At 40.8% G+C, this 72089-nt stretch overlaps 1 pseudogene; it reads right to left on the reverse strand.

The window, feature by feature from the left end:
• Nucleotides 1-9609: 9609 nt before the first annotated feature.
• LOC128572744 (zinc finger protein 208-like) lies at nucleotides 9610-55312 on the reverse strand (annotated as a pseudogene).
• Nucleotides 55313-72089: the final 16777 nt, after the last annotated feature.

Below are 72089 nucleotides of genomic sequence, written 5' to 3' on the forward strand. Positions count from 1 at the left end.
ACCTGCCACAATGCCTGGCTATTTTTTGGTTGCAGCCATCATTGTTGTTTGGTGGGCCCAGGCTGGGTTCAAACCCACCAGCTTAGGTGTATGTGGCTGGTGCCTTATCCGCTTGAATCACAGGTACCAAGCCTAGTTTTTCTATTTTTAATACAGACAGGGTCTCACTCTTCCTCTGGGTGGTCTGGAACTCCTGAGCTCAAGAAATCCTCACGCCATAGCCTCCCAAAGAACTGGGATTACAAGTAAGAGCTATCTGCCTGGCCACTTTTTCTGTATTTCTTTGGCATTTTACACTGGGAACATGCAATATTTTATCATATAAATGTATTAAATTTCCATATTATAGAGCATCAGAAAACATTAATGGTTTGAGTCTTTTTAATTTTAGATAATTTTTCATTTTATCCAATAAAATTCATTTTAACTGCATGTGTAAATCGCAGATTAGTTTTCTCTAAAATTTTTCATCCCAACCTTGAGGTTCCCAAACCCAGTTCTCATTGTGGTTGTAAGATAACATTTTAGTATTCCAGTAAATGAAAACAATTTAATGATGATAAAGTAGAAATCAGTTTAAAACAAGAACGTGTCTTCAAAGACAAGTGCCTACATGTGCACTACAATTTTTAGTTTTTAGCATTTCAGTTATGTTGGGACCTGAATTTTAACAGTAAGAATTGTTGACCTACAATAGACCCTAGTCCTGAGAATTTATGAAATAGGCCTCAGACTGATATAAATACATGTCAGCTAACCATAGCCAGGAAAACAGTAAATAAAAGAACAATGGAGAATGACATAATTTATTCTTTAAAAAGTGTGTATTTATAAACTCATAGGAAGTCTCCAGAAAAATAAACACTGTTAATAGTTTCTTCTATGAATCATTCAAGGAAAGTAAAGATTTTCTTCTCATGTACATCGATATAATGACATTTTTATTGTACCAGGACTCTGCTACATACCTCATTCCTGAATATCACTATGATCACATTCAAAGTACTCCACTTAGAAAGCTATGTACTGAAGCCAGTGCCTAATCTACCCTTCAATGCAATTTTGTAAGTCTTTCTTTTTTTTTTTAATCATAGCTGTGTACATTAATGTGATCATGGGGCACTATACACTAGTTTCATAGACCGTTTGACACATTTTCATCACACTGGTTAACATAGCCTTCCTGGCATTTTCTTAGTTACTGTCCTAGGACATTTACATTCCACATTTACTAACTTTCACATATACCCTTGTAAGATGCACCGCAGGTATAATCCCAACAACCCCCTCCTCTTCCCCCCTCCCGCTATTTTGTAAGTCTTTAGTTTTCTCTGAATGTCTATAATGGCTGCTGTTGTATTACTCTTGACATTGAGAATGTCAGTAAAATATCTTTTTAAAAAAATATTTCCTGCTCAGGTGGTGCCACCAGCTAAGTGGGTAGGGGCTCTGGTCACATACACCAAGGCTGGCAAGCTCGAACCCTGCTCAGGCCTGCTAAAACGACAACTGCAACAACAAGAACAGAAAATAGCAAAGCATTATGGCTGGCGCCTGTAGTCCCAGCTACTTGGGAAGCTGAGGCAACAGAATAGATTGAGCCCAAGAGTTTGAGGTTGCTATGAGCTGTGATAGCAGGCACTGTACCCAGGGCGAAAGCTTAAGCCCGTGTCTCAAAAAAAAAAAAAAAGTTATGTGGCTCATGCCTATAATCCCAGGATTCTGGGAGGGTGAGGCACGTGGAATGCCTGAGTTCCCGGGTTCGAGATCAGCCTGAGCAACAGCAAGACCCTGTCTTGTAAAACAGCCAGGCATTGATGTGGGGGCCAGTAGTCCCAACTACATGGGAGGCTGATGCAAGAGAATCACTAGAGTACCCCAAGACATTATCTCACAAATAAAAAAAAAAGACTAAGAAATTTTCAAAAGTTTGGTTATTGCTCTGAGTCAAACTCTGACATTCTCCCAAGAACACACAAAAACACAGAATAATAAAAATAAACAAAACACAGCAATATACCAACACAAGTCAATGGAATACAACTGTGAAACACTGATATACCAAGATTATGGAAACTTGCTGAGTGGTTTGTACAGTGTTGCCACTGTAAGTGCACAGTGGCAAGTTCACCAATGTAATTCTCAGATCTCAAATAAATTTCTTTATAATTAGAAAAAAAATTAAGAAAATCACATTTCGAAGACACATCCTCGCCAACATGGCGGCACCCAGTTGGGGCCGGTTCATCCACTGCATGTTCTGCCTGGGACTGGGGCTGAGCTCTAATCAGGTAGTATTTAGTTGTACAATGTTTGGGGATTTATTTGGAGAGGATTATTCCAGTGTGCCAAATAATCAGTATGGATAAGGGAAAAAATTAAACACTACAGTTTGGAGCTGCCTGTTCCTAGAGAATTCACCAATTTAAGCAGAATCAGAAATCAGGGTGAATCCTGTCATCTCCGTTCCCTTCTTCGGACACTTCCTTTCAGACTTGAATTCAGAGAAGCTTTATTTTCTCTTGGTCCAGAAGAGCCTCGTTTTTTCAAAGATAAGGATATTCCTGATGCAAAGTTTTGAGTCATACCTTTGCAGTGACAGTGCTTATTTTCTCATCTTTTGGTCCTGGACCAGGAAGCTGTGGCCACATGACTCACTGATGGCTGTGGGTAGACAAGCAGTGATATAAGGCAACATGATGTTCTGGCCAATCGTCTGTAGCATGGAACCATCATTAAACAGATTGTAAATAACACAAGAATGGCAGTGAGAAGCAGGTGAATATGCCAGAGTCTTTTAGTCATAAGTTATATCATAAATTATAATTCCTGTAATTAAACCTGTGTGGTATACCACACGAAATTAAAGTGTTTATTACTAGAAATATTTTATTGCATCTTTACTCTTACTGTGCACCGAAGTCATGAAGTGTATAGTCTGTACTTATCTTTGTGAACCAAAGAAAACAAATATCTTGAAACTTAATCCTTGATTCAGTACTTTAATACTTAGAAAATGGATTTGAAAAATTTTACAAATAGAAGATTGTAGCCTCAGGAAATAACCCAAGGTCTTCATAATTGGAATATTGTCATGAAGGTTAATTAGAGAACTAATAAAAATAAAAAATACTGAGGAGTCTTCAAAGTAACACAGATATATAATTAAATTTTATTTTCTTTTTTGTATTTTCCATCATTGCTTTAATGTAAATATTGGCCCAGTAAAGATGACATCACTTTAAAAAGCTTACTTTGAACATATGTTTTATATCAGATCATACAATTTTAGAGTATAGGGTTCAAAACTGATTTTTTACTGTGATCACAAAATACTCAGCAATAATCTTGTTCAGGGTAAAACTCTAGTAAATATTTGCTGAATGAATGAGTTAGTCTTCTGTGACTTACTTTTTTTTTTCCTTTTACATATACTTCTGTTTCTTAGGTTCCACCCTTTGCCTTCACAAAACGAAAAAGGCTTACAATTCAACAACAATAACGATGTTCAAAACAAAGACCGGAAACAAAAACCTCGCAAAGAATGAACGAGGATAAATACATTCAGAAAAGAAATCAGACGATTGCTGCATCAAAATATCAAGCAATAATAACAACAACAATGCCAAGAAAGCAACACTCACATTGTCAAATAAGAGTTTGTCCACTATAGAATGCTTTAATGCTTTGACTTGGGTGGCGCCTGTGGCTCAAGGAGTAGGGCGCCGGTCCCATATGCCAGAAGTGGCAGGTTCAAACCCAGCCCTGGCCAAAAAAAAAAAAAAAAGAATGCTTTGACTGTGAGGTTCACCATGGAGTCATCAGTTAACCAATAACTATATAATTAAATTATGAATTAACCTATAACCCTATACTTAAATTTTAGATTTAGTTTACTACTTTCATTTAGAAAAGTCATTTATATGTGTATGCTTAGGTGTATTCATTATATCTAAAACATACATATTATACAGTTATTATAAACATATTTTAATTAGTATCACCTTCAGTTTTTTCTAACGACTACCCACTTACCCTAATCAGATATTAGAAATCAGAATTAGATATTAGAAATTTGCTCATGTAAATATAATAATCTCTGCTTGCCCTACAAATCTTATACAGACAGTAGTTTCAGCACTGAACAGTAAACCTTTAGTAAAAATTGTCTATTCTGGCAACCGTTTAAGAAAGTTTCTGTTTTTGACTGTATGAGTAGAAAATTAAATGGTATTTTCTGAACGTGTTAATTGATGTTTTAGAATTATGCATTTCTACTTTTTTTATTTTCCAAGAAAGCTTTGGGAACAAAACATAATTTTTGGCCCCATAGGCTGTGCAAATGAAAGGTTTTTTGGACAGCTCAGTTTAGAAATATATAGTAATTAAGATGTTGTGTCTGTCTTTGAGGTACTGTATGACTAGCTTAGTTATAATATAATAATTTACAAAATAATTTCAAAACAATGTATATAAGGCACATTATAAATTAAAGACATTAACTTTAAGCAAAAAAAAAGATTGAAAAGTGTTGTTACCATTTGCTATTTGGGTAACAGATTGCCTTTCATCTGTATTTGTAGCATGTTATTTTACAGCACCAACTTGTGAAAGCCGTATCTCATAAATTTGTCAATCAAAGGGGCTATGTCTACTAATGCTTCCTGTTTCAGAGGGTGAGAACATTTTTGGTATTAAGTGAATATCTACTGCTGTGGTCCTGAGGTTTCCCATGGTGAAGCTCTTCCCAGAGAGAAAAATTTACCCGGATTGTGATTTCTTCTGGCCATTTGTCCTCATTTTCTAGACACTAGAGTCACACCTACCAGGTGTGTTCATGGAGTACCTTCATGAGAAGGCTATTGTTTTCTAGAGTTAGTAATCACGAGTATTTAATTTAGACAATAATTCTCTCCCCAACAATAGATAAGTAAATCAGGCATTGAAAGGAACTGATGAGTCAACTATTTTTCTCCAATCTAGCATGTAAGAGGTTTAAGAAAGAATTTGTGTTCCAGCTGTCCTGTCACTCTGGCTACAGAACCAGATTGTTTAGTCAAAGAGGAGAGTGAAGTACCGCGTTTCCCCGATAATAAAACATCCTCTGAAAATAAGACCTACTCACAGGTTTTCTTTTGGGTGAAATATAAGGCATCCTCCCAAAAATAAGGCCCCTCTAGGCTCTGTCTCAGAATGAAAATTAATTTACCATAAACGGGTAAATTAGGGCCGCCCCAATTGGCGTCTAGCAACCAGAGATGTTAGGCCGAGTCCTGACGTCACTGCTGTGAGGAGGCAAAGCGGAGGTCAGAGTGAGGGGTGAGCGAGGGGCGGTAGGGAGGAGGAGACTTCCACAGATGCGGGTAGAAGAACAGGAGGATCAGAGCAGATGGGACGTGCATGGCGAACAAAAATTGTGTACCGTATTCTTCTTCATGGAAAAATAAGACATTCCCTGAAAATAAGAGCTAGCACATCTTTGGGAGCAAAAATTATTATAAAACACTGTCTTATTTTCGGGGAAGCAGGGTATTCAGCAATGAATACGTAGCCCCAGTATTTATTAGAAAGCCTTGGCCCACAGCTTTCCATAGGTAAGGAGAGGGTAGACTACCCTTTGCGCTGGGCATCCCTAGAGACATTGTACCAAATAGTTGGTTGCACGTAAAGACATCATTGTCATGGACCAAGTATTACCTGTGGACAAAGTTGTGACCATCTCAGGTTGCCAGGTGGGCTGAGATCTGCATTTACTCAGAGTCTCAAGGTCAGATTCCACTGGCAGGTGGCATCTCTTAACAAGCATGCACCCACTTTCTACCCTCAATTCCCAACTTTCAGATTTACCTCTGCCTGGGTACCTCTTTTTAGCCATTGCCTTACCAAGTCCTCTTGGTCACACGACCTCCCTGTTTTCCCTGAGTTTTACTACTGACCACAGTGAAAGAGCTGCCCATTGATTCAGCCTGAGAGGAATCTGGGGTGTACTCCTTTTCAGGGAGTCCATGAGGAGGTTTAACACAGACCTTTGCCTCCACTTAAAGGGGATGCTAACTAGAGCTTTAAGCCAAGAGCAGATCAAGACCACAGGTTTATAAAAGAGACACCATTGATGCAGCAGGGGAAAAATCCATTTGAAACACTTTACTTGATTGAGAAAGTCACAACTCAAAAAGGACAGCAAGAAGAGCAGGTAGTCCCCAGTTTGTACCACAACCGGAAATCGTCCAGTTTGGCCATTTCTTGTGAAAGAAAAAATATATTGTTCAAGGGTGGCAGCAGTTATACATACATAGTCTGTCATCTTATCTTAGCAACAAAAATCCAGGAGTGTGGAGGGAATTAACGACACAGAGAAAGCAGTGAAAATGTCAGGCAGTAAGAAAAAGAGGCTAGTGTTTTAAAGGATAAAGTTGGCTCCTGATTTTCTTTGCTTCATTTTCAAAGGAGTAACTCATAACCTTGAGTAGTGATCTCAAAACCCATAACTAAGGAAATACAGCTTCAGGCAGGCAGAAGAAAATACAGAGCAGCAGATTTAACACTATTGTGGCAGATTGGCGCTGAATAATTGATGTTTGTCACTTTCAGCAAAAACACAGCAATCTGATGAGGTTTTAAACAAATTCTCAAAACAAAACTAACACTTACTTGGCAATTCCCTTTTCAGTTAGGCCACCCTGTTCACATACAAAATTTTTCATAAATTTACCTTTACATATGTTATCCCTTACATAGACCATTTTCGACATGCTGAAGCTCTATGTTTGTCAGAATATTTTCTTCTTGGGTCAGCACCTGTAGGTCAAGCAGCTAAGGCACCAGCCACATACACTGGAGCTGGTAGGTTCGAATCTAACCCGGGCCCACCAAACAATTATAACCAAAAAAAATCTGGGTGTTGTGGTGAGCACCTTAGTCCTAGCTACTTGTGAGGCTGAGGCAAGAGAATCTCCTAAGCCCAAGAATTTGAGGTTGCCGTGAGCAGTGTCATCACAGCACTAAGCTGTGACTTGAGATTCTGTCTCAAAAAAAAAAAAAAAGAATATTTTCTTCTTAAATCATCACTTATTTTAGGAGAAATATTGTTATTAGGTTTCAATTCTGTTATTAGGAAATCATTCTATTTTCTTTTAGTGCTACTTCCCACCCATGTTTCTTCATATTCATGAGTTTCTTCACATGTCTCTCCCACATACTGGTTCCTTTTTGCTTTAAGTTTTTTTCCTATTTTGAATGGATTTGTGATCCCAGTTAAGTCTTTTCTATTTAAAGGCCTGGGAGGGTGGTTTTACAGGATTTAGGTCTCTAGCTTAAAGTTCAGACTTCATCAAACAATGGGGTAGACCAGCTGGAAAACATTAAAAAAAGGAAACAAGGCATCATCAACCAGGGAGCAGAGGGGCTGTAGGATTGTATTTTACCTTCCATTTTTAAGAAAGATATAAGAGAGGGAAACAGAGGCCCTGAATATTTGGGAAGAGCAGAGGGGTGGCTCTAATGCTATGAACATTAGTTTGTTTACTGTGACAGAGACAACTACCCAACAACCTGCCTTCCCAGCATCGGAAAGTGGACCTTGTTCTGAAGCTGGAGCGTGTCCACCAAACTAAAAGAGTTCCAGAGAGTCAGAGCTGGTTCAGGGATTTCAGAGTCTACAAGACAAGTTTGATCCCCCATCTCCATGAGAGTAAAATGTCACTTCCAGGGCATCTCTCTAGCAGTGAGGGGATAATCCCAGCAATTGCTGCTTCCTGAGCCATTCCTGACTCCAGGAACCCATAGTCATGGTGCGGAAAGGGCTCTGGCCTGGTGGTTTCTTGCCTGAACCTAGAGTAACTCTGTTCCTGACAACCTTCTTCCCTAGTGGCAGCAAACATTTCAAAAGCTTCCTACTGCTCTTTGGGACTGATGTTTGCCTGGCTTTCTCTTGCTGTCTCTTCATCCCAATTCTCCTTCTGAAGACCGTAAAAATCTGCTTTATGTTCTGCTTGTGGAACAAGAGGTCCCTTTGTATGCTTTTGAATATTAGGCCCAACAGGGGGGTGATATGCATTGTGGAGATGAAAAAAAACAAAAACAAAAAAAGAAAAAAATGGAGCAGCGGTAGTTAAGGAGCTACATTACCTGGAAAGCAAAGAGAATGAGAGCTGTTAAGTGTAGTAAGTACTGTGCATCAGGCAGCGTGAACTCAGAATGTCTACAGTTCCATTACCTTACCTTGCTGAAAATGTACACTATCCTCCAAGATTTTGTCACTAAAATGTCACATATAGGGAACAGATATCAAGTGTGCGTTCCCTGGTTTTTGGTTCCAGGTGACAAAGCATAGTTACTGTTACCAAGACAGTGGAACAAATGAGCAGAACAAGTAGGTACAAGTGAGCAAAGGTCAAAGTTTATTGAAGCACAGTACACTCCAGAGAAGGAAGACATCTACCTTATCAAGTGGAGAATACCTTGGGTTAGTGAGATTTTTCCCCTTTATAATAATTTTCCAAATTTATGTTAAGTGGTGGAGGGAAGAGGGTAATATATTTACTATTTTTACTGGAAAGGGGGAAAAGTTCCTCAGTGGAGAGTCCTTCCATTTTTATCCTTGTAAACCAATTTCCAGAAATTCTCATAGTATTTGTAAACTGTGATAAAAGTGGTGAAAATTTTACTGTGTTTATGAAAGTGGGTCCCCAGAGGTTACTGTCACCTTACTTGTATGGATGCTGTAAAACCCCTTTTTGTGGCCTTGGCCATAGCTCCACACTGGGACCTCTTACTTCTGAGAGTCAGTTTTGTAAAGCAAACATCAGTTTAGTTTTTTAAAGGCTTCCTGAAATGCATTTCTTTCTTGGCAGCCCCCTCTGGAAACTTTGTTCCTTCTTATTATGGACAAGGGATGCCCTAGAATCATCTGCCCCTGTCTCCTTAGCCCTACTGAACAGGATAAACACAACTTTAAGACATCATTGACATTTGTAGAATATTTCTTCTGTATGAATTATAATTAGAAAAGTATGAGAAGTATTTAAAGACATTGTCATATTCCTCACATATGTAGAATATCTCTATGAATTCTGGTATGTACTGAAATGTGTGAATACTGGTTATAATATTCGACACTGTCTTCACAGTTGTAGGGGTTTTCTGTCATAAATTTCATATAGAGAATGGTTTGAGCACAAGTTAAACACTTGTCACATTCTTCACATTCATAGCCTTTCTGTTCAACATGAATTCTACTATGTACAGAAAACTATAATTACTGGCATAAAACTTCCACACACCTTCATATTGTGATTTTTTTCCAACATAATTTCTCTTATTTTTACTAAGGGCCAAGAATCAGTTAAAACCTTAGTCATTTATTCTCATTTGTAAGATTTGTCTCCAATATAAATTTTCTTACGTGTAGTAAAGTTTGAACTATGGTTAAGTGTATTGCCACACCATTCACTGTTGTAGGATTTCTTTCCAGTGTAAATTCTTATAAGCTTAGTAAGTTATGAACACCAAGTAAGTCACTGCCATATTCTTCATATTTCTAGAGTTTCCATGCTAACTCCTTTTTTTTTTAATATACAGGCTGGTTTATTCCTGAGTTAAAGGGTTTGCCACACTATTTATATTTGTAACGTCTCTCTCCAGAATGAATTCTTTCATGTACATAAAGGGTTGAGTACCGGTTAAAGGCTTTGCCACATTCTTCACATTTGTAGGGTTTCTCTCCAGAATGAATTCTTTTATGTACCGAAAGTGTTGAGGAATTATTAAAGGCTTTGCCACATTCTTCACATTTGTAGGGTTTCTCTTCAGAATGAATTCTTTTATGTACAGAAAGTGTTGAGGAATTATTAAAGGCTTTGCCACATTCTTCACATTTGTAGGGTTTCTCTCCAGAATGAACTCTTTTATGTACAGAAAGGGTTGAGTACCAGTTAAAGGCTTTGCCACATTCTTCACATTTGTAGGGCTTCTCTCCAGAATGAATTCTTTTATGTACAGAAAGGGTTGAGCACCCATTAAAGGCTTTGCCACATTCTTCACATTTGTAGGGTTTCTCTCCAGAATGAATTTTTTTATGTACAGAAATGGTTGAGGAATCGTTAAAGGCTTTTCCATATTCTTAACATTTGTAAGGTTTCTCCCCAGAATGAATTCTTTTATGTACAGAAAGGGTTGAGTACTGGTTAAAGGCTTTCCCACATTCTTCACATTTGTAGGGTTTCTCTCCAGAATGAATTCTTTTATGTACAGAAAGGTTTGAGTACCAGTTAAAGGCTTTTCCACATTCTTCACATTTGTAAGATTTCTCCCCAGAATGAATTCTTTTATGTACAGAAAGGGTTGAGTACTGGTTAAAGGCTTTTCCACATTCTTCACATTTGTAGGGTTTCTCTCCAGAATGAATTCTTTTATGTACAGAAAGGTTTGAGTACCAGTTAAAGGCTTTTCCACATTCTTCACATTTGTAAGGTTTCTCCCCAGAATGAATTCTTTTATGTACAGAAAGGGTTGAGTACTGGTTAAAGGCTTTTCCACATTCTTCACATTTGTAGGGTTTCTCTCCAGAATGAATTCTTTTATGTACAGAAAGGTTTGAGTACTGGTTAAAGGCTTTTCCACATTCTTCACATTTGTAAGGTTTCTCTCCAGAATGAATTCTTTTATGTACAGAAAGTGTTGAGGAATTATTAAAGGCTTTGCCACATTCTTCACATTTGTAGGGTTTCTCTTCAGAATGAATTCTTTTATGTACAGAAAGGTTTGAGTACCGGTTAAAGGCTTTTCCACATTCTTCACATTTGTAGGGTTTCTCTCCAGAATGAATTCTTTTATGTACAGAAAGGGTTGAGTACCAGTTAAAGGCTTTGCCACATTCTTCACATTTGTAGGGCTTCTCTCCAGAATGAATTCTTTTATGTACAGAAAGGGTTGAGCACCCATTAAAGGCTTTGCCACATTCTTCACATTTGTAGGGTTTCTCTCCAGAATGAATTCTTTTATGTACAGAAAGGTTTGAGTACCGGTTAAAGGCTTTTCCACATTCTTCACATTTGTAGGGTTTCTCTCCAGAATGAATTCTTTTATGTACAGAAAGGGTTGAGTACCGGTTAAAGGCTTTCCCGCATTCTTCACATTTGTAGGGTTTCTCTCCTGAATGAATTCTTTTATGTAAAGAAAGGGTTGAGTAGCAGTTAAAGGCTTTTCCACATTCTTCACATTTGTAAGGTTTCTCTCCAGAATGAATTCTTTTATGTACAGAAAGTGTTGAGGAATAATTAAAGGCTTTTCCACATTCTTCACATTTGTAGGGTTTCTCTCCAGAATGAATTCTTTTATGTACAGAAAATGTTGAGGAATTGTTAAAGGCTTTCCCACATTCTTCACATTTGTAGGGTTTCTCTCCAGAATGAATTCTTTTATGTACAGAAAGGGATGAGGACTCCTTAAAGGCTTTTCCACATTCTTCACATTTGTAGGGTTTCTCTCCAGAATGAATTCTTTTATGTACAGAAAATGTTGAGTACCATTTAAAGGCTTGTCCACATTCTTCACATTTGTAGGGTTTCTCTCCAGAATGAATTCTTTTATGCAGAGAAAGGGTTGAGGAATCCTTAAAGGCTTTCCCACATTCTTCACATTTGTAGGGTTTCTCTCCAGAATGAATTCTTTTATGCACAGAAAGGTATGAATACCAGTTAAAGGCTTTGCCACATTCTTCGCATTTGTAGGGTTTCTCTCCAGAATGAATTCTTTTATGTACAGAAAGATGTGAGTATTGGTTAAAGGCTTTTCCACATTCTTCACAATTGTAGGGTTTCTCTCCAGAATGAATTCTTTTATGTACAGAAAAGGTTGAGGAATCATGAAAGGCTTTCCCACATTCTTCACATTTGTAGGGTTTCTCTCCAGAATGAATTCTTTTATGTCCAGAAAGGCGTGAGTACCGGTTAAAGGCTTTTCCACATTCTTCACATTTGTAGGGTTTCTCTCCAGAATGAATTCTTTTATGTACAGAAAGGTTTGAGTACCGGTTAAAGGCTTTTCCACATTCTTCACATTTGTAAGGTTTCTCTCCAGAATGAATTCTTTTATGTACAGAAAAGGTTGAGGAATCATGAAAGGCTTTCCCACATTCTTCACATTTGTAGGGTTTCTCTCCAGAATGAATTCTTTTATGTACAGAAAGGCGTGAGTACCGGTTAAAGGCTTTTCCACATTCTTCACATTTGTAGGGTTTCTCTCCAGAATGAATTCTTTTATGTACAGAAAGGTTTGAGTACCAGTTAAAGGCTTTTCCACATTCTTCACATTTGTAGGGTTTCTCTCCAGAATGAATTCTTTTATGTGCAGAAAGGGTTGAGGAATCCTTAAAGGCTTTGCCACATTCTTCACATTTGTAGTGTTTCTCTTCAGAATGAATTCTTTTATGTACAGAAAGATGTGAGTACTGGTTAAAGGCTTTTCCACATTCTTCACATTTGTAGGGTTTCTCTCCAGAATGAATTCTTTTATGTACAGAAAAGGTTGAGGAATTGTTAAAGGCTTTCCCACATTCTTCACATTTGTAAGGTTTCTCTCCAGAATTAATTTTTTTATGTACAGAAAGGGTTGAGTACCAGTTAAAGGCTTTGTCACATTCTTCACATTGGTAGGGTTTCTCTCCAGAATGAATTCTTTGATGTACAGTATGGTGTGAGTACTGTTTAAAGGTTTTGTCACATTCTTCAGATTTGTAGGGTTTCTCTCTGGTATGAAATCTTTGATGTACGGAAAAGGTTGAGTACTTGTTAAAGTCTTTGCCACATTTTTGACATTTGTAGGGTTTCTCCACAGAATTAAATGTTTGCTGTGCAGAAAAATGTGAGGACTGGTTAAAGGATTTGCCACATTCATTACATTTGAAGGATTTCTCTGCAGAATAAATTCTTTTATGTAAAGAAAGGTTTGAGTATTGGTGAAAGGGTTGTCCACATTCTTCACATTTGTTGGGTTTCTCCCCAGAATGAATTCTTTCATGTACAGAAAGGTTTGAGTAATTGTTGAAGGCTTTGCCACATTCTTTACATGTGTAGGGTTTCTCTACATTATAAATTGTCTTATAGTTAGAATATTTTGAGCTATGGCTAAGACACTTGCCACAATGGGAGATTGTCTCTGCAGTATGAAGTCCCCTGTGCTTAGACAGTCTTGAGTAAGATGGAAAAACTTTGCAACATTTTTTACATTTACACTGCTTTTCCACAAAATGGGTTATCTTATGTTTACCAAAGTTTGAGCATAGATTTAAGGCTTTCCCATATTTTTTACACTCAAATGTTATTTCCCCAGTACATATCATCTTATGTCTATTTACATTTGATAATTTTCTGACAACTTTAAAACATTTACTACATTGGTAGATTTTACCATGCGTAGCTGTTAAACTTTCATTTAGTCCATTGTAACATACTTTCTGCTGATTATACTCACACAGCCTATCCCAGTCTTTTATTGAGTTTAAATTTTCAGGGGTATCTTTTTCGTATCTTCTCAGGATTATCTCTGGTAATAACATATTCATGCCGAGCACTTGCAAATTGGTCTGGGTAGAATGATTAAATATAACTGAAAGAAAATTAAAAATACAAAATTATGCCATTGAGTTTTATCACAATTGAATAAATATACATTACAAATTTTGTCTGTAAAATTATGCCCTGCACAGTAATAAGATGGCATAGAACAGTACAAATGCCATAATAATTTTTGAGATACATATAAGTAAGAAATATATACTGCATTTTAGCAATTATAAAAACAAAGTGAGAACTTTTAGCCCATCATGTGAGCACAATGTGAAGAGGCATATAGAGGCCGGGTGCAGTGGTTTATGTTTGTAAACCTAGCACTCTGGGAGAATGAGAGTGTGGATTGCTTCAACATAGGTATTTGAGAGCAGTCTGAGCCAAAGTGAAACCCTGTTTATATCAAAAATAGAAAAAATTAGTGAGGCAAGTGGCAGACACCTGCAGGCCCAGCAACTCACGAAGCTGAGGCAAAAGTATCTATTGAGCCCAGGAGGTTGGGGTTGCTGTTAACTGTAATACCACAGGACTCTATCTGTGGTAAAAGACACTCTGTCTCAAAAACATTTAACTATATAAAATCAAATAAGAAAAAAATGATCATGATAAAAGGTGCAAAATATGGGAAGAAAAGTTTGTTCTTCTTATACACCACTGGTATACACCCATCTGAAAACAGCATTGTCCATATGAAAGTAAACTCCCTCTCTCCCCCAAATAGAGACCTTCATTAACTCTACTGGCTTTTCAGGGCTTTTCTAAAGATAGATTATGTCTCCCAAGAGGGAGAGTGATGAAGGGAATGGTGCAGTTTTGGGGTTTTTTTTTAGTTGTTGCTGTTATTTGTTTGTTCTTTTGTTGGTGTTGTTTTAGATTATGGCTAGGGCTGGGTTTGATGCCACCACCTCTGGCATATGGGGCAGGTGTCCTACTTCTTTGAGCCATAGGCATTGCCCAAGAATGGTGTAGTTTTTATAAAACTGACTGGGGGAGCTGAAACCGAAGGTCAAATATTGTTACAGCACCAGAGTAACTCCAGTACAACAGACAGATTCAGGTCTAGCAACTGATTACAAGCTCTTAGGAAATGTGGGGAAAATGCTTCAGCTGGAAAATAGCCACACAATTCCACAGGCAACACACTTTCAGAATGTATACTGAACTGCCTCAAGTCTTTAGTATAATTTGTGTCAGAGTCCTGTAAGGTAAAGTCACATCATGGATTTTGTGAAAGGTGCCTTATGTGGCTTGGTGCCCATAGCACAGTGGTTACAGTGTCAGCCACACACAGGGAGGGTGGTGGGTTTGAACACAGACTGGGCCAGCTAAACACCAATGACAACTAGAACAAAAAATAGCCAGGCACAAAATATGGAAACACCCTAAATGCTCACTAACCCAAGAATGGATTAACAAGCTGTGGTATATGTACACTATAGAATATTATTCAGCCATTAAAAAAGATGGAGACTTTACATCCTTTGTATTAACCCAGATGGAAATGGAGCACATTATTCTTAGTAAAGCATTACAAGAATGGAGAAACATGAATCCTATGTACTCAATTTTGATAAGAGGAGAATTAATGACAATTAATGACACGGTAGGGGTAGGGGAAGGGGAGAGCAGAGACAGAAAGAAGGAGGGAGGGGTGGAGAAAGGAAGAGCAGAGAGAGGGAAGGAGCGAGGCGGTGTGGTCTTGTTGTGCGCCACACCTTTTGGGGGCAAGACACAATTGTGAGAGGGTCTTTACTTAACAAATGCAATCAGTGTAACCTAGTTTCTCTCACCCTCAATTAATCCCAAACAATAAATTAAAAAAAAATAGCAGGGAACTGTTGTGGGCACCTGTAGTCCCAGCTACCTTGGAGGCGGAGGTGAGAGAATCCCTTAAACCCAAGAGTTTGAGGTCGCTGTGAGCTGTGATGCCACAGCACTCTACCGAGGGTAACAGAGTAAGACTCTGTCTCAAAAGAAAAAAAGAAAACAAAATTGTCTTTTATGATCCTCAAAAATCAATGAAAGATTAGAACATGTAAAAAATAATAGAGTGACATAACCTGAAGAAACAAAATAAGCAATGTAGAATACACCATACAAAATAGAGGTGTCTAAATTATCTAAGAGTTTTATCTTAATGATGGTAAATGGATGAAATGGGAATGATACAAAAAACTAAGTAAAATCATAAAAAGTGAGATATCAACAAAAAGAAAAGCTTTAAAAAAAATATTCCTAACTTGAAGAAAATAGTGGAAAAGACTGAGAAATTTTCAAAAAAAAATACAGAATGTCAAGCTCACCACACTTCAGCTAGGAGAAACACAAAGAAACCCATAAAAAGACACATGAAGATCAAAGATTTGAAAGCCACACAAGAGTATCCTGAAAGCCAGGAAAGAAAACAGATGTGTCATCTCTAAGAATGTTCTTATAAGATTACTAGTGGTTTTTTTGACACACACATTCCCCATCAAAAAAGAGTTAGATGATATAGTCTAAGTGCTGAAAGGACAAAAATTTTAAAACACATATACTATATCCAGCAAAACATTCCTTCAAGATAAAGAAAAAAATAAACATTTATCAAGATAAATGAATGCTGAAAACTGCCAAGGAAGAAATCTCAAAGGAAGCCCCTTTCTTTGAACTTACGCTTGAGAACAATGATAAATTAGGTAACAATAAGTAAATCTGAAAAAAAAAAAACAAAAACTAAGTACATTTAAGTAAACTTTTGTGTTATTATAATGACAGGGTAGAAAGCACTTTTATTTTATTTATTTATTTAAATATTTGTTTGTTTGTTTGTTTGTTTTTTGTAGAGACTAAGTCTCACTCACCCTTGGTAGAGTGCCATGGCATCACACAGCTTACAGCAACCTCAAACTCCTGGGTTTAGGCAATTCTCTTTGCCTCAGCCTGCAAAGTAGCTGGGACTACAGGCGCTCACCACAATGCCCGGCTATTTTTTTGTTGTGGTTTGGCTGGGGCCAGGTTTGAACTAACGACCCTCGGTATATGGGGCCAGCACCCTACCCACTGAACCACAGGTGCTGCCCTATTTTTTGTTTGTTTTTGTTAAGACAGAGTCTTAAGCTGTCACTCTGGGTAGAGTGCCATGGCATCACAGCTCACAGAAACCTCAAACTCTTGGCCTTAAGGGATTTTCTTACCAGCATAACACCAGGCTATCTTTTGGTTGTAGTTGTCATTGTTGTTTGGCAGGTTGGGGCTGGATTCAAACCTGCCAGCTCGACGTGTATGTGGCTAATGCCCTAGCTGCTGAGCTACAGGCATTGAGCCCAGAAAGATTTTTAAATCATGCTTTAAAATTCAAAGATAAAAAATAATCTTAACATGATACATCTGTTAATGGTAGAAGTGTTCAATGTAACAAGATGAAATTGGTGACATCAGTAAGTTGAAAGAAAGGATGGGCAAGGTGGCTCATGCCTGTAATCCTAGCAGTTGGGATGTCAAGGCCTGTGATTTCCTGAGCTCACAGGTTCCACACCAGCCTGAGCCAGAGAGAGACCTCATCTCTAAAATAGTTGGGCACTGTGGCAAGCACCTGCAGTTCCAGCTACTAGAGAGTTGAGGCAAGAGAATCGCTTCAGCCCAAGAGTTGCATGTTGCTGTGCACTACAATACCAGGGCAACACCATAGCACTCTAATAAGGGTGAGAAAAGTGAGACTGTCTCAAAAAACAAAACAAAACAAAAAAACTAGCCAGGCATTGTGGCAGGGGCCTGTACTCACAGCTATTGAAGAGATTGAAGCAAGACAATCTCTAATCTGAGAGTTTGAGGTTGCCGTGGGCTATGACAATACCACAGCACTCTACTCATGGCCACAGAGTGAGACTCTGACAAAAAAAAAACAAAACAAAAACTCCATAGAACAACAAAATAAGGAATATAAAGAGTTATAATTTTTGCGTTCAATTAAAGTTAGCTTGATATGAGTCTGAATAATATTAATAATATTGTTATATCTTCAAGAACTTTTTATAATTTCCGTTCTTCAAGGTGTTCAGAAAGAAAATATCTATAGAATTCATGTGAAGTAAACAAAGAAAGCAATCAGAATAATTACAAAAATCAATAAAACAGAAATGAAGGTAGCAAGAGAAGAAATGAGGAGAAAATATCTAGAACAAATAAAGTAATAGTAACTTTTAATGTAATTAACTCAATAATCTAAAAAGATGATATGGCTGAATAGACTTACAATAAATAAGTTTCTACAATATTAGGTCTAAAGAAAACTCCTTTTAGCTTTATGGATACAAATAAGCTAAAAGTTAAAAAGACAAAAAATCTGTATGCCAAGCAAATAGTAACTCTAAGTAGGTGAAGTAGCTGTAATTATATCAGACAATATACACTTGTGGCCTAAACAGCCAAGAAAAAAATGTAGTAGTTATAGAATAGGCCCCTTTACAAAGAATCCTCACTATCTATTACATATACTCACAAACCTCATTTAGGTATATTACATATCTTGTATTATATAAACAAGTATTTATAACATGATTGATTCCAAATATAAGAAATAAATCATGGCAAAAGCAAAGGAAGAAACAGCCATGTGGTTATTTTTAATTTTAGACCCTAGTTTTTTGGGTTTTTTTTCTCTTTTTTAAGATTTCAGATTAATATGAGGGTACAAACAAGGCCAAGGTGAGAGGATTGTTTGAGTTTGTGAGTTTGAGACAAGACTGAGCAAGAGCAAGACTCTGATCCTACTAAAAAAACAGTAAAAATATTAGCCAGGCCTTGTGTAGAAACCTGTACTCCCAGCTACTTGAGAGGCTGAGACTGAAAAATCACTTGAACCAAGATGGTTAAAATTGCTCTTATCTATGCTGATTCCACGGCACACTGGTCTGATGGCAACACAGTGAGCCTTTGTCTTAATGAGAAAATGAACATAAGAAATGAAAACAAGAACAGAGGTGCCTTTATGTAACAAGAGAAAGAAACCCATACTTCCAGAAATCATTTCCAATAAAGCTAAGCTTCCCTAATCACATTGCATTGTTTGGTCTCCTCCTTCAACTTTGGACCTCTGACCAGTGTTCTCTGCTTCATTCACTCCAACCTACCTGGGTGCTTGACTAATGTCTGCTGAGTCTTCACCTTCCAGGGTTCTTTCCTTTGTTCCAGACAGGTGATGAGCTCTGGCTTAGAGACAGCAAGCCCTGTTTCATTAGAAAAAAAAAGATAACATGATATTTGTCAGTCTTCACCAGTTAACAATCTAGTACCTTCATAGAGTACAGAACACAACATTTTAGAGATCCTAAAAGAAAAATCTAAAAATAGAGGTTTCTCACAGAAACTTTAGAATATTTTAAAAGCATTAAAAATGCTCCACTATCCAGCGCTATGGAAATAAAAATTGGTACTAGAAACTAGTCTTAAAGGTATGGGCAACACTTCTAAGCCTCTACATTTTTGAAATTACCATCAATGTAGGGAAGGATATAATGCCAAGATAACATCTGAAATATTTTCTTTTCTATACCAAGAACTTATGTTTTCCTTAGAAACAACAATCTGAAACTAATGCAGTCAAAGAAGAATCTCCACAGAACCCACCTTCAGAGAAACAATATGAAATGCTTAGTGTACAGTTAAGAAATGTGCATGTAAGTTATCCTCACCAAGGAAGACCAGGTGTCTGTAGGTCTCTAACATGACATCACGATACAAATTCTGCTGAGCAGAATCCAGGCAGTCCCACTCCTCCATAGAAAATTCTATAGACACATCTCTGAATGTCAACAGTTCCTGAAAAATATAAATAAATAAATATTTATCATGACACCACGGGAAGATTTAATTTCATTTTTACATAAATGAGTGGGTGAAAACTTCTTTTGACTTACATGACTGACTGGTATTATGTAGTAAGTACAGCACAGAGATAGTCCCTCATGTGCTCTCTAAAACTGAGGAAAGAGGATGGGATAACATCTACAACAACAGTGTAGATAATGTGCTTTTTGTCTTTACAATGCAAAAATCAGGCCACCAATACAGGCATGTAAATTCTTGCACCTTCTTACATCATACACTATGACCTGTGCATTATTTATTACGTGAAAATATCATGGTGAGGTAAATAGAAATCCTAAGATTTTAACGTGTGCAGGCATGAACTGGAGATCTTCTCAAATGAAGTTTTTTGTGTTTTTGTTTTTTTTTTTGAGACATAGTCTCCCTATATCACCCTTGGTAGAATGCAATGGTGTCACAGCTCACACCTCTTGGGCTTCAGTGATTCTCTTGCCTCAACTTCCCAAGTAGCTGGGACTCTAGGCACCCACCACACTGCCCAGCTATTTTCTTCTTGCGGTTGTCACTGTTGTTTAGCTGGCCTGGGCCAGGCTGGAACAAGGCAGACTTAGTACATGTGGCTGGAGAGTAACCACTGTGCTATGGGTGCAAGCCTTAAATGCAGTTTTTTACTCAGTAGATATTGGGTGAAGCTTCATTTTTGAATTTCCAAAAAGCTCAACAGGGATGCCAATATTTCTGTCCCATGATAATATTTTATCACACGTGAGACTAGATTTATCCCAGTTGAATTGTGACCCAGTAAACAACCATTAGAGCCTTTATTTTCCAAACAAGGTATAAAAAGAGAATCTCTGAAGGTGCATATGAGTTGATACTCTCCCCAAAGTATTTAATCATATTCTGATAAAAAACAGTTAAAAAAATGTTTTTTAAAGTTGAAAGTACAGGCTTAGTGCCTATAGCTAAACGGCAAGGGCGCCAGCCACATACACAGGACTGTTGGGTTCAAATCTAGCCCAGGCCTGCTAAACAATGACAAGTACAACCAAAAAATAGCCAGGGATTGTGCAGGCACCTGCAGTTTCAGCTACTTGGGAGAGTGAGTCAAGAGAATCGCTTAAGCCCAAGAGTTAGAGTTTGCTGTGAGCTGTGACACCAAGGCACACTACCCAGGGTGAGAGGTTGAGACTCTGTCTCAAAAAAAAGAAAAAAAAAACAAAAACGCTGAAGGTACAGATATCTGCCCTAAATTCTAATCTGTAATGCTATCTTTAAAAACTCTCCTTAGCATCCTAGAAAGCAAGGCTTTTCTAATAATTCTGATTTTGAGAACCTTGAGTTACTTTAGGCCATTCATGACATCTTCTGTAAACTGCATGTGTGTCACCTTATTTTAAACAGCACTGAGGGGGCTTCTGGACTGAAACTTAATGGTACATACTCCCCTGCTTTGCTAATGTACGATGACCAAATATCACCCACACCGAGTAAAATGGGGATCCACTTATTTCCATTCAAAATAAGCACAAAGGCAACATATATTCTGCCATCTCCTCATGTTGCTCTTTTTTTTTTTTTTTTTTTTGAGACAGTCTCATTATGTCACCCTCCATAGAGTCCGGTGGCATCAGAGCTCACAGAAACCTCAAACTCTTGGGTTCAAGCAATTCTCTTCCCTCAGCCACCCTAGTAGCTAGAAAAACAGGTTCCCACCATAATCCCCTAGTATTTTATTTTGTTTTGTTTAGCAGGCCTGGGACACTTCGAACCCACCAACCCCAGACCATGTGGCCAGAGCACTAACCACTGACCGACAGGCACCAAGCCCTCATGTTGCTCTTGAATAAACTGCTTTTATTTCTACCAGCTTACCAACTCTGGTATGCTGAGTTTGGCTTTTGAGAAGTGAGTAATCAAACTTGAATTTGAATAAAATTTTGCACTTTTTGAGTGAGTCTATGAAATGGCTTCTTCAACAATTCCCCCTATTGTTGGTGTTACTTGTCCCAGACTACACCAGCACTGAGCTAGAGAACACAGCAGAGTTCCTTCTACTCAACACCTTTTTAACAACACAAACAATGCTGGTCTAAGTTAAGAACACCAATCATAATCTTGAAACACGGCATTGTCTGCTGGACCTTCAAAGTTTCCTAGGACTAGAGAAGGTAGCAGTGTCTGACTAGGGAACTGTATTTAGAATTTGGAACTACAAACTTGGGTCTTGGAGAACTGGGGAGCAAGCTAGTGCCCTGTGTACATCCAAAGGAATTCAGAAAGAAGAAAAATGGAAAAATGGAAATCCTCAGGTATATTAACGCACATCTGTAATTCAGAATATGTTTCTGGGACTGATAATCTCTGTATCAGTTGTAGGTCTAAAGATATCAGGATCATTATATGAGAAAGAGGGTTGATTGTTGCCCTATAAATGTATTTTTGAAGAAATCTACAGATTGTCCCCAAAGTCACACCAATGTCTCTATAAATATGGAAAATTCATTAGAAAATTTTACAAAGAGGTAGCCAACACATAGAGAATGCTTTGTAAATGTTTTGTATACTTTCATAATAAATATTTTTTAAATAAAGGTAAATTTAGCTACAATTTCCCCTTTCCCTACCTATGATGACTTTAGGGTAATTTTTGGTGTGGGAGGTGCCTGTGGCTCAGTAGGTGGAGTGCTGGCCCCATATGCCGAGGGTGGTGGGTTCAAAGCCAGCTGCAGCCAAACTGCAACAAGAACAACAACAACAAAAATAGCCAGGTGCTCTGGCTGGTGCCTGTAGTCCCAGCTACTTGGGAGACTGAGGCAAGATCTCCTAAGCCCAGGAGTTGGAGGTTGCTGTGAGCTGTGATGGCACATTACTCTACCTAGGGTGATAAAGTGAGACTCTGTCTCAAAAAAAAAAAAAAATTGAGGGGGACACCCTGTAGTGAAACTGCACTAAAAGGGAGATTGAAAATAGACAGTCGGGAGGCAGAGAGAAGATAGCTGACTGAAGCCAGCTTACCACAGAGGCTCCCGTCCAGAAGGAGAGTTAAAGGACAAAAATTTAGCAAGTAACCTGGTGGATTAGAGCTGCACCAAGACAGAAGACTGATGAATGCACATCAACCCCGCTGAGGCGAGCTGTGACCCAAAAGATACAAACAAAAGGTACAAAATCCATCACCAAGTGGACAGGAGACCCTTCCCTCATGAGAACGGCTCGAAGTGCCCCACAAATAAATGAGCAGAGTTCAAAGGTCCTCCCACTACACTCCACGAAGAGACCCTCTAAAAACTGAATCCACCTCCCCTACTAGGGTGCCATGGTATTCTCCTGCCAGGCATAAAACTGTGTAAAACTGTATATATTCGCTACCTGTAACTCTGAGCTCCCAGGACTCCCCTCCACTCTCACTCTGAGGTCTGCAGGCCTATCTCCAAGGAGTCCAGATTCTTGAGTGATTTCTCCAGGGGTGTGGACAGGGCCTAAACTGCACCTGCTCAGTGCTGACTCTGCCGAACAGGAGTGAGAAAAGGACAGTTGGCTAAGAGGGAACCACACTGGAGCGGCAGTGCCCCGAGGAGCAGAGCAGCAGCCATCTTTAGGCAACAATAAGGCTCATTCCTGGATATTCTGAAGCCACATCCCCTGTCTCCCTGGGCAAACAGAGGAGGATGGGCATCTACTCAGCTAGCAACAACCAGGGAACAGATCTGGGATGGAAACACAGGCCCCGTGAGTAAAGGATTTGCCTGAGGCAATACCAGACTAGGTGGAGTGTGGGAACAAGAAATGCACGCGCAGAGCCCGGAAGTTCCCAGGGCAGGGCTGAACCAAATAACCGCTTTACTGAGCCTAAGACGCACCCAACCCTCAGGGGATTGTCAGCCTATAGACAAAGGAAGACAGGAGGCTAGAACTGACAGGTTACCAAATGCAAATCTGCAGAAGCAAACACAGGGCCTGAGGCGCAGGCTCTAGGAACTCAAAACAGCTTCTCTTCTGCAGGGGAATTTAGCAGGGACAGAAACAAATTCCCGCATAGTTGTTCTGTTCTGTTCTGTCAGTAACATCATTCAGGGGTTGGGCTGAAACTGACTGAACATAAGCCAGCCTCCGTCAAGTGCCAGAGGTTGTCAGGCCTCACTTCCCCCTGCCAGATAGAGGCAGAGCGCAGCAGCCTGGCTGAGCAGAAATAGATTTCCTTTTGATTCAGGCAGGTGCAAAACCCTGGAGTATCTGTTCACTACAGGCAACTGGGTCACAGCCCTGCTGGGATACCAGTGATTGGGTGTAACAGAGTTGCATGGTGGGGAAGGAGGCATCAACCTTCCCAGACTGATCTATTTGCTGGGTGGGTCCTCCTGACTCCATGAAGCATCAGAGCAAGCCATACCTGAGTAGTCACCAGACCCCTGAGATCCAGTTGCCACAAAACTTTTAAAGTCTCCTACATGAGACTTTAGTCAGGTGCTGACTGAGACAATTGATTTGGACCTTCTGAACGGAACCAATCGCCCGAGGACTATTCCAGTGGTGCCCTGGGTGTGTGGTTGTAGGAAGGTTTGATTTTTGTTTTTCAATTGTTGCCTGTGGGGGGCAAGGTGAATTAATTGCTGGTATTTCTCCACAGCTGAGACTTTAACCCAGAGTAATTGTTTCACTAGGGTCAAACAGAGACCACCTGAAAACAAGACAGAACAAATTAGCCCCACCAGACCAACCAGGTCCCCAGTTTCTCAGGTCGTAGCACTGTACGGGTGCTTGACAAAGCTCCAGGGGAAAAATCAAATGGGGTAAAAGAATCATGGGGAGGATTCAGCAGAAAAACTCCGGTAACATGAATAACCAAAATAGATCAACCCCACCAAGGAAAGGTATGGCATATGTAACTGAAGATCCCATTCATAAACAGCCGGCCAAGATGTCAGAAATCGAACTCAGAATTTGGATTGCAAACAAGATCAATAGAATGGAGGAAAATTTGGAATGAGAAATTCGAGGAGCAATTCAAAAGTCGGAATTAGAAATTCAAGGAGAAATTCAAAAGTTGTCTCAAGAATTTAACGAATTTAAAAACAAAACCACCAAAGATTTTGACACACTGAGCAAGAATTTGCAGCCCTCAAAGATCTGAAAAATACAGTAGAATCCCTCAGTAACAGAGTGGAGCAAGCAGAAGAAAGGATTTCTGACATTGAAGACAAAGGCTTTGAACGCTCCCCAACACTCAAAGAGGAAGAGAAATTGAGAGAAAAAAACAGATCATTATCTCAGAGAGCTCTGGGATAATTTGAAGAAGGCTAATTGGAATCCCTGAAAGTGATGAAGTGGCCTTGCATGGCACAGAGACCCTTCTCCATGAAACTATGAAAGAGAATTTTCTAGACATGCCAAGAGATTCTGAAATTCAGATAGCAGACAGTTTCACAAATCCAGCATGACTCATTCTGAATAAGACATCCCCAGGCATATCATAATTAACTTCATTAGCATTAATATAAAAGACAAAATTCTGAAAACAGCTAGACATAAGAAATCCATTAGCTACAAAGGGAAGAGTATTAGAATTACTACAGATCTCCCTGCTAAAACTTTTCAAGCCAGAAGAGGGTGGTCATCGACTTTTAATCTCCTAAAGCAAAATAACTTTCAACCCCGGATCTTGTAAACTGAGTTTCATTTATGATGGGGAAATTAAATACTTAAATGACATTCACATTTTGAAGAAATTTGCCATAACCAAACCAGCTCTTCAGGATATCCTCAGACCTATTCTCCATAATGACCAGCCCAATCCTCTACCACAAAAGTAAACTCACTCAGAAACTTTTGATCAAACTCCAAATTCCACACTGGTGAAAAGATTAAAAATGTCCACTGAACTTTCGAAAAACTTGATACCCAAAATTTTACCAGACTTAACAGTATTCTCCATTAATGTGAATCGCTTAAACTGTCCTTTAAAGGGGCACAGGTTAGCTGACTGGATACAAAAACTCAGGCCAGATATTTGCTGCATACAAGAGTCACATCTTACCTTAAAAGACAAATATAGACACAGGGTGAAAGGATGGTCATCCATATTTCAGACAAATGGTAATCAGAAAAAGCAGGTGTTGAAATTCTATTTGCAGATACAATAGGCTTATAACCAACAAAAGTCAGGAAGGATAAGAATGGTCACTTCAGAGACAAGATGGCGGACTGAAGCCAGCTTTCAACAAAGGCTCCCGTCCAGAAGGAGAGTTAAGGGACAGGAATTTAGTAAGTATCCTGGTGGACTTGAGCCTCACCAAGAGAGAAGGCTGAAGAACGCACATCAACACCGCTGAGGCAAGTTGTGATCACAAGGACGCAAACAAAAGGTACAAAATCCACCACCAAGCAGACGGGAGTCCTCCTCCCCCATGAGACCGGCTCTGGAGCCCCACAATTGAACAAGTGGGCAGAAATTAAAGCCCCTCCCACTACACTCCACGGGAGAGACCTTCTAAAAACTGGACCTACCTCCCCTACTGGGGTGCCGTGGCGTTCTCCTGCCGGACATAGGGCTGAATAAAACTTTGGGAATCCTTTGCCGGCAACCCTGAATCCCCGGCGCTCCCCTCCCACCCACTGAGGTCTGGAGGCCTGTCCCCCAGGACTTCGGATCCTTGGGTGATTTCTCAAGGGGAGTGGACAGTCCCCGAGTTGCGACTGGTCAGCATTGACTCTGAGGCGCGCCGAGTGAGGAGAGGGCACCGGGCTGAGGGGGAGTCACGCCTCGCGGCACTTCCCTGCGGTGCAGTGCAGCAACCCTCCCCGGGCATAGGGGACCCAAGACTGAATAAGACTCTGGCCTCCCCGCTGAGAGCTGAGAACCCCTACTCTCACTCGGGGTCTGAGGGCCTATCCCCCAGGAGTTTGGCTCCTTGGGTGATTTCTCGAGGGGAGTGCACAGTGCCTGAGCTGCGTCAGGTCAGCGCTGACTCTGGGACACGTGAGCGAGGAGAGGGCACTCCGCTGAGGGGAAATCAAGCCTTGGCGGCACTTCCCTGCAGTGCAGTGCAGGAGCCCTCCCCGGGCACAAGACTGAATAAGACTCTGGCCTCCCCGCTGAGAGCTGAGAGCCCCTACTCTCACTCGGGGTCTGAGGGCCTATCCCTCCGGAGTTCGGCTCCTTGGGTGATTTCTCGAGGGGAGTGCACAGTGCCTGAGCTGCGTGAGGTCAGCGCTGACTCTGGGATACGTGAGCGAGGAGAGGGCACTCTGCTGAGGGAAAATCAAGCCTTGGCGGCACTTCCCTGCGGTGCAGTGCAGGAGCCCTCCCCGGACCGTAGTATTGCGTGAAACTGAATGAAACTCTAGCTTCCCCCCGCCCCACTCCCAATCCGGGACTGGGGGCCCATCCCCCAAGAGTTCTGATTCTTGGGGGATCTCTTAAGGGGTGTGGACCCAGCACAAACTGCGGCCGCTCAGTGCTGACTCTGGGGTGCGGGACAGAGGAGAAAAGGGTCGCCTGAGTGCCCACACCAGAGCAGCAGTTCCCTGGAGGTAGATCAACAGCCGTTTTTTCTTCAACGGCAGAACGCTCACTTCTGGATATTCTGAGGCCACACCCCCTGTCTCCCTGGGCAACCAGAGGAGGCCACCGGTGACACAGCTTACAAACCCGGGAAGCTTCCAGGGCGGGGCCGACCCAGAGAGGTGTTCAGACGCAATTCTCCAGCAGCAAAGACGTTTGAACTCAAAACAGCCCGTCTCCTGTAGGCGACGACAGGAACAGAGACAGAACCTCACAAAGTTGTCTGTTCTGTTCTGTTAGCAGCATCCATCAGGGACGGGGCTAAGCCTGAGTGAACACCTCCTTCCCATCACCTGCATCAAACACTCAAAGATGTCAGGCCCCATCTCCTCCTGCTAGATAGCGGCAGTCTGTGGGGGCCTGGCAGACTTCCTCGCGATTCAGGCAGGTGCAAACCCCTGGAGTCTCTGTTCACTGCAGGTAACTGGGTTAGCCATCTGCAGAGATACCAGTGACTGGGTCCGACGGAGGGGCAAAGTGGGGAAGGAGACGTCAACCTTCCCAGACTGCTCTGTTTGCGGGGTGGCTCCTCCTGACTCCACGCTGCACTGGGGTGAGCTGTCTCAGAGGAGTCACCAGGCCCCTGTGATCCAGTTCCCAGAGACCTCTTGAACCCTTCCACCTGAGACAAGTGCCGATTGAGACAGTTGATTCGGACCTTTTGAACTGGGCTAATAGACTGAGGACTTTTCAGGTGGTGCCCTGGGTGTGCGATTGTAGGAAGGTTTGATTCTCCTTTTCCAACTGGGGCCAGAGGTGGGCAGGCGGGGTGACTTAATTGCTGATTTTTCCACACAGCTGAGACTTCAAGCCAGAGTAGAAGTTGCAATAGGATCGAACAGAAACCAGCTGAAAACAAGACAGAACCACTTTGCTCCACCACACCAGACAGGGCCCCAGTTTCTCAGGCCACAACACTGTACGGGCCCTCGGTAAAACCCCAGGGGAAAAACCAAAGGGAGTAAACCATGGGGCGGAATCAGCGGAAAAACTCTGGTAACATGAATAACCAGAATAGATCAACCCCCCCCAAGAAAAGATACGGCAGATGTGATTGAAGATCCCATTCATAAACAACTGGCTGAGATGTCAGAAGTCGAATTCAGAATTTGGTTTGCAGACAAGATTAATAAAATGGAATTAGGAATTCGAGGAGAAATTCAAAAACTGTCTCAAGAATTTAACGAATTTAAAGACAAAACCACCAAAGACTTAGACACACTGAAACAAGAACTTACAGCCCTCAAAGATATGAAAAATACAGTAGAATCCCTCAGTAACAGAATGGAGCAAGCAGAAGAAAGGATTTCTGACATTGAAGATAAAGTCTTCGAACGCTCCCAATCTCTCAAAGAGGAAGAGAAATGGAGAGCAAAAACGGATCACTCACTCAGAGAGCTCTCAGATAATTCGAAAAAAAATAACATAAGGGTTATAGGAATTTCGGAGGCTGATGACGTGGCAGCCAAGGGCACAGAGGCCCTTCTACATGAAATTATGAAAGAAAATTTTCCAGACATGCCTAGAGAATCTGAAATTCAGATAGCAGACAGCTTCAGAACCCCAGCACGATTCAACCCCAAAAAGCCATCTCCCAGACATATCATAATTAGCTTCACTAAAGTTAACATGAAAGAGAAGATTCTCAAAGCAGCCCGGCGAAAGAAAACTATAACGTACAAAGGTAAGAATATTAGAATAACTGCAGATCTCTCTGCTGAAACTTTTCAAGCAAGAAGAAGCTGGTCATCAACTTTTAATCTCCTAAAGCAAAAAAACTTTCAACGCAGGATCTTGTATCCAGCTAAACTGAGTTTCATCTATGATGGAGAAATTAAATACTTCAATGACATTCATATGTTGAAAAAATTTGCCATAAGTAAACCAGCTCTTCTGGATGTTCTCAGACCTATCCTCCACAATGACCAACCCAATCCTATACCACAAAAGTAAACTCACTCAGAAACTTCGGATCAAACTCCAACTTCCACACTGGCAAAAGGATTAAAAATGTCCACTGGACCTTTGAAAAACTCGATACCCAAAATTCCACCAGACTTATCAATACTCTCCATCAATGTGAATGGCTTAAACTGTCCTCTAAAGAGGCATAGGTTAGCTGACTGGATACAAAAACTCAAGCCAGATATTTGTTGCATACAAGAGTCACATCTCAACTTAAAAGACAAATACAGACTCAGGGTGAAAGGATGGTCATCCATATTTCAGGCAAATGGTAATCAGAAAAAAGCAGGTGTTGCAATTTTATTTGCAGATACAGTAGGCTTTAAACCATCAAAAGTAAGGAAGGACAAGAATGGTCACTTCATATTTGTTAAGGGTAATACTCAATAGGATGAGATCTCAATTATTAATATCTATGCACCCAACCAGAATGCACCTCAATTTATAAGAGAAACTCTAACAGACATGAGTAACTTGATTTCCTCCAGCTCCATAATCGTTGGAGATTTCAACACTCCCTTGACAGTGTTGGATCGATCCTCCAGAAAGAAGCTGAGCAAAGAAATCTTAGATTTAAACCTAACCATCCAGTATTTAGATTTAGCAGACATCTACAGAACATTTCATCCCAACAAAACTGAATACACATACTTCTCATCAGCCCACGGAACTTACTCCAAAATTGATCACATTTTAGGTCACAAGTCTAACCTCAGTAAATTTAAAGGAATAGAAATTATTCCATGCATCTTCTCGGACCATCATGGAATAAAACTTGAATTGAGTAACAACAGGAATCTGCATACCCATACAAAAACATGGAAGTTAAATAACCTTATGCTGAATGATAGCTGGGTCAGAGATGAGATTAAGAAAGAAATCACCAATTTTTTGGAACAAAATGACAATGAAGACACAAGCTATCAGAACCTCTGGGACACTGCAAAGGCAGTTCTAAGAGGGAAATTTATAGCACTGCAAGCCTTCCTCAAGAGAACGGAAAGAGAGGAAGTTAACAACTTAATGGGACATCTCACGCAACTGGAAAAGGAAGAACATTCCAACCCCAAACCCAGTAGAAGAAAAGAAATAACCAAAATTAGAGCAGAATTAAATGAAATTGAAAACAAAAGAATAATACAACAGATCAATAAATCAAAAAGCTGGTTTTTTGAAAAGGTCAATAAAATAGATAAACCTCTGGCCAACCTAATCAGGAAAAAAAGAGTAAAATCTCTAATATCATCAATCAGAAACAACAAAGACAAAATAACCACAGACTCAGTAGAAATCCAAAAAATCCTTAATGAATATTACAAGAAACTTTATTCTCAGAAATATGAAAATCTGAAGGAAATAGACCGATACTTGGAAGCACGCCACCTTCCAAGACTTAACCAGAATCAAGTGGAAATGTTGAACAGACCCATATCAAGTTCAGAAATAGCATCAACTATACAAAACCTCCCTAAAAAGAAAAGCCCGGGACCAGATGGTTTCACGTCAGAATTCTACCAAACCTTTAAAGAGGAATTAGTACCTATATTACTCAACCTGTTCCAAAATGTAGAAAAAGAAGGAAGACTACCCAACACGTTCTATGAAGCAAATATCACCCTGATCCCCAAACCAGGAAAAGACCCAACAAGAAAAGAAAATTATAGACCAATATCACTAATGAATATAGATGCAAAAATATTCAACAAGATCCTAACAAACAGAATCCAGCAACACATCAAACAAATTATACATCATGACCAAGTTGTTTTATCCCAGGGTCTCAAGGCTGGTTCAATATACGTAAATCTATAAATGTAATTCAGCACATAAACAAATTAAAAAACAAAGACCATATGATTCTCTCAATTGATGAAGAAAAAGCTTTTGATAATATCCAGCATCCCTTCATGATCAGAACACTCAAGAAAATTGGTCTAGAAGGGACTTTTCTTAAACTGATAGAGGCTATCTACAGCAAACCCACAGCCAATATCATATTGAATGGAGTTAAATTGGAATCATTTCCACTCAGATCAGGAACCAGACAAGGCTGCCCATTGTCTCCATTGCTTTTCAACATTGTAATGGAAGTTTTAGCCACCGCAATTAGGGAAGAAAAGGCGATCAAGGGTATCCATATAGGGTCAGAAGAGATCAAACTCTCGCTCTTCGCAGATGATATGATTGTGTATCTGGAAAACACTAGGGACTCTACTACAAAACTCCTAGAAGTGATCAAGGAATACAGCAGCGTCTCAGGTTACAAAATCAACATTCATAAATCGGTAGCCTTTATATACACCAACAACAGTCAAATTGAAAAAGCAGTTAAGGACTGTATCCCATTCACAGTAGTGCCAAAGAAGATGAAATATTTGGGAATTTACCTAACAAAAGACGTGAAAGATCTCTATAAAGAGAACTATGAAACTCTAAGAAAAGAAATAGCTGAAAATGTTAACAAATGGAAAAACATACCATGCTCATGGCTAGGAAGAATCAACATTATCAAAATGTCCATACTACCCAAAGCAATATATACTTTCAACGCACTCCCTATTAAAGCTCCACTGTCATATTTTAAAGATCTTGAAAAAACATTACTTCGTTTTATATGGAATCAGAAAAAACCTCGAATAGCCAAGACATTACTCAGAAATAAAAAGAAAACAGGAGGAATCACACTACCAGACCTCAGACTTTACTACAAATCGATAGTGATCAAAACAGCATGGTATTGGCACAAAAACAGAGAAGTAGATATCTGGAATAGAATAGAGAACCAAGAGATGAATCCAGCTACTTACCGCTATTTGATTTTTGACAAGCCAATTAAAAACATTCAGTGGGGAAAAGATTCCCTATTTAACAAATGGTGCTGGGTGTACTGGCTGGCAACCTGCAGAAGACTGAAATTGGACCCACACCTTTCACCATTAACTAAGATAGACTCTCATTGGATTAAAGATTTAAACTTAAGACATGAAACTATAAAAATACTAGAGGAGAATGCAGGGAAAACCCTTGAAGAAATTGGTCTGGGTGAGTATTTCATGAGGAGAATCCCCCGGGCAATTGAAGCAGCTTCAAAAATACACTACTGGGACTTGATCAAACTAAAAAGCTTCTGCACAGCTAAGAACACAGTAAGCAGAGCAAGCAGACAGCCCTCAGAATGGGAGAAGATATTTGCAGGGTATAACTCTGACAAAGGTTTAATAACCAGAATCCACAGAGAACTCAAACGCATCAGCAAGAAAAAAAAAAGGGATCCCATCGCAGGCTGGGCAAGGGATTTGAAGAGAAACTTCTCTGAAGAAGACAGGCGCACGGCCTTCAGACATATGAAAAAATGCTCATCATCTTTAATCATCAGAGAAATGCAAATCAAAACTACTTTGAGATATCATCTAACTCCAATGAGACTAGCCTATATCACAAAATCTCAAGACCAGAGATGTTGGCGTGGATGCGGAGAAAAGGGAACACTTCTGCACTGCTGGTGGGAATGCAAATTAATACATTCCTTTTGGAAAGATATATGGAGAACACTCAGAGATCTAAAAATAGATCTGCCATTCAATCCTGTAATTCCTCTGCTGGGCATATACCCAGAAGACCAAAAATCACAACATAACAAAGATATTTGTACCAGAATGTTTATTGCAGCCCAATTCATAATTGCTAAGTCATGGAAAAAGCCGAAGTGCCCATCGATCCACGAATGGATTAATAAATTGTGGTATATGTATACCATGGAATACTATGCAGCCTTAAAGAAAGATGGAGACTTTACCTCTTTCATGTTTACATGGATGGAGCTGGAACATATTCTTCTTAGTAAAGTATCCCAAGAATGGAAGGAAAAATACCCAATGTACACAGCCCTACTATGAAACTAATTTGGGACTCTCACATGAAAGCTATAACCCAGCTACAACTTAACAATAGGGGGAAGTGGGAAAGGGGGTGGGTGGGTAGAGGGAGGGGAATCGGTGGGATCACACCTGTGGTACATATTACAGGGGTACTTGCGAAACTTGGTAAATGTAGAATATAAATGTTTTGGCACAGTAACTGAGATAACGCCGGAAAGGCTATGTTAACCACTGGGATAAAAATGTGTCAAATGGTTTATGAAGTGAGTGTATGATGCCCCATAATCATATCATTGTATACACTTATGATTTAATAAAAAAATTAAAAAAAAAAAAGAATGGTCACTTCATATTTGTTAAGGATAATACTCAATATGATGAGATCTCAATTATTAATATCTATGTACACAACCAGAATGCACCTCACTTTATTATAGAAACTCTAACAGACATGAGCAACTTGATTTCCTCCAGCTCCATAATAGTTGCAGATTTCAACACTCCTTTGGCAGTGTTGGATGGATCCTCCAATAACAAGCTGAGCAAAGAAATTTTAGATTTAAACCTAACCATCCAACGTTCGGAATTAGCAGACATCTACAGAACATTTCATCCCAACAAAACTGAATACACATACTTCTCATCAGCCCACAGAACATACTACAAAATCGATCAAATCTTAGGTCACAAGTCTAACCTCAGTAAATTTAAAGGTATACAAATTATTCCTTGCATCTTCTCAGACCACTATGGAATAAAAGTTGAACTCAGTAACAACAGGAAACTGAATACTCATACAAAAACATGGAAGTTAAATAACCTTATGCTGAATGATAGCTGGGTCAGAGATGAGATTAAGAAGGAAATTGCCAAATTTTTGGAACAAAATGACAATGAAGATACGAATTATCAGAACCTCTGGGATACTGCAAAGGTAGTATGGAGAGGAAAATTTATAGCACTGCAAGCCTTCCTCAAGAGAATGAAAAGAGAGGAAGTTAACAACTTAAAGTGACATCTCACGCAACTGGAAAAGGAAGAACGTTCCAACCCCAAACCCAGTAGAAGAAAAGAAATAACCAAAATTAGAGCAAAATTAAACGAAATTGAATACAAAAGAATTATACAACAGAGAAATAAATCAAAAAGTTGGTTTTTTGAAAAGGTCAATAAAATAGATAAACCTTTGGTTAACCTAACTAGAAAAAAAAGAGAAAAATCTCTAATTTCATCAATCAGAAATGACAAATTTGAAGTAACAATAGACTCTTCAGAAATTCAAAAAATCCTTAATGAATATTACAAGAAACCTTATTCTCAGAAATATGAAAATCTGAAGGAAATTTACCTATACTTGGAAGCAAATCATCTTCCAAGACTTAGCCAGAATCAAGTGGAAATGTTGAACAGGCCAATATCAAGTTCTGAAAGAGCATCAACCATAAGAAATCTCCCTAAAAGAAAAGCCCGGGACCAGATGGCTTCACATCAGAATTCTACCAAACCTTTAAAGAGGAATTAGTACCTATATTACTCAACCTGTTCCAAAAGATAGGAAAAAAAGGAAGACTACACAACACGTTCTATGAAGCAAACATCACCCTGATCCCCAAACCAGGAAAAGATCTAACAAGGAAAGAAAATTATAGACCAATATCAATAATGAATATAGATGCAAAAATATTCAACAAGATCCTAACAAACAGAATCCAGCAACACATCAAACAAATTATACATCATGACCAAGTCGGTTTATCCCAGGGTCTCAAGGCTGGTTCAATATATGTAAATCTGTAAATATAATACAGCACATAAACAAATTAAGAAACAAAGACCATATGATTCTCTCAATTGATGCAGAAAAAGCTTTTGATAAAATCCAGCATCGCTTCATGATCAGAACACTTAAGAAAATTGGTATAGAAGGGACGTTTCTTAAACTGATAGAGGCAATTTACAGCAAACCCACAGCCAATATTGCATTGATTGGAGTTAAATTGAAATCATTTCCACTCAGATCAAGAACCAGACAAGGCTGCTCATTGTCTCCACTGCTCTATAACATTGTAATGGAAGTTTTAGCCACAACAATTAAGGAAGAAAAGGCAATCAAGGGTATCTATATAGGGTCAGAAGAGATCAAACTTTTGCACTTCGCAGATGATATGATTGTATATCTGGAAAACAGTAGAGACTCTACTACGAAACTCTTAGAAGTGATCAAGGAATACAGCAGCATATCAGGTTACAAAATCAGCATTCATAAATCGGTAGCCTTTATTTATACACCAACAATAGTCAAGCTGAAAAAACTGTTAAGGACTATATCCCATTCACAATAGCGCCAAAGAAGATGAAATATTTGAGAGTTTATTTAACAAAGGACGTGAAAGATCTCTATAAAGAGAACTATGAAACTCTAAGAAAAGAAATAGCTGAAAATGTTAACAAATGGAAAAACATACCATGCTCATGCTTGGGAAGAATTAACATTGTTAAAATGTCCATACTACCCTAAACAATATACAATTTTAATGCAATCCCTATTAAAGCTCCACTGTCATACTTTAAAGATCTTGAAAAATTAATACTTCGTTTTATATGGAATCAGAAAAAACCTCGACTATCCAAGACATTACTCAGAAATAAAAACAAAGCAGAATGAATCACGCTACCAGACCTCAGACTATACTAGAAATTGATAGTAATCAAAACAGCATGGTACAGACACAAAAACAGAGAAGTAGATGTCTGGAACAGAATAGAGAACCAAGAGATGAATCCAGCTACTTACTGTTATTTGATCTTTGACAAGCCAATTAAAAACATTCAGTGGGGAAAAAGATTCATTATTTAACAAATGGTGCTGGGTGTACTGGCTGGCAACCTGTAGAAGACTGAAACTGGATCCACACCTTTCACAATTAACTAAGATAGACTCTCACTGGATTAAAGATTTAAACTTAATACATGAAACTATAAAAATACTAGAAGAGGATACAGGGAAAACCCTTGAAGAAATCGGTCTGGGCAAGATTTTATGAGGAGGACCCCACGGACAATTGAAGCAGCTTCAAAAATACACTACTGGGACCTGATCAAACTAAAAAGCTTCTGCACAGCCATGAACACAGTAAGTAAAGAAAGCAGACAGGCCTCAGAATGGGAGAAGATATTTGCAGGTTATGTCTTTGACAAATGTTTATTAACCAGAATCCACAGAGAACTCAAACGTATAAGCAAGGAAAGAACAAGTGATCCCATCTCAGGCTGGGCCAGGGATTTGAAGAGAAACTTCTCTGAAGAAGACAGGTGCATGGCCTATAGTCTTATGAAAAAATGCTCATCATCTTTAATCATCAGAGAAACACAAATCAAAACTACTTTGAGATATCATCTAACTCCAGTAAGATTAGCCGATATCACAAAATCCCAAGACCAGAGATGTTGGTGTGGATGTGGAGAAAAGGGAACACTGCTACACTTCTGGTGGGAATGCAAATTAATACATTCCTTTGGAAAGATGTATGGAGAACACTGAGAGATCTAAAAATAGATCTGCCATTCAATTTTTTAATTTCTCTACTAGGCATATACCCAGAAGAGCAAAAATCACATCATAACCAAGATATTTGTACCAGCAATGCTTATTGCAGCCCTATTCATAATTGCTAAATCATGAAAAAAGCCCAAGTGCCCATCGATCCACGAATGGATTAATAAATTGTGGTATATGTACACCATGGAATATTATGCAGCCTTAAAGAAAGATGGAGACTTTACCTCTTTCATGTTTACATGGATGGAGCTGGAACATATTCTTCTTAGGAAGCTATCTCAAGAATGGAAGAAAAAGTATCCAGTGTACCTCAGCCCTACTATGAAACTAATTTATTGCTTTCATATGAAAGCTATAATCCAGTTATAACCTAAGAATATCGGGAAGGGTGAGAGGGCAGGGAGGGAGGGGGGATGATGGGCAGAGAGAGGGTGATTGGTGGGATTACATCTGAGGTGCATCTTACAAGAGTATATGTGAAACTTAGTAAATGTAGAATGTAAATGTCTTAACACAATAACTAAGAAAATGCCAGGAAGGCTGTTAACCAGTGTGAAGAAAATGTGTCAAATGGTCTATAAAACCAGTATATGGTGCCCCATGATCGCATTAATGTAGACAGCTATGATTTAATAATAATAAAAGAAAAAGAAAGAAAATAGACAGTCCTTCTATAAGGACTGCCCTCACAGATAATTCATAAAGGAATTACTTTCTGGGATCCCAAAAGCAAAAACGTGTAAACTAACTTTTGGTCTGCAGCCCAAATACATCTCCTAAAACTAAAGTCTGTTTGATTGCATACTAATAATGTTTACTACAAGATTATCTTCCCAGGTGTAAAACAGAGACAAGATCAACTAAGGGGGTGACACCTGTGCCTCAAGAGTAGGGCATTGTCCCCATATACCAGAGGTGGTGGGTTCAAACCCGGCCCCAGCCAACAACACACAAAAAAAGATACACCCAGGGACATTTTTTTTTTTTTTTTTTTTTTTTGTAGAGACAGAGTCTCACTTTATTGCCCTCGGTAGAGTGCCATGGCATCACACAGCTCACAGCAACCTCCAACTCCTGGGCTTAAGCGATTCTCTTGCCTCAGCCTCCTGAGTAGCTGGGACTACAGGCGCCCGCCACAACGCCCAACTAGTTTTTGGTTGCAGTTTGGCCGGGGCCGGGTTTGAACCCGTCACCCTCGGTATATGGGGCCGGCACCTTACCAACTGAGCCACAGGCGCCGCCCGACATTTTTTTTTTTTTTTGAGACACAGTCTCACGATGTAGCCCTCAGTAGAGTACCGTGGCTTCACTGCTAACAGAAACCTCGAAATCTTGGACTTAAGTGATTCTCTTGCCTCACCCTCTCAAGTAGCTTGGACTATAGGTGCCCACCTCAATGCCCAGCCATTTTTTTGTTGTAGTTGTCATTGTTGTTCAGCAGGCCTGGGCTGGATTGGAACCCACCAGCCCGGCTGTGGGTTGCTGTGAGCTATGTTGCTGGTGCCCTAACCACTGAGCCACAAGCGCTGAGCCAGAAAATTGATTTTACTTCACTCTCATTTTCTGTCCCAGTTCGAATTCAGGTTATCCTGTATAAAATGTAAATTTCCTAAGCTTTACAAGAATGTAAATATTTTACCTCAGTATCCATTGCCCTAGTTTTTCTGTATGCCTTGTCATGTTTTAAATACTGAAGTTCCCAAATGCTCCTTCTGAAAAATAAAAGATACATCTGTAATTTGCCTTTTTCTCCAGTAATGTCTATGAACATTGTATTAATAATCTTCCACTGATTTATATTTTTGCCTCAGTAACTTCTTTTGGTGTGCCAGTGCTAGGAATGATAGCCAAGGGTGGGATATGCTCAGGCTTCTTTCTGTTCCATGTAGGGAGATGAGATTACCTTTACCTGGGACAGCAGCATAACTGAAGAGCCAGGTTGCTGCTACAAATTCAAGATCTGAGGGTTGGGACAAGCCAGAAGTCTCTTCACACTGGTGTGGGGTTTTGATGGGACATTCTAGGGGCGAAGGACCTATGAGTTTGATTCCACAGGGTGGAGTCTTGTCTGGGAGGGATATGACCATATCCCTGTCTAGTGTGCATGTCCATAAAACGGTGACTGTCACAACAGGGAGAAGGAATCTAACCTCAGAACTCTTCCTCTCAAAAACCTTAGTACCGGGCGGCGCCTGTGGCTCAGTCGGTAAAGCGCCGGCCCCATATACCGAGGGTGGCCGGTTCAAACCTGGCCCCGGCCAAACTGCAACCAAAAAATAGGCGGGCGTTGTGGCGGGCGCCTGTAGTCCCAGCTACTCGGGAGGCTGAGGCAAGAGAATCACTTAAGCCCAGGAGTTGGAGGTTGCTGTCAGCTGTGTGAGGCCACGGCACTCTACCGAGGGCCATAAAGTGAGACTCTGTCTCTACAAAAAAAAAAAAACCTTAGTACCCTCTGACAGCAGGAGGTGATGTGGAATCACTATACAATCTGTGGTGTGACAGCCTGTGGGCAGGAGACCCTGTCAGCCTCCTTATTAGCTGGGACTAAAGGTGCATACCATCATGCCTCGCTAATTTTTCTAAGTTTTTGTAGAGATGGATTCTTGCTATGTTGTTCATGTTGGTCTCAAACTCTTTTTCAGAGTTTCACTTGGTCACCCTCTGAAGAGTGTCGTGTCATCTTAGCTCACAGCAAACTCAAACTCTTGGGTTCAAGTGATCCTCTTATTTCAGCTTCCCAAATAGCTGGGATTACAGGTGCCTGCCACAATACCTGACTATTTTTTAGAGTCAGGGCCTCGCTCGTGCTCAGACTGGTCTTGAACTCGTGAGCTCAGGCAACCCACCCACCTTGGTCTTCCTATTGCTGGGATTAGAGGTATGAGCCACCATGCCAGGAGAGGTTTCAAACTCTTAGACTCAAGTGATCCTCCCACCTCAGCCTCCCAGTGGTCTTTCATTTTCACGATATCTGTCCAAAGCTAAGCTCGGGGTTCCCATTTGAAATCACCCTAAAAAAATCGTAAATCTCAGAACCTTACAACATTTACTCTGTGGAAACAAGGTAAAACCATTCTTTTTTTTGAAATATATGACTCCATATTTAATGTTCACTTCTGTCTTGCCTTTTAGGAATATTTTCATATTCTTCAAGTGCTATGGGTGAATTACATTTTATAGTTAATGGAAAACCGCAGCTAAAATAAATGAACAAAGCTTTTCAAGACACAAAATCAGGGAATAAGACTGGTGACTGGAATACAGACATGCCCCACTCAAGTGTCAAGTAAGGTCACCCTATACCTTGGATCCCTATCCTATACCTCCCACCTGTGTTCTGATCACAGAATTGCTCAGTGGCCACCCTCTCTGGAGAAACTGCACCCTAGTTTTCAATGCACATGAAGTGTGTATTGTGTTGCAGATTTTTAAAAGACTTTGCTGGGTGTGTGTTGTCCATATCCGTTGGTATTTTCTCCCTTGAAATATTTGAGAAATAATTTGTACATTTTTCCCCTGAATACCCACATCTGGCGGGCTGACCGGGAATGTCTCTCTAAGAAATGAAAACTGAGTCTAGTACAAAAAAACTTAAAGTCCCAATGGGTTAGCTTTTTACATGAAGAGTATACCAGCAGACTTCTCTCAACATCAAGGACACTCATATTGTCCTCTGAGAGGCTCTACTCCCATTCTTCAGGCTGTCTCCTAGAAAAAATGTCTCAGGGACTGATATTTATGGATCACAAAAGACAATATAAATGCTATGGGCATCTTGGGTCATCCTCAGATAAGTATGAAGCTCAGGACTGGGAAAAGACAGGAGTGTGAATGAGGATCTGTCATCCTGTACAGTTACCAATAGTGAGTATCAATTCAAAGGCATTCTGGTAAGCCGTGTGTTCCTAGGCAAGATAACAGGAGTAAAGCACAAAGTTTTTACCAGGGAGTGTCACAGGACTTTTGTCTCCTTTTTTTCTTATGTGAAATGTAAAACAAGTTAAAAAATCATCACCCATCCCCATGTAAACAAATAATAAACACGAAAATACTGCTATTGTTTGAAATGGGCAATAAAGAAAAAAACAAGTGATAACGTGAATTGGATGGGAAGTTGGTGTTTGAAAAAGTGAGAAAGAAATTGAAAATTGAGTATTTTACTCTAAGACCAGAAGAGTTAGGCCAAAGAAACAAGAGTGGTAGATTTAGACTCAGGTTCCCAAACTTTTGGAAAATTTTGGGGAAAACAAGTCCCCCTATGGAGTGTTAAAATATATATCAGCCGGGGCAGCGCCTGTGGCTCAGTGAGTAGAGAGCCAGCCCCATATTCCAAGGGTGGCGGGTTCAAACCCAGCCCCGGCCAAACTGCAACAACAACAGTAGCTGGCGCCTGTAATCCCAGCTACTCAGGAGGCTGAGGCAAGAGAATCGCCTGGGCCCAGGAGTTGGAGGTTGCTGTGAGCTGTGTGATGCCACAGCACTCTACCGAGGGCGATAAAGTGAGACTCTGTCTCTACAAAAAAATATATATATATATATATCAGCCAATTTGGACAAAGGGCTCTACTGCTCTGCATTTCTACCTAAGAAAACCAAAATCCAGCTCCAATTTATTTCTTATTATGTGCTAATACAGGAGCCAAGGGAAAACTTTCCCATTAATTCTTCAAAGTTTTCCCAAATACAAACTCACAAATGGAAGAGTAATAAAAGGCATATGAATTTACTCATGTACTACATATGTGAGAAAATCATGGAGAGATTTACCTCAGTCTCCAACAGAAGCATAAATTCCGTTTTTCATAACAGAAGAAAGAGATGGGAATTTTTTTGAGAGGCAAAAAATATTTAGAGAGGATGAACTGACTGGGAAGAAGGAAATTAGCTTGTTAATGCTTTTTTAGGAATGTGAATGCACTAGAGGCAGAAATCATGTTGAGGAAAAAACCTTCCAGGAGCGGTTGTATTTTTCATCTGCACTAGATAAGGAGGAAATAGGAAAGCAATAGAAGGCAACTGTTTTTATTTTGGTAAGAAACTTTGTTACATAAGGACATGTTAGAGAGTCTATCTGTACCCTGGTGGTGAGTGAAGCAAGGCCAGATTTTAAGGACCTTGACATTTAGGATTATTTTTGAAAAGCTTCCCAATTTTAAAAAGGACTCACCATGCCTAAGCACAGTTTTTTAAGAATCATGTTCTGCACCCCAACTTCAACTTAGAAGGAAAACAAATATAGACTTTACAAATCACAAACTACTTTTTATCTTCTGATTATAAAACCAGGAGAATTTCAACTGGAAAGTCCAAAAAACTTCAGTGCATAACTGCAACCAGTTATAGAATCTGATTTGCATATGCACCTTGGAAAAGCCTTTCCTTCAATCATACAGCAGATCCTGAAATAATAGTCCCCACATAGAGGATCCTTATAGAAACTTCGGAATCTTTAAAAAGTATTTAAAGTTAGGGGAGGAGCAAGACGGCGGCCAAGTAACAGCTTCTTTGCAACTGGGCACAGTGAAATGGGGGAGAGAAGACTCCAGACATCTCTGGCTGGTGGGATCTGCCCAGAAACATCCCTTTGGGAACACAGGGAGACAGCAAGAGACATCTGGACCCCACTAAGAGGGCAAAAGCAGTGGACAACTGGCAAGCAGTTGCATGTGTTCATTCAGTCAGAGGCTGCCCGCCACTGTAACTACAGCAGCAGACAGACTGCAAACAGGAAAGGCCTTACCTGTGGGCTGTTTTGTTTTTTTGGACTTGGGCCCTTGGTTGAATTACCTTGGGAGAACTTGGATGAGAATGCAGATGACTGTAAGCATTCTCTAGTGCCCTGGACTGAGCTGCTGAGCCTGAAAGGAGGTAATATTGTTCAGCTGTGGGCTGCTGGCACAGACACTGTGGAAGAACTGCCTCTGCAGGCTCCTTCCTCAAGGTGACAGAGCCTGTGCAGCCATTATGGGAGAACTGCCCCTGCAGGCTCTGCACTGAGGGTCAAACAGCGAGGATGGGGATGGGATACCTTGGGCAAGCAATCTAGTGGCTGAGCAGCTCAAAGGTGGTGATTGAGACTCTGGGGAAAAGCAGAGATTTCGGTATTTGGCAGTAACAGTTCTGCCTTACATTCTTGGCCCTCAGGGGCATTGAATGAGACGAGTTTTCGCACACTGGATAAGAAGGCAGCAATCTCAGGAGAGATCCCAGCAACAAGTGCTTTCCTGAGAAGCCTTCTGCTTAGCCAAGGTTAATAGTTTAAAGTATCTTTTAAGTGCTGAGGAGAGATTTAGGTTATGAATCCTACCAGGTCTGAGAAATCAGCAGAAGCCCCCAGTCTCCATAACGTACAGCTATGTCAGCATCATGACTAACACCTCATACCCCAGGAGGTCACCACTGCCGAGACAATATTCAACAAGATATACATATATATATATATATATATATATATAGCTTTGTTTTTGTTTTTATTTTATATTTTTTTATTTTTTATTACAACCTTTCCCCTCTAGATTTTTCTTTTTTCTTTTCCTTTCTTTTTCTTTCTTTCTTTCTTTCTTTCTTTCTTTCTTTCTTTCTTTCTTTCTTTCTTTCTTTCTTTCTTTCTTTCCCCATTTTTCTAGTTAAAATATAATTTTCTATCATAGCCTTCTTTAACAATTCGAACTTCATTTTTGCCAGAGTTTCTGCCTCTATTATTTGGATTTTCCCCCAAAGTTTATCCTGTAAGGTTTTTTGTTTGTCTGTTTAGGTATCATTTATAGTATTTTTGTCTTTCTTCTTTAATTAGTGGAGGTGGTGTACTGTGTCTAAACGGGCTGACAAAGAGCTACTGACCTCAAGGGAACCACCCAACCCAACACCCCCACAGGTGGGGGGGTTTTAAAGGTTGAGTCAAAGTACCCACTGTACACCTTTATTAATCCTGTCTCCCTCTTTCTGTGCTTGTCTTCCTTTTGTCACTATTCCCTTTTACTGACTCCCTCTCCTCCTTTTTATTTCTCTATTTTTTTATTTTAAATCTGTTTTCCCCTCTTTCTCTTCAATCTTCTCATCCCTGTGCTACTGTAGCAAAAGAACTCATCAAAACCTTAGGCCAGAGGCACAGTAGCATAAAGAGCAAGAGGAAGTGAAAGGAAAATTAGGGCAAGGGAACAGGTAAAAGAAAACACCCATGAGGAAGAATCAGCAGAAAAGTCCTAGCAACATGAAAAACCAGTCCAGAGGAACCTCCCAAAGGGACCATGAGGTAGCTACTATGGAGGATTCCACCTATAAAGAAATGTTAGAAATGACATAAAGGGAATTTAGAATACAGATGATGAAAACAATGAAGGAAACTGCTGATAAAGTTGAAAATAACCAAAAAGAAATCCAAAAACAGAATCAAATAAGAGATAAATGATATGAAGAATATAGAAAGGATATATCAGAGCCAAAGGTATTGAAGCAGGCAGTTAGGGAATTTAAAGATGCAATAGAAAGTATCAACAACAGATTAGATCATGCAGAAGAAAGAATCTCAGAGATAGAGGACAAAGCTCTTGAGATAACTCACATAGTCACCGAGGTAAAAAAGAAAAGACAGAAAGCAGAACATTCACTGACAGAATTATGGGACTTCTAGAGTTCAAACATACAAGTTATAGGTATCCCGGAAGGGGAAGAAGAATGCCCCAGGGGAATGGAAGTTATACTAGAGAATATTATGAATGAAAATTTCCCAAATACCACCAAAGATTCTGACACACTCTTTTCAGAAGGATATCGGACACCAGGTCACCTCAACTCTAATAGAGCTTCTTCAAGACACACTGTGATGAACTTGTCCAAAGTCAAGACAAAAGAAAAGATATTGCAAGCATCCAGGACTCACTGCCAATTGACCTACACAGGCAAATCCATCAGGGTGACTATAGACTTCTCTAGTGAAACTTTTCAAGCCAGAAGACAATGGTCATCTACCTTTAATCTACTTAAACACAACAATTTCCAGCCTAGAATGCTATATCCCACTAAGGTAAGCTTTAAAATTAATAGAGAAATCAAATCTTTTACTGCGATGCAAACATTGAGGAAATTTGTCACAAGAAGACCAGCTCTACAGGAAATACTTCAACCTGTTCTACATACTAACCATCACAATGGACCACCAGCAAAGTAAGCACCCAGAAATTAAAGGACAGAACCTAGCTTCCACAATGATGCAAAAGACAAAACTAAATGGACTTTCACAAAATAAGATGAATAGAACGCTACAACATTTATCAATTATCTCAATAAATATTAATGGCTTGAATTCCCCACTGAAGAGGCACAGATTGGCTGATTGGATTAAAAACATAAGCCATCCTTTGCTGTTTGTAGGAAACACACCTAACTTCAAAAGACAAATTAAAACTCTGAGTTAAAGGTTGGGAGACAATTTTTCAGGCAAGTGGAATCCTGAAGAAAAGAGGGATTCTTATTTTCTGGCGCATGTAGATTTAAAGCAAATAAAGTAAAAAATGACAAAGATGGTCACTTCATATTGGTCAAGGGAAAAATACAACAAGAAGCCATTTCAATTCTAAATATTTATGCACACAACTTAAATGCTCCCAGATTCTTGAAACGGACCTTATGTAGTCTGAGCAATATGATATCCATAACACTATAATAACAGGGGACTTTAACACTCCTCTCACAGAGCTGGGCAGATCCTCTAAATAGAAATTAAACAAAGATATAAGGGTCTTAAATGAGACCCTGGAACAACTGTGCCTGACAGGTGAATATAGAACAATCTATCCCAAAGATAAAGAATATTATATTCTTCTCATCACCCCATGGAACATTCTCCAAAATTGATCATATCCTAGGACACAAAACAAACCTCAACGGAATCAAAAGAATTGAAATTTTACCTTGTATCTTCTCAGACCACAAGGTACTAAAGGTGGAACTCAACTCTAACAAAAACATTCAACCCCACACAAAGGCATGGAAATTTAACAACCTTATGCTGAATGACAATTGGGTGCATGAAGAAATAAAAATGATATCATTAACTTCCTTGAGCATAACAACAATGAAGACACAACCTACCAAAACTTGTGGGATATAGCAAAAGTAGTCCTGAGAGGAAAACTGATTTTAGACGACTACATTTGAAAACAGAAAGAGAGCACATCAACAAACCCACAAGCCATCTTATGGAACTGGAAAAAGAAGAACAATATAAGCCTACACCCAGCAGAAGAAAACAAATATTCAAAATTAAATCAGAGATTAATGAAATCAAAAACACAGGAATCATTCAGAAAATTAATGAAATAAGAAATTGTTTTCTTGAAAAAACAAGTAAAATCAATAAATCTTTGGCCAGACTAAATATAAACAGAAAAGTAAAGTCTCTAGTAACCTCAATAAGAAATGATATAGGAGAGGCTCTGCATCCATAGACAGTGGTTACAGTGTCAGCCACTTATATGGAGGGTGGTGGGTTCGAACAAAGCCCAGGCCAGGTAAAGACCAATAACAACTGCAACAACAACAACAAAATAGCCAGGTGCTGTGGCAGCGCCTGTAGTCACACCTACTCGGGACGCTGAGGCAAAAGAATGACTCAAGCCCAAAAGTTCAGTTTGCTGTGAGCTGTAACACCACAAAACTCTACCGAGGGTGATATAGTAACACTCTATCTCCAAAAAAAAAAAGAAAGAAAGAAAGAGAATAATGATAAAGGGGAATAATAACTGATGCCACAGAGATACTCTTGTAGTATCGCCGAATACTACCAGAATCTCTATGCCCAGAAATTTGACAATGTGAAGGAAATGGATCAATATTTGCAATCAATCCTCACTCTAGACTTAGCCAGGAAGAAATAAATCTCCTGAACAGACCAATTTCAAGCACTGAGATCAAAGAAAAAACAAAGTTTCCCCACAAAAAAAAAAAGCCCTGGTCCGGATCTCTTCACACCAGAATTCTATCAAACCTTCAAAGAAGGGCTTACTCTCATACTACAGAAATTATTCCAAAAAATTGAGAAGGAAGGAATCTTCCTCAACACGTTCTACGAAGCAAACATCACCCTGATACCAAAACCAGAAAAAGACCCACTCAACTAAAAAGGAGAACTTTATACCAATTTCACTAATGAATATAGATATAAAACTTCTTAACAAAATTCTAGCCAACAGATTACAGCTTATCATCAAAAAAGTCATTCATCATGATCAATTACATTTCATCCCAGAAATGCAAGGCTGGTTTAACATATGCAAGTCCATAAACATTATTCATTGTATCAATAGAAGCAAAAACAAAAACCATATGATCCTCTCAATAGATGCACAAAAACCATTCAATAAAATCCAGCATCCTTTTCTAATTAGAACAGTGAAGAGTATAGGCATAGGTGGCACATTTCTTAAACGGATCAAAGCTATCTATGACAAACCCACAGCTAATATTTTACTAAATGGAGTAAAACTGAAAGCTTTTCCACTTAGAACAGGAACCAAAGTTGTCCTCTGTTGCCATTACTATTTAACATAGTATTGAAAGTTCTAGCCAAAACAATTAGGCAAGAAAAGGAAATAAAGGACATCCAAATAGGAACAGAGAGGTCAAACTCTCCCTCTTTGCTGACAATATGATCTTATACTTAGACAACCCCAAAGACTCAACCACAAGACTCCTGGAGTCTTGAAAGTATTGTACTTTCAATACAGTACTTGTTAAATCTACTAAGTGTCCTAATGTCTTAACACAATAACTAAGAAAATGTAGTGAAGGCTATGTTAACCAGTTTGATGAAAGTATTTCAAATTGTATATAAAACAAGCACATCGTACCCCATACTTCCATTAATGTACACAGCTATGATTTAATAAAGAAAAAATACAGTAACGTCTCAGGATATAAAATCAATGTCTACAAGTCAGCAGCATTTGTATACACCAATAACAGCCAAGATGAGAGGCTAATTAAGGACACAACTCCCTTCAATATGCGTCAATGAAAATGAAATACCTAGGAATACACCTAACAAAAGAAGTGAAGGACCTCTAGAAAGAAAATTATGAGACCGTAAGAAAAGAAATACCAGAGGATATTAAAAAATGGAAGAACATACCATGCTCATGGCTGGGAAGAATCAACATTGTTAAAATGGCTATCCTTCCCCAAGCAATCTCCTGATTCAATGTCATCCCTATTACTGACATGATACTTTCAAGACTTGGAAAAGATGATTCTGTGTTTTGTATAGAACCAGAAAAAAAACAGTGTAGCTAAGGCAGTTCTTAGTAATAAAAGCAAAGCCGGGGGCATCAGCATGCCAGATTTTAGGCTGTGCTACAAGGCCACAGTGATCAAGACAGCATGGTACCTGCACAAAAATAGAGACATAAACATTAAGAATTGAATAGAAAACCAGGAAATGAAACTGACATCTTACAACCACCTAATCTTCAATAAACCAAACAAGAACATGCACTGGGGGAAAGAATCCCTATTCAATAAATGGTGCTTGGAGAACTGGATGTGCACATGAAAAAGACTGAAACTAGACCCACACCTTTCTCCACTCACGAAAATTGATTCAAGATGGATAAAAGACTTAAATTTCAGGCTTAAATCAATAAAAATTCTCAAAGAAAGCAAAGAAAGCCCTGGAAAATATCAGCCTGGGGAAAGACTTTATGAAGAAGACTGCCGTGGCATTTGCAACAACAAAAATAAACAAATGGGACTTAATTAAACTGAAAAGCTTCTGAACAGCTAAGGAGACAACAACCAAAGCAAATAGACAATCTACACAATGGGAAAGGATATTTGCATATTTTGAATCAGACAAAAGCTTGATAAGTAGGATCTATAGAGAACTCAAATTAATCCACATGAAAAAAGCCAAGAATTCCATAATCAATGGGGAAGAGACATGAATAGAACCTTCTCTAAAGGAGACAGACGAATGGCTAGCAAACATATGAAAAAATGCTTACTATCACTAATTATTACAAAAATGCAAATCAAAACTACCCTGAGATATCATCTAACCCCAGTAAGAATGGCCCACATCACAAAATTTCAAAACTGCACATGCTGGCAAGGATATGGAGAGAAAGGAACACTTTTACACTGTTGGAGGGACTGCAAACTAATACAATTCTTTTGTCATAAAGACACTTGCACTACAGTGTTTATCGCAGCTCAATTTACAATCACCAAAATGTGGAAACAGCCTAAATGTTTCCCAACCCAGGAATGGATTAACAAGCTGTGGTATATGTATACCATGGAATACTATTCGGCCATTAAAAAAAAAAAAATGGAGACTTTACAGCCTTTGTATTAACCTGGATGGAAGTAGAACACTTAGTAAAGCATCACGAGAATGGAGAAGCATGAATCCTATGTATTCAATTTTGATATGACAATTAATGACAACTAATGACATGGTGGGGTGGGGGAAGGGGAGAAAGAGAAAAAAAGGAGGGGATGGGGAAAAAAAGAGCATAGACAGGGCAGGAGGGAGGTGGGTGGGGTCTTGTGTGATACACATTTTAGTGGCTAGGCACACTTGTAAGAGGGATTATACCTAAGAAATGCAATGAGTATAACCTGGTTTCTTACACCCTGAATGAATCTCCATGAAATAAAAAAAAAAAAGTTTTTAAAGTTGGAGAACTCTTGATTCCACTCCCCAGAGCTACAGAAATAAAATTTATGCTAGATCTCAGACTTAAAGTTATGGGAAACAATCTATGCCACTAAACTTCTGAAATTACCATTAATCTAATGAATGATATAAATTGGCTCAAAAATTGGTAAGATTAATTCCAAAATAAAATATCTCCAAAATTTCCTTGACTATACCAAGATATCCTTAAGGTTTCCTTAGAAACAAAAACCTGACATTCAAGCAGTCAAAGAAGAAACTTCATAAAAACATTCTACAAAGAAAGAATATGAAATGCATAGTATAGACCCAGAACTGTGTATTTAAGTTATCCTCACCAAGAAGACCAGGTTTCTATAGCTGTCTAACATGAAATCCCAACAAAAATGCTGAAGGTCCCGGCAGGCCCACTTAGTCATAGAGAATTCTATAGACACGTCCTTGAATGTCAACACTCCCTGAAAAACAAACATGTTTGCCAAGATATAAGGGAAGACTGAATTTAATTTTAGTTAAATGAGTAAACAGAACTGTTGCTGATGTATATGAGTGACTGGAATTATCTAATCAGTTCAGAAGAGATACATTCTCTCATGTGCTCTCTAACACTGAAGGGGACGGCATAATGTCCACAGAACCAGTGTAGACACTATAGCTTTTTGTTTGCACGGTAGAAATAAAAGACTACCAATACAGGCATGTATAGTTTTGTGACTTATCAATATCATTCCATGTAAGCTGTGTGTATTCTTTTAAATGACAATGTCATGGTGAGGTAAACAGTACCTCTAAAATTTTAACACGTACAAGAAAGAACAGGAGATAGGCCGGGCACAGTGGTGACTCACGTCCATAATCCTAGCATTCTGGGAGGCCAAGGCGGGTGGATTGCTTGAGCTCCCGAGTTCAAGAACAGCTGAAGCAATAGCGAGACCCCATCTCTACTAAAAATAGAAAAAATGAGGCAAGAGGATCACTTGAGCCCTAGTAGGAGGTTGCTGTGAGCTATGACGTAATGGCACTCTACCCAGGACGATAGCTTGAGACTCTTTCTCAAAAAAAACAAACGACAACAACAACAAAAGACCAGGAGATCTTGATAAAATGTAGATTTTCATTCAGAAGATATGGGATGAAGATTCCATTTCTAAATTTCGAACAAGCTAAATAGGAATGACCATGCTTCTGTCCCATGAAAATATTTTGTCAAACATGCAGTGAACTGTACATACTGGATTTACCCTGTTGATTTCTGAACCACTAAACAAAAATGACAACCTTTACTTTCCAAAGAAAGGTATAGGAAAGAGAATCTAAGAAGAAAGGGACTCTTCCTCAATGAATGTTTTGGTTTGTGTACATTAGTTGATAATCTCCCCAAGTACTTATTTACAGTACTAGGAAGCGCCTGTGGCTCAGTGGTTAGGGCACTGGCCCTATATACCGAGGGTGGTGGGTTCAAACCTGGCCCCGGCCAAATTGCAACAAAAAATAATGGGGCATTGTGGTGGGCACCTGTGGTCCCAGCTACTCAGAAGGCTGAGGCAAGAGAATCACCTAAGCCCAGGAGTTGGAGGTTGCTGCGGGCTGTGACGCTACGGTACTCTACCAAGGGCAATAAAGTGAGACTGTCTTTAAAAAAATTGAATAAATAAAGAAGATATACTGAACCCTACAATGGAATATGTGTCAAAGAACACCACAGCTGAGTGAATAAAATTAACCTCAACGGTGAACAGGACAAATGTGAATCAGGTGCTGATTCACAAATGGAAACACGACATCACTGCTGTCACAGTACTAGACAGAAAAAGTAAATCATAATCTGATAAAAACTAGTTGGAAAAACCCAGTTTGGGCAAAGTTAAAGGTACAGATGTCTGGCATGTTTTCTAATCTCTAATCCTATCTTTAAATATGTCCTTCTTAGCATTCTAAAAAGCAAATCTTTTGTAATTAATCTGTTTTTCAGAACTTTGAGTTACTTTAGGCAGTAATTGCCATCTTCTGTAAAAATACATGTATATCAACTTATTTGACATAGAACCCATGGAGCTTCGAGATGGAAGCTAAACAGTACATATTCCCCATTTCTGCTAATATACAATGATCCAACCTCGTCCACAGTGGAAATCTTGGGCATCCACATTTTCCCATTTTCAACAGAAAGAAAGGGAACATTTTCACTATTGCAGGATATAAGTTTAATGTGAGAATTTTCTAGGGCATACGGGAAGCCTGGATGGAGAAAAAGGAAAGAAGACTCGGCCATATGTAGAGAAGAAGAATTTTGAGGGAAAAGAGTATTTGAAACAAACTCATTAGGCAGGAACATCACAAGTAGAGATGTAAATGTTTGAAAATTCTAAGAACGTGATAGTGCAGAAGAAAATGTGGGCACAGACCTGGACCTTGGACTCATTCAACAGAGAAGCAATCATTTCTTTCTCTTTCTCCTCCTTCCCTTGATTTCCTTCTCAGGTGAGATTATCTGGACACATTACTCCTGCATCTTTTTTTTTTTTGTAGAGACAGAGTCTCACTTTATGGCCCTCGGTAGAGTGCGATGGCCTCACACAGTTCACAGCAACCTCCAACTCCTGGGCTTAAGCGATTCTCTTGCCTCAGCCTCCCAAGTAGCTGGGACTACAGGCGCCTGCCACAACGCCCGGCTATTTTTTTTTTCTTTTTTTTGGTTGCAGTTTGGCCGGGGCCGGGTTTGAACCCACCACCCCCGGCATATGGGGCCGGCGCCCTACCGACTGAGCCACAGGCGCCGCCTTCCTGCATCTTGATAATACGCCTTTAAAGGCATCAGCACAAACTCATCACCTGCTACCACCACATCCACAGGCACAGAGACCTCGAAGTACAGAGAAATTTTGACCCTTTCCTATTCTTTATCATGGGAGAGAGTTGAGAAGAAGTGTGAGTAAGACTTCTTAAAGACCAAAGTGTGAGTTTCTAATTTCTTGGCTTCCAGTTCCCTCCCCTGCCAGCAATTTCTGCTATGGAAATGGGAAATGGAGCCTGTTTCTGGAAAAAAAGAAATAAACTCGACTGTTTAAATGTATCTGGAAACCCTCATGCTAGACAGTGGCCTTCCCTTAGCATCACAGGGGGCACTTAATTAAAACCACGTGGATGACACAACCCACACTAATAGAATCTGGGCACAGGCAGAATCACAGGTGATGGTACCTCTTCAAACTAAGCATAGAATCCTAACTACAAGCCTGGGCTGAGAAACACTTAGCTAAGCATCACCTCTCTGGGTTTAATATGCATACAAGGCATTTCACAGTATGCCCACTCTAAGCATCTGATTCTGCAACAGCAGCAGTTACTCTATCTTCAAGCAAATAATCAGTTTTCTTACAATGACTATGTCCTTCCTTAAGAATATCAGAAAGAAGGCCAGCCCGATGGTTCAAGATTGTAGGCCCAGCACTCTTGGAGGCTCAAGGCAGGTGGCTTTTCTGAGCTCAGGAGTTCCATACTAGCCTGAGCTAGAGCAAGACCCCCTCTGTAAAAATAGCAGGGTGTTGTGGGGGATGCCTGTAGTCCCAGCTACTCGGGAGGCTGAGGCAAGAGGATGGCTTCAGCCCAGGAGTTTAAGGTTGCTGTTAGCTGTGATGCCATGGCTCCAATGAGGGTGACAAAGTGAGACTATGTCTCATTAAAAAAAAAAAAAGAATTTCAGAAAGTGTTTTGAGCCATTCACTATAGAACCAAGATTACAGAACTTCCTGTGAGGTAAAATAGTGACCAGTTAACCTCCATTTCTGTTTTGGTCTAGCTGGTATCAGCCAGACAGCCAGAAGGCAAGAAACCATTTCAATGAGACATGGAGACCTACACACAGAAAGCTTCCACACACAGTTTCCCAAGCTCCTTTCCCCTTTCACAGCCATCTGATCAACCTAAAAATATGAGGTGGTCTTTGCAACATTAGTCAGCCATCTCCTCGTGATGTTCTTGAATTCATTGCTTGCTCTTCCATCAACTCTTGCATTGTGACTTTCACTTTTCAGGAGGGAACAGTCAATCTTGGGTTTGTTTACAATTTTACAGGTGTTGAGTGAGTCTAAGGAGTGGCTTTTTTAACTATTCCCCCTATTGCTGCTGTTACTCCTTCTAGACCAGTGGTTCTCAACCTGTGGGTCGCGACCCCTTTTAACTATATTAAAGTGCCCGCGGCATTAGGATGGTTGAGAACCACTGTTCTAGACTATAGCAGCACCCAGCTAGAGAAAGCAAACACAGCACAGAGTTCCCTCAGTTCAACACTTTGTAAACAGGAAAACCTTTGGTTCAAGGAAGACCAACAATCACAATCTTGAAACGACATAGTTTCCCGGCACTTTAAAGTCTCCAGATTCTGAAGAAGGCAGCAGTGTCTGAAGAAATACCCAGACTCAGAATTTGGACATGCAGATTTGAGTATGGCACATGTGGGGATGCAGCTAGTGCCCTGTGTACATTAAAGGGAAACAGAAACAGAAAAATGGGAATGGGGACATGCTCGGGTGTACTCAATGCACATCCGTGATCCAGGTTGAGCTTCTGGCCTCCTAGCCTCTGGATCAGTATTAGGTCTAAAGAGATCAAGATAATTGAAAGCTAGTGACACAATACCTGATTGCTGCCCTATAAAAGTAGTTTGTAAAAATCTGCAGGTTGTCCCTAAGTCAACATACATACAGAAATAGAAAATTGTAGATAAAATATACTTTTACAAAATACTCATTACAAAATTTTACAAGTAGTTAGCAACACATAGAGAATAGTTTTTAAATGTTTTATAAAATTTTGTTGTAAATAAAAGTACATATAGCTGCAATTTCCCTCTTTGCCTATGTATGATGACTGTAGGGGCAACTTTTGGGACACCATGTACTGTAACTACTCAAGAAGGGAGATTGAAAACTGGCAGAGAGACCATTGTAGCTTCATTACTTGGGACAGAATGCACTTTGCTGTACAACTGGGTGTTGTGACTGTGAAGTGGAGATAGAAAGTGCCCTCTGCAGTTACAATTGGTGGGCATCATCTATGTTCATGTCAGTTCTGGTAATTCTGGATGGTGTGTAAAAATACTTTATAACTAAAAACAGACTCATTTCCAACTCTAGAATAACCCACCACGATGGTATACAGAAAAAGAAGTGTCACATTAGACAATTTAACCAGAATGGGATGTTCATCTCAGACCACTTAAGAGACGACAAAGATGAATTAAGTCATCATTATTAGTCCTCAGTAAGAAGACTTGACAGCACCATCGTTTATACAGGGTATCCATAAAGTTTGTATATAATTTAAAATAGTAAAACACAGGGTGACAGAGTGAGACTATGTCTCAAATAATAATAATAAAAGAAAAAGACAGAAGACACATATACAAGGAGATAGTGGTGTGAGATGTTCGGGACCATCATTCATCCTGGGAAGTAGCTCTGATTAAAAAAATTCCCAATGAGCTGTGTTCTCAAGAGCAGCTCACTACAAAAAACAGCACTGCCCATGATGACTTAGGTGATATTCCCCTTTTGGCCTATGACAGGCCAGACACAGACTCTACATATTAAAATTTGTTACACAGACAAAACAACATTTAAAAACGTACTCTCGCTGTCCTCCGGAATTACTAGCCTTTGCAATAAAAAAGCGTTTTGACACATCAACTCCCCTTCGGTGTTTAACTACAACAGCAGGCAGGAGAGCCACTTCCGGTTCCCCAACAGGGAGAGTCAGGGCGCCCGGCCCTAAGTTTATTTTCAACAAAAGAATGGAGGGGTTGAGGGCTCCACGGACTACAGCCTCCCCCTTGAACAAGCTCCCCACACACACAAACTCTTGGGTTTCTTCCCTGAGGCGCCTTCCATTGTGACCACCAGGGAGGGACCCGCGGCGCTGCAGGCACACAGCTACTCAGAGAGAGCTCTGGGCCATGGAGCAAGTAACAGGTCCAGGAAGGCTTCAAGCAACAGGGTCCCAACTCCCTGCCCCGCTCCACCTTTTGCCAAGAGGGGTCCGAGAGACAAGGGTGCCAGTGGCAAACTTCCGCCTCAAGACTCTAAAACTGAAGGGAAACTGCCCGGTCCCTCCACAGCCACTTCGGGCTCCAACTACGCTCCTCCCCCTCTCAGGACACCCAGTCTCCTGTACTCACCATTTCCCAGCTTCAGAGATGTCCCGGTGTCCTCCCTACAGATCTCCCAGTAACTGCAGGTCACAGCGTGACAGAGACTGCTACTGAGACAACTGGTATCTCCACGAGCTGGAACTGCTGAAGTTGGGACAACCGCTCAGTGCCCAGGTCAGGAAACAAAAGCTGCTCCGGACCCCCAGAGCCGCCTTCTACCTGCTGGCTTTGCATCTGATTGGACAGTTCGTACAGGCGCATCCCTGATTGGATAGGACCTCAGGTCCCACCTCTCTGACCATGAGTGACAGGAATGTCGTTAGACAAGAGGCTAAAAGTACCCAGAAATGCTAACAATTATTTCACCACAGCACTTTTTTTTCGTTAACGACAAGGACCATGACCTTTTTTTTAGTCAGAGTCTCACTTTGTCACCCTCAGTAGAGTGACCTGGCCTCACGGCTCACACTAACTCCCAACTCTTGGGCTCAAGCGATCCTCTTGCCTCAGCCTCCAGAGTAGCTGGGACTACAGGAGCCTGCAACAATGCCCGCTATTTTTTTTTTTTTTTTGAGAGATGAGGTCTCCCTCTGACTCAGCCTGGTCTTGAACCTGTGACCTCAGGCAGTCCACCGAATTCACCCTCCCAGCGTGCTAGGATTACAGGCCTTAGACACCGAGTCCCTCTTAGGGACCATGACTTTATTCATCTCCATATTCCAGGGCCACCGTGCTTTCCCTACCGTAAGTGTTTAATAAATTTCGACTAAAGCAATGAAACTCTATTTACTGAGTGTGTAGTCTGTGCCTGACTTGGGCACCTATTATTTAAATAGGAGGTAGACTCTGCTTTGCCAAAGTCTTTTTTTTTTTTTTTTTTTTTTTGCAGTTTTGGCCGGGGCTGGGTTTGAACCACCACCTCCGGCATATGGGGCTAGCGCCCTACTCCTTTGAGCCGCAGGGCTGGCCCTAGACTCAGCTTCGAAGGTATTTTCAATATACATCATGATGTCTGGGTAAAAACATGCACATAATGAACTCAGTGAACTTATAGACACGTGAAGGGTATTGGGAGTTAAAGCAAAGTCTGGCTATGGCAGTTCAAAGGGTGAAATTACCTCTAGTCTCCAGTCAGGGGTTGGCATTGCAGGAGGTTTCGTGCAGGAGGTGGTATTTAAGATCCCAACTAACAGGTATAACTAGGAGTATGTGGTACACCTCCTGGGGGAAGGGCTCAGCTACCATGTGGATTTTACCTTACAAACTGTCTTAACTCTTTTTACACAGGGCTTGTGCCTTCTCTGGCATGCAGTTCTGCTGACGGATATTTGTATTTACCTCTAAATATAAATTATATTATATATATATATATATTTTTTTTTTTTTTGAGACAGAGTCTCACTTTGTCAACCTTGGTAGAGTACCTTGGAGTCACAGCTTACAGCATCCTCAAGCTCTTGGGCTACAGTGATTCTTTTGCCTCAGCCTCCTAAGCAGATGGGACTACCAGCACCCACCACAAGGCCCAGCTATTTTTTAGAGACGTGTCTCAATCTGGCTCAGGTTGTTCTTGAATCTGTGAGCTCAGGCTATCCACCTGCCTCAGCCTCCCAAGTGCTGGAATTACAGGTGTCAGCCACCAAGCCCCGCCTAAATTATATCCTTTTATTAATTTCAATTATATATAGGTATCTGTTTATAACATACACACAAAGTAAATACATGTTTTCCACTCGTGGAAATAACATATTGACAATTATATATATAAATATTTTATGGTGAAAAGTTACATACAGGGTGGACATAAAGTTCATGTGCAATTTACAATGGTTTACTATTTAAACTTAAAACTTCCATATTTCAATTTAAATTAAAATACTTTGCTATTTAAATTGCACATGAACTTTGTGTCCACCCTTTATTTAGAATTTTGCTTTGGAAGATGTCAATTAGGTGGGCAATTTTTTTTCTTTCTTTCTTTTTTTTATTTTATTTTTTTTTTGAGACAGAGTTTCACTGTGTCGCCATGGTAGAGTGCCGTGGTGTCACATCTCACAGCAACCTCAAACTCTTGGGCTTAAGCAATTCTCTTGCCTCAGCCTCCTAAGTAGCTGGCACCATAGGTGCCTGCCACAATGCCCAGCTATTTTGTTGTTGTTGTTGTTTAGCTGGCCTTGGCCAGGCTCTAACCTGCCAGCCTCAATTCATGTGTCTGGCGCTGTTACCACTGTGCTATGGGTGCCAAGCCTGGTGGGAAACTTCAAAAGCATCATAATCAGGAGCCAGTGGAACATATGCCTTCTTCTCTCCATCAGGCCTGATCCGGGTGTTGACCTTGGCCACATCAATGTCATAGAGCTTTTTCACAGAGCCTGTTGATCTAGTGCTTGTTGCTTTGACATCCAAATGAACACAAGTGTGTTGTCTTTTCTCTTCCCTATGGTAGACTCAGTGATCAGTGAGAAGTTGATGACGGTACAGTGGTCAAGCTTGTCTCTCCTAAGGAAGCCTTTCCTGGGATATGAGGGCTGCCTCCAAAGGAGGCACAGAGACTTCAGCCGTCGAAATGTGGGTGATGTTTGAATATTCTTTTTTGTGTCGCTATGGTTGCCTTTTAGCACTGCCTTCTTGGCCTTTAATGCCTTTGCTTTGGCTTTGACCTTGGGATGGGCAGGAGCTTCCTCCTTTACCTTTGGCACCATGTTATGAAAAGCAACAATTATTTTAAAGTTTGAGATTTTTTTTTTTAATTTGCCTGAACTCTGGTCTTTTGAGGAGGTAGCCTAAGCTTTGAAATAGGATGCAGCCTTCTAAGTCAGCCTGTCCGATAGAAATAAAATGAGAGTTTAGCCGGGCGTTGTGGTGGGCGTCTATAGTCCCAGGTACTTGGGAGGCTGAGGCAAGAGAATCGCTTAAGCCCAAAAGTCTGAGGATGCTGTGAGCTGTGACACTTTGGCATTCTACACAGGATGAGAGCTTGAGACTCTGTCTCAAAAAAAAAAAGAAAGAAAGAAAAAGAAATAAAATGAGAACTATGTGTGTCATTTCAAAGAAAAGATAATGAAATTTGTCAAATTGATTGCTACTGTTTATTTCACCTAATATATTCCAAAATATTATTGTTTCATATCTGATAATTTTCGTTATATATCTTTAATTTTTTCTATGGGCTCGGTGCCCATAGCTAGGTGGTTACGGCGCCAGCCGCATGCACCGAGGAAGGAAGGTTCGAACCCAGCCCAGGCCTGCTAAAACAACAATGACAACTGCAACAAAAAAATAGCCAGGCATTGTGGTGGGTGCCTGTAGTGCCAGCTACTTGGGAGGCTGAGGCAAGAGAGTCAGTTAAGCCCAAGAGTCGGAGTTTGCCGTGAGCTGTACTGCCAGGGCACTGCCAAGAGCGACGTAGTGAGACTCTGTCTCAAAAAAAAAAATTTCATTCTATGTATTTTTTCTATTTTAAGACAAAGTCTTACTTTGTGACCATTTAGGGTGCTGTGGCATCATAGCTCACAGCAACCTCAAATTCATGGACTCACGCGATCCTTTGCCTCAGCCTCCGTGTAGCTGGGACTACAGGCGCCCACCACAACGCCCATCTATTTTTTATTTTGTTTGTATTTTTTTTTTTTTTTTTTTTTTGTGGTTTTTGGCCAGGGCTGGGTTTGAACCCGCCACCTCTGGCATATGGGACCAGCGCCCTACTCCTTGAGCCACAGGCGCTGCCCACGCCCATCTATTTTTTAGAGATGGTGTCTTGCTCTTGTTCAGACTGAACAAGTGAGTTCAGGAGTGAGTTCAGGCACTCCACCCATCTCAGCCTCCCAAGTGGTGGGATTATAGGCGTTAGCCACCTCTCCAGACCTTTTTTCTTTTTTTGAGACAGAGTGTTGAGCTGTCACTTTGGGTAGAATGTGCGGCATCATAAAGCTCACAGCAGCCTCCAACTTGAGCTTAAGCAATCCTCATGCCTCAGTTTTTCTAATTTTAGTAGAGATGGGGGGGGTTCTCGCTTTTGCATAGGCTGGACTGGAACCCGTGAGCTCAAGCTATCCACCCGCCTCAGCCTCCCAGAATGCTAGAATTACAGGCATGAGCCTCGTTCTATGTATTAACTGTAGAGTATAGCTCTGTATTCAGAACAGCATGTGGACAGTTGCTGCCACATTGAAGTGAAACACTGAGGGCTTTGACTCTACTAAACTCAGAGATGTAACTGTCCTGAACCACACTTTTTTGTTGTCAGAATAAGTGAACCTTCTACTCCCTATCAGAATCTTGCCTTGGGTCCATGGGTGGGAGTGACAGAGCCCCCTGTGGGAGCATGGGACAGTGTGCAAAAGGGGACTACCGGTAGACCTACACTTCACTCTCTGCTTTGATGTATGCCTATCTATCTTGCAGAAATCATACACTGAACAAAAATGAGTGGAGCTTCAAGAAGGAACCTCAACAGTTTGGTTGCATACCTCTGCAAAGGATGGGATATACACATAAGCAACGTGATTACTGTGACAGGACTGGGTGGGTGTGAGATCTAGGTTTCTGAGAAGTACCTGGAATCTCATAAGTATATCTACAACCTCTAGGAATTAGGGACCCCCACTAATTATTCCAACCTTTCAGGTTTTGAGTCTCTAAACTGAACACAGATGGGCACAGCACCAGCTTCTTCTCCTCCTCCTCCTCTGGCCTGTACCATAAAGAAGGGACCTTGGGGCTGAGCTATGTAAGCAGGGATGTGGAGCCAGGAGAAGTGGCAGGTAAAGGCTGGACTGGCCCTGCTCCTGGGCAGGACGTTAGCACCTGGGTGTGGGCCCTGCATATCCCAGGGCTCCTTCTACTTTAACTTCTGGAAGACACACTGCTCTAACTCACAGACTGTTAAGAACATATAATGTCATCAAGGTAATAATATTTCTCAGTAACCTCCCTCAAATATTTTTGGAAACTTCACTGTCCACACTTGGAGGGACATTTACAGTGTTCTCTTCCCAATTCTAATATCAAACTGTCTGCTACACACTTGCCATACCCAGATCTGGGGACAAACCTCAACATTTACAACATTGCAATGTGCAAGAGCAAATTTTTTATTTGAAAAGGTATGATGAATGGTATGTTACACATTTTTATGAAAACACTTTTTTTCTTTATTTCAGCATTATGATTGACATGCACACATTTTCCCAATTGTGGAAATATTTATATAATAAAACCCATCACACATAGTACCAATCAAGATGCTTCCACAGTTTTTATCATCTTGCCTTCACTTGTAGAAACCAACTTCAGTCGCCCTTGTCTCATTTTAAAGTAAATATAACAGATCACATTATTTAGTTTGTAGGTATTTTACTAACTATATCTAATAATTTCAAAAACTCTTATAGAAAACACTTTTGGAGGGTAGGGGGCAGTGCCTGTGGCTCAGTGGGTAGGGTACTGGCCCCATATATCAAGGGTGGTGGGTTCGAACCCGCCCCGCCAAACTGCAACAACACCAAAAAAAAAAAAAAAATAGTCCGGCATTGCGGCAGGTGCCTGTTGTTGCAGCTACTCGGGAGTCTGAGGAAAGAGAATGGCCTAAGCCCAGGAATTGGAGGTTGATGTGAGCTGTGACGTCACGCACCCTACAGGGGGCGATAGAGTGAAAAACAAACAAACAAACATAGTAACACAAGTACTCCAAAGAACTTTATTCTGTGATATAACCAAGCACAGGGACACAGAAAGGAGTGCACAATCCCGCCCAGGCCCAGAAAGGAATGAGTGCACAAATCCTTACAAACCCTTACATTCCCACCCTGCCTTAACTCAACTGCTAACTTTTTTCTTGACCTCAGCCCACTCCAACACAAATGAATAAAGGCCATGATGCCCACACAAACCTGGAGTCTGTTTCCTTTCATTCATGACTTGGAATAACTTCTCATTTTGAAAACCACAAGATAGAAAAAATATACGCAGAATATAAAATAATATATATAAAAAGAGAGTGATAATTTTGCTCAGTTTTCAGAATAAGAAATTGCAATATCTAAGTAAAATTTTAGTTCTACTGGATAGACAATAAAAAGGGGATCTCAGTTATGAAGTAAGATCCCAAAAGAGAAGAGCCTCAACTTTAAAATGTTAGGAAGAAGTAAAATTATTGGGGACCAGTTTCTCGCCAGGATTGTGGGATACCTGCTAAAGTGGAATTGGCGAAATGTGGAAAATGAAGATACAAGACAGAGAGAGACACACTTACAGGTGGGCCCATATGATCTCCGTCAACCATGGTTTGACTCAACGGAGACCCTCGGTGCTTTCACACTCAACTTTTATGGAGTTCTCTCAACACTAATTTTTTTTTCTTCATGTCACCCGCTGTAGAGTGTCATGCCGTCATAAATCAGAGCAACCTTGAACTCTTGGGCTCCAGTGATTCTCACGCCTCAGCATCCAAAGTAGCTGGGACTACAGGTGCCCACCACAATGCCTGGCTATTTTGTTTGTTTGTTTGTTTTGTCTTGTTTAGCAGTCCCAAACCAGGTTCAAACCCACCCCAGCTTTTGTGCATGTGGCCAGCACCCCAACCACTGAGAGGGGCGCCCCTGTCAATGCTAAGTTTATTTGGGAGGTCTATGAGCTAATGGAGAACTGTGCAAAGAACAACCTGTGTGCTATTTGCGTCATACATTAGCAATTATATGAATTCATGTCTTTTTTCCCATTATCTTCTGCTCCTTAATTGATAGTTAAGTACACTTAGTCCTTGCCTTCTAGAGAAACAAGGAACATAACCTTAAGGCAAACATGATGTACCACTTCTCCTTGTTTGGCCTCTCTCTTCAGGAGTCCAAAGGGAAAGTTAAACCCCTTGTTCACCTCTGGGGCCACACAGGCTTTGGAAGCTGGGAGAGAAAAAAGTCCTTCCTCTTACCTCAGCCTAAGGGTTCCTTCCTCTGTTTGTGTGGGTATTGGTTGTGCACACTGTCTCCAGTGACTTTTGCAACACCCACCTCTCTCCCAGGGTTTCTGTGTTCCAGCCACCTTAAAAACTGAAGCCTTGGGCTGCGCCTGTGGCTCAGTGAGCAGGGCGCCGGCCCCATATACCGAGGTTGGCGGGTTCAAACCTGGCCCCTGTCAAACTGCAGCAAAAAAATAGCAGTGCGTTGTGGTGGGCGCCTGTAATCCCAGCTACTCGGGAGGCTGAGGCAGGAGAATCGCCTAGGCCCAGGAGTTGGAAGTTGCTGTGAGCTGTGTGACGCCACGGTACTCTACAGAGGGCGATAAAGTGAAACTCTGCCTCTACAAAAACAAAACAAAACAAAACAAAAACTGATGCCTTATCCTTTTATGGGAAGAGCTGTGGCCCCCAGGCTTGATGGATTACCTGTCAGGCCTTGACAAGCTGCAATGTGCACTCCAATGTGCTTGGGCCATTTAACCTTTAAACAGGCAAGTTGTAATCACTGTTTTCTTCCTCAGTATTGTTTTCTGCAAGAACTGCACAGACTGGTTGTTCATCAGTAAAGCTATACTTTATGTTATGTTTTTGCAGATTTTGGCCAGGACCAGGCTTGAACCCACCACCCCCCGTATATTTGGCCAGTGCCCTACTCCTTGAGCCACAGGTGCTGCCCAGTAAAGCTATTTTTATTAAAAACCTATTCAAAGGCTCAATGCCTGTGGCTCAAGGAGCTAAGGCACCAGCCACATACACCTGAGCTGGCGTGTTCGAAACCAGCCCAGGACAAACAAAACAACAAGGATGGCTGCAACCAAAAAAAAGCTGGGCCTTGTGGCAGGTGGCTGTAGAAGCAGGAGAGGCTGTAGAGGCAGAAGAATTGCTTGAGCCCAGAAGATGGAGGTTGCTGTGAGCTGTGATACCACAGAACTCTAGCCAGGGCAACAGCTTGAGGCTCTGTCTCAAAAAAAAAAAAAAAAAAAAAACAACTATTGAAATACTAAAGCTAGGCTGCTGTTTTTTTGCTCAATTAATCTTCTACGTTCTATCTTGCTCTTGGAGGTCTCAGGGTCTTTAATCTCTAATTTTCCACACAGAATATGATATTTTAGGAATTGTTGGCCAGTGTCTTCTGACTGCATAACAAAAAACACTTAGGTTGATGAAAAAGAACAAAACACCTAATGGAGGACATAGAAGTAAACAAAGATTTTGAAAAAAAGCTGTCTTTTCATTTATATCAGAACTCATTTAAAAATATGCAAATAATATTTATTTCTTTTTCTTTTCTTTTTTTGAGTCTCACTATGTTTCCCTCGGTAGAGTGCGATGGTTTCACAGCTCACAGCAATATCAGACTCTTGGGCTTAATTGATTCTCTTACCTCAGCATCCCAGGTAACTGGCACCTGTCACAACACTGGGCTATTTTGTTGTTGTTGTTGTTGTTGTTGTTGCAGTTGTCATTGTTTAATAGTCCTGGGCTGGATTTGAACCCCCCAGCCTGGGGATATGTGGCCAGGATTGTACCCATTGTGCTACAGGTGCCAGGCCTTTTTTTTTTTGTTTTCTTTTTCTTTCCTTTTTCTTTCTTTTCTTTTCTTCTTTTTTTTTTTTTTTTTTTTTTGTAGAGAGAGAGTCTCACTTTATGGCCCTCGGTAGAGTGCCATGGCATCACACAGCTCACTGCAACCTCCAACTCCTTGGCTTAAGTGATTCTCTTGCCTCAACCTCCCAAGTAGCTGGGACTGCAGGCGCCCGCCACAACGCCCAGTTATTTTTTGTTTGCAGTTCATCCAGGGCCGGGTTTGAACCTGCCACCCTAGGTATATGGGGCTGGTGCCTTACCAACTGAGCCACAGGCGCTGCCCTTTTTTTTTTTTTTTTTTTTGAGACAGTGTAGTTGTGCCCAAGAATGTGAGTGGAATTACAGAAAATATGCCAGGACACTGAGGTCGAATTGGGTATAGGGTCCTTTATTGCCCTTGACAGCAAGTGGGCTCCCAGCCAAAGGCTCAGCAACTGTAGCTCAGCTGCAAAGGTGCTGGCCACACACACTGGGGCTGCAGGGATTAAACCCAGCCCTGGCCTACCAAACAGTAATGACAACAACAACAACAAAATAGTCAGGCATTGTGGCAGGCACCTTTAGTCCCAGCTACTTGGGAGGCTGTGGCAAGAGAATCACTTAAGCCCAAGAGTTTAAGGTTGCTGTGAGCTGTGATGCTACAGCACTCTACCGAGGGCGACATAATAAGACTCTACCTCAAGGGAAAAAAAAAAAAAGAAAGAAAGAACTTCCTGCCCTCAGGCTTGGGCAGGGGTATTCTAGCACAAAGCAGAATTTAACAGAAACAGAAACATTTTCAGCATTATATTTTTAGGTGGTGTGTGTGTGAAACGGCTTGCACCTGTAGATTAGTTGCTAAAAAGGACATCTAACAGAAGTACCGCAGAGCAACTGGCAAAGAACTGGGGGGACGGACTGGGTAGAGGGCCCTTAAGATGGAATAGAGGAAGTGCCGGTTATGAAGCAAAGTGGAGTTAGTCTGGCTTTTTAGCGCAAAATGGAGTCAGTCTGGTCTTTAAGTGTAACGGTGTTGTCCAGGGGTTGAGCACCTGGCATTAAAGATCAATTCACAATTATAGCTGATTAATAAGAGAAAGGTTTATTTCTAAATACATGCCCATAGGGGAACCACAAGAACGATTACCCAATGTCTCAATGATGGAGAGAGAGTTTAATAGATGCCTTTTAGAAGGGAGGGGGAGAATGTGGAAAGTATAGGTGCACCAAGTGGTTGCTAAGGGGCAAGTGTAGAAGGAGGGAGACAGATTGACTTGTTAATTAACACGAGAGACAGGTATTGTGTTTTAAATGATTTCGGGCCAGGTCTTCTAGAGTTCCAAATAAGAAGTCAGCAACCTCCTTTGAATTCCACTCTGGTTAGTCCAGTAGATAGAGGGAAAGCCTCTTCTAATACCGTTTTGTTGTTGTTTGTTTGGAGACAAGAGTCTCACCTGGTCACCCTCAGTAGAGTGTTATGGCATCATAGCTCACAGCAACTTCAAAATCTTGAGTGCAAGCCATTCTGTTGCCTTAGCTTCCCTTGGAGCTGGGACTTACAGGCTACTGCCAAAATGCCTGGCTATCTTTTTTGTTTGTTTAGCAGGCCCAGGCCGGGTTCAAAACCACCAGCCTCAGAGCATGTGGCTGGCGCACTAACCACTGAGCTTTGAGTGCCACCTTTCAATGCTTTTTTTTGAGACAGAATCTCAAGCTGTCACCCTGGGTAGAGTGCCTGGAATTACAGCAACCTGAAATGTTGGGCTTAAGTCTTGCCTTAGCCTCCCAAGTAGCTTGGACTACCGGCGCCTGCCACAATGCCCAGCTATTTTTTTTGTTGCAGTTGTCATTGCTGTTTTAGCTGGCCCGGACTGGGTTCGAACCCGCCAGCCTCAGTGTATGTGACCGGCTCCCTACCCACTGAGCTACAGGTGCCACCCTTCCAATGCTTTTTCATCATAAATGTCCTTTAATTCAAAATATTCTGTTTCAAGGAATCATATTTTCGGGTGAACTTTCCTTAGGTTCTTCAGCATCATCATGGCTCACAACAACCACAAATTGTTGTGCTCTAGTGATCCTCATGCCTCAACTTTTTCAGTACCTGAAAATACAGGTGCCCACCAAAATGCCAGGGTAATATCTTTTGTTTTAATAGAGATTATGTCTCCCTTTTGTTCAGGATGGTATCAAACTCCTGAGCTTAAAAAATACACACATTTGGGCAGCGCCTGTGGCTCAAAGGAGTAGAGTGCTGGCTCTCTACTGGGGGTGGTGGGCTCAAATCTGGCCCTGGCCAAAAACTACAAATATAAATAAATAAATAAATAATGATAATAATAAAATAAATAAATAAATTCTTTATACAGTGCTGCCACTCTAAGCACACAGTGACAAGTACATAAATCTAATTCTCAGATCTCAAACAAATTTCTTAATAATGAGAAAAAAATTAAAAAGTAAGGATTGTGACTAGGTGCCCGTAACACAGTGATTATGGAGCCAGCCACATACACGAGGGTGCCAGGTTTGAACCAGGCCCAGGTCTGCTAAACAACAAAAATAGCCAGGCATTTTGGCAGGCACCTGTAGACCCAGCTACTTGGAAGATTTAGGCAAGAGAATCACTTGAGCCCAGGAGTTTGAGATTAATTTGAGCTGTGACACCACAGCACTCTACCAAGGGCAACATAGTAAGGCTCTGTCTCAGGTGAACTGAAAGAGCTGCTCTCAGATTATTAGAAAGTGTACCTGCTGTGTTCACACCTTGGCTGTATCTTGATAATCTAAGGATAGTCACCAGGCTTTTTTTATATCACTGCAGGTCATCTCCTGGGAACAGCAACCAGGGCCACTTGCTGTGACCAGTGTGGTCTCTTAGTTGACCCTTCCACAGGGAACAGAGGCCTCTCAATGTCATTGCTCTGTACAATGTCAGAGACCTTTGGTTTCTTTTCCAAAGTCAAGCTGTGCTCATCTTGTAGGCAGTACTCTGTGCAGGAATCATGTGAGTGAGAGACTCACCAGAACACTCCCCAAGGAGGCTCATTCTGGAACCTTCCCATGCACCTTCAGGTGAACCTCACTTGTATATCCTCCATATTCCTGACCTCTTCATTGTGCCTAATCCTGAACCCCTCATGAATGTTCTCCAATGAAGGATGCTAAAATCCTCTCATTGATGGACATACCCACTTTCTTCCAATGCACTGTAAGTTATCTGTTTGTCTGTTTCTTTTAAGCCAAAAAAGTGAAATTCTCTGTGGTACTCTATTTGGAAGCTGTCCTTGGAAATAATTCTTTTTTTTTTTTTTTTTTTCTGGAATTCCCACATTTGATGTGGACCTTGATACTATGGATAAAATGAGTGTTTGAGGACCTGGTGCAGTGTCTCATGCCTGTAATCCTAGCACTCTGGGATGCCAAGGCCAGTGGATTGTCTGAGCTCAGGAGTTTGAGACCAGCCTTAACCAGAGTGAGACCCCATCTCTAAAAATAGCTAAGTATTGTGATGGGCACCTGTAGTCTCAGCTACTCAGAAGGCTGAGGCAAGAGGATTCCTTGACCCCAAGAGTTTGGTGTTGCTGTGAGCTATGACACCATGGCACTCTACTGAGGGTGACAAAGTGAGAGTCTGTCTAAAAAACAAAAATGAGTGTTCGAGTAAGGACATGTAAGCCAACTCCTTAGAAGCCTGATTTTATGCTAAATAATCAGAAGATGAAGCTGTCAACAAAAGTTGATTCTTGTGAGGTAAGGTGGCTCATGCCTATAATCATAGCACTCTGGGAGTATAAGGTGGGTGGACTTCCTGAGCTCCTGAGTTCAAAACCAACCTGAACCAGAATGAGACCTCATCTCAACAAAAAAAAACAAAAAAAGTTGATTCTCATTTTTCAAGAGTCCAGAATTTGAGAGGTCCTGGCTGTCAAAGAGCTTCCAAGTTCCTCACCAGTTGATACTGTGTTAATCCCTCTCCCCTCACTTCTCACCTGGAAGAATCAAATCTTATGTGGTATAACAGTGCTTTGAGATTATTTTGGCTTTGATCTTATTATTATTATGATGATCATTTTTGAAATCCTCAGAATCCAAATCCCATACTCTATGTCTTTTTCATTTTTGTGGGTTATTCTTTCAACTAAAACTGTTCAGCTGTGGGCGGCGCCTGTGGCTCAGTCGGTAAGGCGCCGGCCCCATATACCCAGGGTGGCGGGTTCAAACCCGGCCCCGGCCAAACTGCAAACAAAAAATAGCCGGGCGTTGTGGCGGGTGCCTATAGTCCTAGCTACTCGGGAGGCTGAGGCAAGAGAATCGCTTAGGCCCAGGAGTTGGAGGTTGCTCTGAGCTGGGTGAGGCCATGGCACTCTACCGAGGGCCATAAAGTGAGACTATGTCTCTACAAAAAAAATAAATAAAAATAACTGTTCAGCTGTATCAAAGTAAAAAGGAAGCATACAAATGTAGGGGCTCATTGTTCCATTGCTCAAAGGCTATTTCGCATTTCCAATTTCAGAATGAAACAGTACCACAGAAACACACTGAGTATCCCTAACTCTCTCACTCCGTTCAGCCTCCATGTGAACAGTCCAAGGCCTTACTTTGCCTTTTGATGTGGTTCTTTTTGGAATAATAATAGTGTCTTACTCATTCTTTCATATGATTGATTGTGTTCCTCTGGGCCTTTTTCTGTAAAGCAGGTCTGTTGAAAAGGGGGCTGGTCTGTTGGGCATTGTACAGAGGGGCACTAAGAATCTGTGTCTTTTTTTTATATATATTTTTTGAGACAGAGTCTCACTTTGTTAGTAAACTGCTTTGGCATCATAGTTCACAGCAACCTCAAACCCTAGGGCTCAAGAGATTCTCTTGCCTCAGCCTGGCAAGCAGCTGGGACTATAGGCACCTGCCACAACACCCGGCTATTTTTAGAGACAGAGTATCGCTCTCGCTCAGGGTGGTTTCAGGCAACCTGTAAGCTCAGGGAATCCACCCACCTCAGCCTCCCAAAGTGCTAGGATTACAGGTATGAACCTCCCTGCCTAGCCTAGGATCTGTGTCTTTAGCTTTCAAACCTATGTTAATTCAAGTGAAGTCCCCAGTCTTGGACAGCGCCTTTGGCTCAGTGAGTAGGGCGCCGGCCCCATATGCCGAGGGTGGCGGGTTCAAACCCAGCCCCAGCCAAACTGCAACAACAAAAAAAATTAACTGGGGGTTGTGGCGGGCGCCTGTAGTCCCAGCTAATCGAGAGGCTGAGGCAAGAGAATTGCATAAGCCCAAGAGTTAGAGGTTGCTGTGAGCCATGTGACGCCACGGCACTCTACCGAGGGCGGTATAGTGAGACTCTGTCTCTACAAAAAAAAAAAAAAAAAAAAAGAAAGAAAGAAAACTCCCCAGTTTTACACATTCAGATTTAGCATGTACATGGCTTTGTTGGATTTCTTTCTTTCTTCCTTTTTTTTTTTTGTAGAGACAGAGTTTCCCTTTATGGCCCTCGATAGAGTGCCATGGCATCACACAGTTCAAAGCAACCTCCAACTCCTGGGCTTAAGCGATTCTCTTGCCTCAGCCTCCCAAGTAGCTGGGACTATAGGTGCCCACCACAACACTAGGCTAAATTCTCATTTTATTTCTATTGGACAGGCTGACTTAGAAGGCTGCATCCTATTTCAAAGCTTAGGCTACCTCCTCAAAAGACCAGAGTTCAGGCAAATTAAAAAAAAAAAAAATCTCAAACTTTAAAATAATTGTTGCTTTTCATAACATGGTGCCAAAGGTAAAGAAGGAAGCTCCTGCCCATCCCAAGTCAAAGCCAAAGCAAAGGCATTAAAGGCCAAGAAAGCAGTGCTAAAAGGCAACCATAGCGACACAAAAAAGGATATTCAAACATCACCCACATTTCGACCGCTGAAGTCTCTGTGCCTCCTTTGGAGGCAGCCCTCATATCCCAGGAAAGGCTTCCTTAGGAGAGACAAGCTTGACCACTGTACCATCATCAACTTCTCACTGATCAGTGAGTCCACCATAGGGAAGAGAGAAGACAACACATTTGTGTTCATTTGGATGTCAAAGCAACAAGCACTAGATCAACAGGCTCTGTGAAAAAGCTCTATGACATTGATGTGGCCAAGGTCAACACCCGGATCAGGCCTGATGGAGAGAAGGCATATGTTCCACTGGCTCCTGATTATGATGCTTTTGAAGTTTCCCACCAGGCTTGGCACTCATAGCACAGTGGTAACAGCTCCAGACACATGAATCGAGGCTGGCAGGTTAGAGCCTGGCCAAGGCCAGCTAAACAACAACGACAACTGCAACAACAACAACAACAAAATAGCTGGGCATTGTGGCAGTCACCTATGGTTCCAGCTACTTAGGAGGCTGAGGCAAGAGAATTGCTTAAGCCCAAGAGTTTGAGGTTGCTGTGAGATGTGACACCACGGCACTCTACCATGGCGACACAGTGAAACTCTGTCTCAAAAAAAATAAAATAAAATAAAAAAAAGAAAGAAAGAAAAAAAATTGCCCACCTAATTGACATCTTCCAAAGCAAAATTCTAAATAAAGGGTGGACACAAAGTTCATGTGCAATTTAAATAGCAAAGTATTTTAATTTAAATTGAAATATGGAAGTTTTAAGTTTAAATAGTAAACCATTGTAAATTGCACATGAACTTTATGTCCACCCTGTATGTAACTTTTCACCATAAAATATTTATATATATAATTGTCAATATGTTATTTCCACGAGTGGAAAACATGTATTTACTTTGTGTGTATGTTATAAACAGATACCTATATATAATTGAAATTAATAAAAGGATATAATTTAGGCGGGGCTTGGTGGCTGACACCTGTAATTCCAGCACTTGGGAGGCTGAGGCAGGTGGATAGCCTGAGCTCACAGATTCAAGAACAACCTGAGCCAGATTGAGACACGTCTCTAAAAAATAGCTGGGCCTTGTGGTGGGTGCTGGTAGTCCCATCTGCTTAGGAGGCTGAGGCAAAAGAATCACTGTAGCCCAAGAGCTTGAGGATGCTGTAAGCTGTGACTCCAAGGTACTCTACCAAGGTTGACAAAGTGAGACTCTGTCTCAAAAAAAAAAAAATATATATATATATATAATATAATTTATATTTAGAGGTAAATACAAATATCCGTCAGCAGAACTGCATGCCAGAGAAGGCACAAGCCCTGTGTAAAAAGAGTTAAGACAGTTTGTAAGGTAAAATCCACATGGTAGCTGAGCCCTTCCCCCAGGAGGTGTACCACATACTCCTAGTTATACCTGTTAGTTGGGATCTTAAATACCACCTCCTGCACGAAACCTCCTGCAATGCCAACCCCTGACTGGAGACTAGAGGTAATTTCACCCTTTGAACTGCCATAGCCAGACTTTGCTTTAACTCCCAATACCCTTCACGTGTCTATAAGTTCACTGAGTTCATTATGTGCATGTTTTTACCCAGACATCATGATGTATATTGAAAATGCCTTCGAAGCTGAGTCTAGGGCCAGCCCTGCGGCTCAAAGGAGTAGGGCGCTAGCCCCATATGCCGGAGGTGGTGGTTCAAACCCAGCCCCGGCCAAAACTGCAAAAAAAAAAAAAAAAAAAAAAGACTTTGGCAAAGCAGAGTCTACCTCCTATTTAAATAATAGGTGCCCAAGTCAGGCACAGACTACACACTCAGTAAATAGAGTTTCATTGCTTTAGTCGAAATTTATTAAACACTTACGGTAGGGAAAGCACGGTGGCCCTGGAATATGGAGATGAATAAAGTCATGGTCCCTAAGAGGGACTCGGTGTCTAAGGCCTGTAATCCTAGCACGCTGGGAGGGTGAATTCGGTGGACTGCCTGAGGTCACAGGTTCAAGACCAGGCTGAGTCAGAGGGAGACCTCATCTCTCAAAAAAAAAAAAAAAAAAATAGCGGGCATTGTTGCAGGCTCCTGTAGTCCCAGCTACTCTGGAGGCTGAGGCAAGAGGATCGCTTGAGCCCAAGAGTTGGGAGTTAGTGTGAGCTGTGAGGCCAGGGCACTCTACTGAGGGTGACAAAGTGAGACTCTGACTAAAAAAAAGGTCATGGTCCTTGTCGTTAACGAAAAAAAAGTGCTGTGGTGAAATAATTGTTAGCATTTCTGGGTACTTTTAGCCTCTTGTCTAACGACATTCCTGTCACTCATGGTCAGAGAGGTGGGACCTGAGGTCCTATCCAATCAGGGATGCGCCTGTACGAACTGTCCAATCAGATGCAAAGCCAGCAGGTAGAAGGCGGCTCTGGGGGTCCGGAGCAGCTTTTGTTTCCTGACCTGGACACTGAGCGGTTGTCACAACTTCAGCAGTTCCATCTCGTGGAGATACCAGTTGTCTCAGTAGCAGTCTCTGTCACGCTGTGACCTGCAGGTAC

Source organism: Nycticebus coucang, chromosome 20, assembly GCF_027406575.1.
Source record: "Nycticebus coucang isolate mNycCou1 chromosome 20, mNycCou1.pri, whole genome shotgun sequence".
Classification (NCBI taxonomy): Eukaryota; Metazoa; Chordata; class Mammalia; order Primates; family Lorisidae; genus Nycticebus; species Nycticebus coucang.